Below are 72089 nucleotides of genomic sequence, written 5' to 3'. Positions count from 1 at the left end.
TATTTAATTTTGATTTAACTAAAGAAAAGAGTTATGATTTAAGAATTTTAATGAATTTAAGAAAAAATGAGTTTGGTTGGATTAATTTTAATCAAAAGAGATATATTTTGAGTACTTTTAAAGATTTTAGAGCAATTAAAATAATGGATTTGAGATAAATACTTTTGGAGTTTTCAATTAGGATTTTCAATTTCTAACTGATATGGCTTGAGCCTTGTTGAAAAAGTTTGAAATGATTTTGAAGTTGGTTTATGATTTAATTTATTTAATTTTGAGACGACGATTGGAGACCGTGAGGATACTTTAAATTGAGATTTTGATTCTCGAGAAAGTTTTGTAAGTTGGTTTAAAAAGATGAGATTGGTTGTCGCTCCCTTAAAGTCTAGAGGCCTTATTGAGGGGATTTAACTAATAAATGATTTTTTTTGTCTTTGAATAAGGTTTGAATTTAAAATGATTTGAAGTAATTTGGGAAATCCCGATTTAGTGAGAATTGAGTTTTGAAAGAAGAATTGATTATTGAAGTCGATTTGAGACTTTTGGATTTTGGTGAAACTGAGATACTGAGATTTATGAAAGAGAAATGGATTTAACTTGCTTTTAAAAGAGATTTTGGTATTTAAGTTTACGGGGTAGACGCAAGGATTGTGGTTTTATCCTGCTTGCTCCTGGATAGTATTTAAGCTTCTTGGATAAATGCAAGAATTGTGATTTTGTCCCGCTTACTCCATGTCAGTACTTGAGCTCCCAGAACAGATGCAAGGGTGTGGTTCGCCCCACTTACTCCCGGTTAAGATGATTAGAACTCCCTGCCTAGACGCAGTGGTTTGCCGCACTTGCTTCGGGTTGAGATTTGAGACTTTGTTGACCCTTCGTTGCAATATGTGGTCGGACACTTAGACCTTTCCTGATAATTCTTCCAAGGAAAGTGAATTCTCCTTGGGGTTGCGTGCACCAAGGGATTGTCTAGGGTTCGCTACCGGACATGTCGGGTTTGACTGTATAACCGATAGATGAGCTCATTGGCCATAGAGCAGGCATGCATCATTTGCATCTGTGTGACACTATTTGGATCTGCATATTGTATTTGGTTTACCTCTATGAATAGTTCTGTTTAACTGCTAATTGTCATACTCGTTGTAATTGCTCTTGATTGTATTTGAACTTTATTACTTGTGATTGTGACTGGCTCGTTCGAAGCATGGTAGTTTGAGTGGTGATTTGATTATGTTTTAGGTTGGAGGCCATGATTTGAGTATGTGTTGGATAGGAGGTTGTGATTTGGTTATGTCTGGACCGGAGGCTGTGATTAGATGAATCGGTGGTAAGTTTGGTCCTTTGGTCTGTAGTGAAACCCTTTGAATATTATGTTCGATTGACTTTTATAAATTTAAAATATGAATTTGGAGCTTTTGGATAATTAACTATCGGTTTTCAAAAAGATTCATAAGACGAGCGATAATCATTGCGTATGAAAATAATTTTCTTTTGAATATCTTCTTATGACAATTCTTAAATCCTCTACTGAAAACCTGCGAGAACGATGTTCTCATCCGCTATAGACTTCTCTTTTTAGGATGGACAAGGAAGCTTCTAAAGTTTTTGTTGAGTTCTTAGCTGTGCTGTTTTTATTTGGATATATTAGTTATAGTTTTTTTCCCTCGCCTTTGTTATTATTATGTTTCTGTAAAGAGGGATAGGAATTGTAATTATATGTATGTTTATAATATTTTGTAAGCTACTTGAATGAGAAGTCTCGTATGTTTATATATATTTATATATGTATATGAAGATTGTGATTGAATTTGTTTATATATGCATATTTGTAAAAGGTAAAAATGAACTTTCGATTTTTTAAAGAAAATAGCGATATGATTTCGAGTTAAAGGCTCATATTTTAATATTATATATATAGAAGTCGTCATAATATCCTCGCTATCAGAGTGGCGCAACTGGAAGCATGACATTTTGATAGTAACAGTATTACATAAAATCTTTCAGGGACTATTTTGTCAATAACAAAAGTCAGGTACCATTTTGTCATTGCCAAAATCTATCAGGTACCGATTTGGTATTTCAATAAAGCTCCACATCCAAGTGATTTAACCAACCAAGTCTAACCAAGTCTTTTAGATTTATGCGTTTTCTTCTTCTTTTACATCCTTCATCATCATCATCATCATCATCATCATCATCATCGTTATTGTCATTGTCGTCTTCTTCTAATACGTATCGTTGTTATTGTTATGGTTATCAATAAATTTTTTGCCATATTGATGACATTGTCCGATCCAAAATTGATTTGGATGTGTTTTTGTTCAAAATTGACTTGGTCTGTGCTTGTCTTGAAACGATTTTATTTGTGTATCGTCATCATTAAGTAATTTCGTTTTATTCGAAATTTAATTTTTGGTTCCTTCTGAATGTAACTTCGGTTCATTTCTAAGTGAATTTTGATCATTTAATTTTGTTTGTGTGCCTGTTTTCAAACGCAATCATTAAGTAATTTCGGTTCATTCTGGATTTAATTAAGGTGCACTTGGTCTATGCTTGTTTTGAAATGAGTTTATTTGTATATCGTCATCATTAAGTAATTTCAGTTCATTCGAAATTTAATTTTCGGTTCATTTCTGAGTGAATTAAGGTACATTTGGTCTCGTTGTTCTGCACAATTCAAAACTCTTTATCCTCACATTTTCTTTTGATAGGAATAAAACCAATAAAAAGAGAAGAAAAATCAAACAAAAAAGAAGAAACAAGAATAAAAAAACTCCTCAAAATTCTTCATCATATTCTTCTTCTTCTTGTCTTGTTCATCTTCTCCTTCTTGTTTTTCTTTCTTATAATTCTTCTTGTTTTACCCTCTTAACAATAATAAAAAGATGAAAAAGTCAAACAAAAAAGAAAAAATGCATAATGCTATAAAATCACTTGATGGATTTGGATGTGTTTTTGTTCATGATTCAATTTTATTTGTGTGCTTGTTTGTGAATGCAATCATTAATTAATTTCGGTTCATTCTGGATTTAAATTAGGTAAACTTGGTCTATGCTTGTTTTGAAACAAGTTTGTTTGTGTATCGTCATCATTAAGTAATTTCGGTTCATTCGGAATTTAATTTTTGGATAATTATGATGTAATTTCAATTCATTTTTGAGTGAATTTCTGGTCATTCAATTTTGTTTGTGTGCTTGTTTTCGAACGCAATCATTAAGTAATTTCGATTCATTCTGGATTTAAATAAGGTGCACTTGGTCTGTACTTGTTTTGAAACGAGTTTGTTTGTGTATCGTCATCATTAAGTAATTTCGGTTCATTCGAAATTTAATTTTTGGTTCATTCTAGATGTAATTTTAGTTCATTTCTGAATGAATTAATGTGTATTTGGTCTCGTTATTCTGCACAATTTAAAACTCTTTCTCCTCATTTTTTACTGCTTCTTCATCTTCTTATTTCATTTTGTGATAATTCTTCTTGTTTTACTATCTTAAGAGGAATAAAACCAAGAAAAAAGAAAAGAAAAATCAAACAAAGAAAAAACTCATAATGTTGCAAAATCACCAAGGAGAGGAGGAGGAAAAGAAAAAAATGCAGTAATAATAGGAGTAACAAAAGAATGACGATGAGGAGAAAACACGCGAAGAAGAAGGAACGCGAAGAAAAAGAAGAATGTAGAAGAGAAAAAACAAGAAAAAGAAGACAACGACAATAACATAAAGTCCCACACGTATAATTACGTTGTTTTAATGAACGTAAATTTTATTGGTGTTAAATCTACTTAATTAAATTTACATGTAAATAATGCTTGGATACGTAAGGTATAAGATATTGAGTAATTCTCCACATACAAGTGATTTTCCATACAAGTCATACAAGTCATTTATAAACACGCCGTTTCACGTTTTTTTTGTGTGCCTCTTTTTCTTCTTCTTCTTTCTCCGTGCTTCCTTTTCCTCTTCCTCTTCCTCTTCCTCTTCCTCTTCTTTCTCTGTGTCTCTTTTTCTTCTCTTCCTCCCTCTTTTTTTATTGAAATTTCTTCTCCTCTTTTCGTTTTCTCTTTCTTCTTCATCAAAATCACCAGAAAAAGGAAGAAACATTATTCAAGGTACGTTTCTTGCCTTCTCTTTCTCCTTCTTCTTCTTCTTACTACACGTTCTTCTTCCTCTTCCTGTTCTTCTTCTTCATTTACGTGCTTTTCTCTTTGTTTTCTTTCTTCATTATTCTCGGTTTTCATTGTTTTTTGACATCAAGCTCTGAAATTGTTTTTGAAGAAGAAGAAGCAGCAGCAGAAGATGAGGAGGAAAAAGAGAAAGAATTCTGAATTATGCATAAGGTGTACTTCAACGAATTTTGGGTGTATTTCTTAAATTTTTTGGGTGTATTTTTGTAATCCTTTGGGTGTATTTCTATAATTCTTTGGGTGTATTGATTTCAAGAAGAAATATACTGTCTCTCCCTATATTGGGTGTATTTCTTAAATCCTTTGGGTGTATTTTTGTAATCGTTTGGGTGTATTTCTGTAATCGTTTGGTTTATTTTTGTAACTGTTTGGGTGTATTTCTGTAATCCTTTGGATGTATTTCTATAATCATTTGGGTGTATATTTGTAATCGTTCGGGTGTATTTCTGAAGTTCAATCATCTTCAAAATAATTTCAAAACTTGATTTCAGAAACCATGAAAATCGAAAAAAACAGAAGGAGATCGAAGGCAAAGAGAGAACGCTTTTCCATACAAATCATACAAGTCATTTATATTCACGCTTCTTCTTCTTCTGTAACGCACGTGTTAGGCCCAACTTCTTATTCTTCTTCTTCTGTAATGCGCGTGTTAGGCCCAACTTATAAGACTTGTAAACAAAAATGACTTGTATATGTAGCACTCCTTTAAGATATTTAGCTCTGATATTTTTTAAGATTTCTTTGCCTCTGTATTAAAAATGTGTAGGCATATTTAAAATGGGAAATGATCTATTATTACATATTTCAATAAATATTATATATTATATGTATTTAATTTAAAGAAAAAAAAAATCCATATATCTTAACCAACTAACCAAGTTGCTTGTCCAGTTGAACTTCCTGTCAATCCTTGAAAGTTGAAAGCACCGTACCAAATTGCGAAAAGAAAGAATCCAAAATTCCTCCATCCCCAATCTTTCTCCGTCAAAGATCCCCTTCCATTCCCCAATCCGATAACCCACAACCCATAACCCATAACCCAATCATTCGCCTCTTCCGGGTCAATCCCGCAAATCCATAACAAACATAACATCCTTTTTATTCTGATTCACCCAACAAAAGAAGATAAAAGAAAAGGTGGCTACTCCAATGAAGATTTTATGATTGTCATCATATGAAGATATTTCATTTTGACCATTAGATGATAGATTGTAGGGTTTGATTTTATTTAAAGTAAAAGTGTTATCTTTATTTAAAGTGTTGCTAAACAAATAAGTTACACTTTTTAAACAAAGATCATCATAAAAAGATGTTTTTGGCATCTTCATAGGAGTAGTTGCCAAAAGAAAAAGCGTCACTTGTTTTCGTCTTTGGTCGTTATTTTCATCATTATGGGAACTGAGACTTCATCAATGGACATTACGGAGCCGCTGGTTGTGGAGAAGAATTCGCCGTCGGTATCGGAGCACGTTCCGGAGTGGAAAGAGCAGATCACGATCAGAGGGCTGGTGGTGAGTGCGGTTCTTGGTTGCCTGTTCTGCATCATCACACACAAGCTCAATCTCACCGTTGGTGTTATCCCTTCCCTCAACGTCTCTGCGGGATTGTTAGGGTTCTTCTTCGTCAAGTCATGGACCAGTTTCTTGAGTCAATTAGGGATCTTCACTAAACCATTCACAAGGCAAGAGAACACTGTCATTCAGACCTGTGTTGTTGCTTGCTATGGCCTTGCTTTCAGCGGTAACTAACCCCTCTCTCTTGTCTTCCACTCTCTCAATATTTTCGGTCCAAGATTTCCACATAAAATTTCACGTCTACTATTCAAATTCCTCATCACTATACCGATTCTAGTGGCTTTATTGGTGATATTGTTTGAACATCTAGATCTAGAAGTTGTTAAAGAGACATTCAAGAAGATTCAAAATGAAAAAAAAAAAAAAGAAAAGAAGAAAAGAGTAAAGTGGGTCCAATTCCATGTCAAAATTATGAACTAATAAAGTGGGTGTCAACGCCGAATATGATAATTTTACCTATTTTTTAATCACGGTCTTAGACTATTACTACGAATTTGATTAATGGAGGAATTATGACGGCCTATCTGAATATACTGTGGCTCAGTTCAATACCACTATGAAAGGGACAAACACTTGACCAATTAGAGCTTTTCAGCCATTTACGTTTTTTCCCCTCTTGTTTGGAGTCAAAGGGTGCTTGGTTTGCTTTGGTTTTTAGGTTATGGATTTTTCTTTTTCCTTAGGTATATTCTTGTGGATGTGATTGTTGTTGATGTTGGATTTTCACTTTTTTATTTATCTTCTCGTGTACGGTTCCGTCACAAGTCAATGTCCTTGAATCTTCAGAGGATCTTCGATGCTAGTTTTAATTTCAATTTCATTTAAAATTAAAAGTGAAATTTGTACTTCCAATACTTAGTCTTAATTCAATTAGAATTTTATATTATTTTTAATTATTTCATCAACATAATTATACGAGTTGCGAAATTTTATTGATTCTCCATCAAGGTGATACAGTATCTCTAAGGTGATACCGGTTTCATTTCATCAATCAATTCCAATGCAAATTTCAATTCTAAATCAATTCACTTATTCAATGTATCAAAGGGATAATCTATTGGAGATGCTCTTACATTCCTTGGGAAAAGATTTTTTTTTTTTTTTCAGTTTAAGATTCTATTTTTTATGATAAGTTTTTTTTTTTTTTGAGGGGGAACAAAGAAAACCTCATTGAGCTTATTTAAGACAAAAATACACTACTATGAATGCTGTAATTTTGGCTAGAACTAGCATACTAAGGAGTAAGGGTTCATTATGGAATTGAATTTGAATCAAAAGAACTAAATCCCAATTATACTAGGAACTTTGTGAAAAGCTAGCTACCACAAAACTCATAAAATGTTATGGCAAAATGACAATGGAGGATAAAATGAATATGACCTATACAGGTTCACTGTTATCTTTGCTCCCTGGAATCCAGATGATGAGCTGTGATTTTTATAAATGAATCAAATTAATTGACAGGATAAATAAATGAGTGCTATAAAATAAAAATTTCATGCAAAAGAGTAAAAATGAACTAGGTTCACTGGGAAGTGCAGTTCTCTGGTTATTGTTCTTTTTGGGCTATGCCTTTGTTCTATTTGGTTCTAGTTGTCCTCTGTTAGTCTGTTTGAAACCTTTCGAGCTTAACATACAGGAGTCACTTCTATTTTTTTTCACCATAAAATTCCATGTGCTAATGGTCATAATGTCAACAGGGGGATTTGGTTCATCCTTGATAGCTATGGATGAAAGAACATATGAGCTTATAGGCCCTGACTATCCTGGTAACAGAGCCAAAGACATTATAAACCCAGGCTTGGGTTGGATGATAGGTTTCATGTTTGTTGTCAGCTTTCTTGGACTTTTTAGTTTGGTACCACTTCGTAAGGTAATCTATATTTATCACTATTATTACATTGGACTTTCCTGAATTACATTTATTTTGTTGTTGTTGTTTTTCTTTTCTTTTTTTATTTATCAAAAGGAAGCTTCTTTTAAAGAGGATGCTACAGGAAAATATTAGCATTGATTGAGTTAATATATTGAAGACTTTTTCCCCATTTAGTTTGGTACCATGTTTTATGGGTTAACTTGTATCTTGTTAAATTTAAACTATTCTCTCACTGGTTGTACTTTCTTAATTTAGTATCACATAACATATATGTTTTTCTTGATGAACTGAAACTAATAAGTTGAATTGGAGAACTAATGATTATGTTTTTGAGCTTTTCACTTTTTAAATGGCTTTTTATTTGAAAAACATTAAACAATAACAAAAGAACGCAACCACACAAAATTGGCATCATGATTATCTTATCATAATATATACAATGTATGATGAAAATATAATAAAAGAATATAACCTGATATGGTACAAACTTTGGTTATGAATTTTATGCATACTTAAAGGTCAAACTTCCTGTTTCTTTGTTTATTTAATTTTTTGCTAATGCAACATGGGTCTGTGAACTGCAATTTCAGGTTATGGTCTTGGATTATAAGCTTACATACCCCAGTGGAACTGCAACAGCAATGCTAATTAACAGTTTCCATACAAAGACGGGGGCTGAACTTGCAGGGTATGCATTATAAGTTATGCTAATTTGACCGTTCAGAAGTTTTTCATTTTTTATGCCTTGCAGGAGCTCCTTAAAACTATTTAAACTCTTCTTCTGCAGGTTATTTTTGTCAATATTTTCTTCCTTTCTATGTTTATCGGTTTATTGTTTATGATAATCCTTACAGGAATCAAGTTCGGAAACTGGGGAAATATTTGGGCCTAAGTTTCTTCTGGAGTTGCTTTAAGTGGTTCTTCAGTGGTGTTGGAGATTCGTGTGGATTTGACAACTTCCCTAGCTTTGGTTTGACATTATTTAAAAACACGTAAACTCTTGTGATTTTGGCTTCCTTTCTCACGTTTCTAAATGCACTTTATCTTCCCCTCTTGCATATAGGCAGTTAGATCTGCATTTTTATTATTATTTTGATTCTATCATATTTTTTTGACACTATAAAATAGGCTACCAAAATAATTTTTCTCATGATGATTCTCTTGCTGTTTATGATGCACGGACTCTGACACAAGATATGACATCAGTACATGACATAGTGTATATATATATATATATATATATATATATATATATATATATATATATATATAACTTTTTTTTGGTTAGTTTATAATAATATCTTGATATTTGATTGATATTAAACTACAAACTAGTTTGTTTAATATTTTTAATGTCTTTTTTTAATTATATAAACACTTTAGATTTTTTTGTATTAATAATTAATAATACATACTATTTCTAAACGAAATTTAAGAATATATGACAAGAATAATGTTGGATGCACTGACACTTTATCGTATTTAGGCATGTCTAAGAGCATCTGAAATTTTTTTTTTTACTATTTTCTATTAAGACACAGTTAGATTCGTAAGACACGCATGTCAGACGAGTGTTAGATGAGTGTGTAACGACAGGTCAGTGAGGGGATCTGTTAGGATATAAAATAATTCATGTGTTTCTATCTAACGGTTTAAGGACTTTTGAATAAGATGCTCCATAACACTTAATAAACCTGCATTTTCTTTTAACTATTCTGAAACATCTGCTTTAACTTTCCTTTGTGGTGATTCCTAGTTCTTAATTGCCCCTCTTGATCACTTATCAAGATATTCATAATTATTACCAGGTCCAAATTTTGTAGTAGTTAGTAGGTGAAATATTTATATACATAATTGGTAAATGATATGAGTATACTCTGGAATGAATGTGGAAGGTTCTAAGAATAAACCAAATGTTCAAATACTTATACAAGAATAACACTTTATCCCACTAGATGGAGTCGGCGAATTGTTCAAATACTTATGTTGAATCCTTTTCATGCAGATTCTACTTTGATTTCAGTACAACCTACGTTGGATGTGGTCTTATCTGTCCTCACATAGTCAACTGTTCAGTTCTATTTGGAGCTATTATATCGTGGGGTATTCTTTGGCCTTTTGTCTCCCAGCATGCTGGGGACTGGTATCCAGCTGACCTCGGTAGTAATGATTTTAAAGGTCTATATGGATACAAGGTAAGGCAAAGCAAATATCCTTGCAGAATACTGTGTAAGAGTAGGTCTGGAATTTTGGATTGGTTTTGAATAAAAGTACTTTATGTTGAATAATATTTCTTTTAACAAATAATTCATTAAAAACCATTTATTCTCGATTTTTTTTTCCTTAAAGAAAAGGTATTTTGTCAGCTTAAACAAAATTATTTCATTAAATATTCTCATGCAGGATTTTCTAAATACTTCTAAATTTTGCATTAAATATTCTTTTAATCTTTTGTGCAGGTTTTCATATCTATTGCTCTTATTTTAGGGGACGGTATTTACAATCTTGTAAAAATTATACTGATAACTGTTAGGGAGATGTACAAGGCAAGCTCCAAAGAGACCAGCCTTCCAACTGTCACAGAGGTTCTTGGTGAGTACAACAAAGTATTTTCTAAAAAATTGTTTTAACAAGTAAAGAGGTTCTTGCACGCGTTCATTCCATTATGCCTATAAAATATTTGCATCACAGTCCCTTAGTTCTTGAACTATATGGCTGATTGACTGTTTGGCTCTGCATAAATAAAAATTAGGTTAGATTGTGGAAAATAAACAAATCGAATGCAGTTAATTTCAACTTAAAATCACGTCTGATTGTCAGCTTGCAGAGTTAGTCATTTGAAGGTGCAAGGGAATACATTATGTCATTTGTCCTTTAGTATTAATAGTTAGAGTGAAACCCCAAATTGGTTCCTAATTTCTTTTATTAGATGAGTTAGTCCCCAACAAAAGGGTTTGACAAATTGGTCTTTGATCTTTTAAAATTTTAGAAAAATTAGTGTGTAACAAAATAAATGGACAAACTAATCTGTTAGAGACTTGGGTATTATGGAGTGCTTAAAGTTCTACATTAGATAGTATGAGATGTTTGATGTTATATTTAAAAATAGTGGTTTTTTCTCCTTAATAGCTAGCTTCTAAGATGTGGTTTCCACTTTCCTTAGATACTTAACAATGGTATTAGAGCCTTGGTTGTCGGCGTCATGGAAAAGTCTACCTATAGGTTGGATTAGGTGAATACCAATAGCCGGTAGCAAATGGGCTACCGCTGGGTAAGTGTTGATAGAGTAAAGCTGCCGTGGACGTTGGTTCTCTAGGGGCGGTGTATTGTTAGGGACTTGGGGATTATAGGGGTGCCTGAGTCCCATAGGATAGTATAAGATACTTGATGTTGTATTAAAGAGAGTGGTTCTTTCCCATTAATAGCTTGCTTTTAAGTGTTGGTTTCTCACTTTCCTTGAGTACATAACATATCACTTATCTTTTTAAGATTTTAGACAATTTATTCTCTCAACTATACTATGTTTGCGTGAAACTAAGGACTAAGTTGTCGCTTTTTACAACAATGGACTAATTTGTTTAATACTCTAAAAAGTAAGGACTAATTTTTTTTTGTTTTGGTGACTAATTTGTCCGATATAAAAATTGTTAGGAGCTAATTTGGGATGTCATAGTTTTTATTTTCCTCTTTGGATGCATGAGATTAGGAATCTTAATGATCTCTTGTTATATAGATTGGTCTGGCGTCTAATTACTAGTATAACGTATCGGCATGTGTTGCTTACTTGATATAATTCCGCCATGATTTGAGTTCAAATGGTTACTGTGGACTCAACTGTTTTCATATGCATTTTGTCAGATGATGAGAGTTCCCGGTTGCAATTAGAAGAAAAGAAGAGAGAGGAAGTATTTTTGAAGGACAGGATTCCTACCTGGTTTGCGCTGTCTGGTTACGTGGGATTGGCTGCAATATCCATTGGAACAATACCAATGATCTTCCCTCCTCTAAAATGGTACTTGGTTCTATGCTCTTACATCCTTGCCCCAGCCCTTGCATTTTGCAACTCTTACGGCTGCGGGCTCACTGACTGGAGTCTGGCATCCACCTATGGGAAGATCGGTCTTTTCATTGTTGCGGCTGCAGTCGGCCAAAATGGCGGGGTAATAGCAGGAGTAGCATCGAGTGCTGTGATGATGTCTATCGTTGCCACTGCCGCAGATCTCATGCAAGATTTCAAGACAGGCTACCTCACCCTTTCGTCGGCAAAATCCATGTTTGTGAGTCAGTTGATAGGAACAGGCATGGGATGTATAATTGCTCCCCTCACATTCTGGATGTTCTGGACAGCCTTTGATATCGGGTCACCTGACGGCCCTTACAAAGCACCATATGCAGTTATCTTCAGGGAAATGGCCATACTAGGTGTCGAGGGATTCTCGGAGCTTCCAAAGCATTGCTTGGCCATGTGTGGCGGTTTCTTTGCCGCGGCTATAGTTATCAATCTTCTAAGGGATTTGGTTCCCAAGAAGTACTCGCAGTATATCCCCATCCCAATGGCCATGGCAGTTCCTTTCTACATTGGTGCTTACTTTGCGGTCGATATGTTCATCGGAACTGTGATATTGTTTGTGTGGGAGAAGTTGAATAGAAGGGATGCCGAGGACTATGCCGGAGCAGTTGCGTCTGGTTTGATATGCGGCGATGGGATATGGACTATTCCTTCTGCAGTTCTCTCTATTATGCGAATCGACCCACCCATATGCATGTATTTCGGGCCTTCTGCGAGCAGCTAAATTAAGCAGCTTTCTGTAAGAGAATGAATGCTTTTCCGCAACACACCGTTCGAGGAAACACGCCGAGAATCCTGTCTGAGGTGGTCCAGCATTTGATTTGGATGCGGTTAAACACATGCTAATAGGCTCTTGGATCTTTGAAATGTTGTTTTATCGTCCTTGGGTATTTGTAAATATTGGAATGTACGATCACTCGGAGTGTCTATTTCATCTCCTCTCTAGTATCTCATCATTGCATGAGTGTCTATGTATGTAGTAAGTTGTGTGATTGTTATCTTGGGAAACAAGAACAGGAAAAAAGGAATTCAAGATGTTAAATTAAAACTAGTTTCATTATTGGAAGACAAGAAAATTAGTTTAAAATTATTTTATCTTGTATTTGTTAATTATTATTTATATTATTTTATATTCATTAATTATTGTTAGAATAATTAAGTAATACTAGTGTTTTTATTCATAATATTATTATGAGAATATAAATCTTTTAAAATTATGTTGATTTTGATATTATAAATTATGATACAAAAAATTTATAACATTAGACTATTTTTACAAAGAGGTCATAAGGAACAAAAGTCTTTATTGACTAAGATGATTAGGGTCTGTAAATAAAAACAAAATTAAATAATAAATTTTTTGGTTATTATTTTGATATGAAAGAATTTAATCTTTTACTAATAACTATTTTTAATATTCGTTATCTAAAATTTGAAAAAATTTAACATGTATATTTTTATATTTTTATATTTTATATTTAATATGTATATTTTTATATTTATTTTTTGTAAAATAGAAAGGTAAAGAAAAATAGAGAATGAGAGAAAAGAAAGAGAAACATAAAGAAAAAGAATGATAAAGAAAGTTTATTAATTTTAAAAATTAAGAAAAAATTTATTTTAACAATTTTTTCTGTCAGAGAATTCTCTGATAATAATTTTTTTGCTTTCAAATCTTACTTTGTAAACCCACCTCACTTACAAAGTAAGATTTGAAAGTAAAAAAATTATTAATAAAAACCTTACTTTGGAAAAGAAAGGATTTGGCTATGTGAAAAACCTTGTTTTTTTGAACTGGAATCATCTATTTAAAATAAAAAAACCTGTTTACCTTGATTTTATTCGTGAATTCTATGCTAACACGGGTTATCACAATGAAAACATTCACTCTTATGTTAAAAGGAGTGAATTAAATTTGAATAGGAAAACTATCGGTGAAACTCTAGGGTTTGATATTGGTGTTAATGCATATATTTCAGAAAAATGGGATAAAAATTTAGGTCTTTGGTACCAAGATCCCTAACTTCTGCCTGTGAAAATATTTCTCTCATTGATGATCTCACTCCAATCCATAAAACTCTTGGTTCTGTTCATGCACAACTTCAATGGATTATAAATCATATATTTCTTCCTCAAAGCAACTCCTATTAGAGAGTTTCATTTTGTGACACATTAGTGTTGTATGTTATTATTATGAAAATTAAAATTTTCTTTGCTTATTTGATGATGAGGCATATATATGACTGTATAAACAGTGATAAGAATCTGTCACTTTTCTATGATATGTTTTTAACCTGTTTCTTTGAATTTATTGGTGTTAACCTGTCCAATAAGTCACTTGAAAATAGAAACTCTTACCTAAAAAGGAATGATGTAGTGAAACAACAAAAGAAAGGACTAATCAGATCTGAAAGAGTGGTTATTGATGTAGAAGAAGAAGAGTTTGATGACATTCTTCCTCAACCCACCACTGGAACATCTATTTTCACTGGACACAAATCTCTTCTATATGGTGTTATAAAGGATGTTACACAGAAATTCATTAACTTGTCCAATCGTCTCATCTCTTTGAGCCAACAAGAAAGAAAGCTAGTTGTTCGCAATAAAAAATGCATTGTGCAAATCAAAGGATAGAGTTGCAGTGCTCTTGAAGTATGTGGACAGCATTCATAAAGATGACATAATGGCTATTGATCAAGAAGAGCCACTGGATACTAAGGATAAAGGCTCTGATGCCTAGAAATGTCTCATGTTAAAAATGATAAAATTCTGTTGAACTTAGTTTTATGAGACAATTTGGTTTTAGCTACTGTTTTTCTTGTTTTTTGGATAACTGTAACTCTTAACTAAACGTATGCTACTTATCTGTTTATGTTGTCTTTGGCATCTAATATGTCTTTTGCAGGTTTGAACTAGTTACCCTTTTTCTCTTCTCTCTTGATGACAAAAGGAAGAGTAGTATAGTCATGAATAGGATAGATTGATGGACAAATGATATATTTTGCTGATTAATTTACTCATCTTTAATGATATTCTCTTATATGTACTGCTAAAATGTTGCATATCAGTATATATATGTGTTGTTTGTGGCGAAGCTTATATTAATGGGTTATCTCTTGTGAAAGAAAGGGAGAGCAGATCAACATTTGAAATTGTATCATCAAAGAAAAGTCTCTAATCTGAATCTAATATTTCATTCCTTTTATTTTTATTTTGAATGAAGTTTGTCTTCAAAGGGTAGATTGTTGAGTTTAATAAACAATAAAATAAATGATAATGACAAATATTATATTTGAATGGGTTGAAAGTTCAATTTATGTTTGATCTATATAGCAGGTCCAAAATTATTTGTGCAGCCTAAACAATAGAACCAAGTCTCTGAATCTGAGCCACTTGGACCAAGCTAAATGTCTCATACTCTCATTGTCTTCATGAAAAGAAAAGAATCTTGTTGCTGATAGGATTTTGAGACGGGTATAAGTTTCACTTTTTCAATCTAACATGAAAAAAAGGAGAGAAACAAAATTTTGGAGGCTCTGTTAAATCAAAATTTAGCCAAAATCAATTTGTTCAAGTCAAGCATAATCAGAAGTAAAAAGTAAAGAATTTTCATTAACAAGCAAGTTAATTACTTGTTGAATCCACATTCCTCCTACTCATACATTTCGGATAACAAAAGAAAAATGGAGTCTACTTTCTTCCGCTGTGAGTTAATGGCTAATATTGATACTTGGAGCCAAAGAAAAATATTAATAGTTTTGATTTATCAAATTCATTGAGAATCTATTACCAATAAAGTCGCTGCTGTCCATCTATCTTCTGCGCTACTTAACTTTGTTTCTCAAGCCCTGATTTTCTGATCTGAATTTATAGAAAGAAGTAGAAGTTTTAAGTTGGCTCAAGATTCATTGTGTTGACTCAGTTCAGCAAACCTTAGCCTTGACAACTGTACTCTATACAAAAAGAAAAAATTAACTTCAATTTTGGACAAGGAGAGATAACCAAAATTTGTGTTTCATTTAGTACTTCTCTATTGTTCTTACTCAATATTTTGGACAGTGATTCTACATCAAAAAAATATTTTGCCAAGATGGAGAGCTACATATGAGAGAGCTAAATTCGGTTCATCCTATAGCTTCAGAGCTGGTTAATATCATCTCTTTTATGATTTATCATTGAATATTCTATTTGTATGTTATATCTTTCTTTGTTTCACTTCAATGAAAAAGGCATATATGTGAGACATTAAGAAAAAGTCATAGAGAAAAAAATAGAGATAACTTGGAGAGAAAAGCTAAGATTTATGTCATATATCTTTTGATTGTATTTCTATTTTGTGTCTTGTATCTGAGTTGTATCCCTTGATAAGTTGGGCAAGCACTTAGTGTGTTGTGAATCTAGGAAGTGAACCTAACCAAATCAAGTTTAGCTAGAAGCTTGGTTTGTCTCTGATAAGATTTGGTTGAGTCCTTAAAATTGGTGTATGTAATACTTAAAAAGATAGTAAAAATTCTACCACTGTTGTGGCGGAGACTGGATGTAAGTTACATTGCACAAGGTAGTTGAACTAGGATACATAGCTATGTCATTTTCTTCTTTCCTGCTCTAATTCTGTTTTCACTCATTATGAGACAAAATAAAATTGTCTCTTAAATAATCAATCTCGCAGTTTGAATAGAAATAAAGTTTCATTTTCTAGTTTGAGGATTAATTAATCAAGTTTTTAAAATATCATAGATTCGACCCCATTTCTCTATGCCATCAAGAACCTTCAGATTCTATGAAAAGATATCAATTCAAAACTCAAATTTTAGATTTTTGAAGAGTAAACTACTAAAATACTGCCCAAAAATTTACGTCGCTCACAAAACGAATTCCGAAAGATGCTAATGACAAATAAGTTTTCGAAAAATTTAAAAGTATGACAAAAAGAATTAGATATTAAATATTCTAAAAAAATGATTTTAGAGTTCAAATTTTAATGCAAATGTTTTCAATCATTATCAGAAAAATAAAATATTTTTATTCTTAAAATTTGGTAATTTTTTGTGAAGTGAATTTAAAAAAAAAATGATTGTGAATGAGTATTTTTTTTAAAAATAAAAAAAATTAAAGATTAAATTTTGTTCCGAATTTTTTTATGCACTTTCTAAATATTTATTCTAAGTGTTGTCACAAAAAAATAGAGCTAATAGATAAGAGGTTTTTTAGATATGAAATTTTTGTTACTTACAAAAAAAATAATATTTATGAGTTATTTTTAATATATTTTTAAATAATTTAAAAATTATTTTATCGATAATATCTTTTAAAAATCTTTTTGCCAAGAATGGAATCTTTCCTCAAGTACTCTGAATTAGTAATTAACCTGATTTTTTTGAATTGAGACTGCTACACAAGACGTTTTATTTACCCCTATCAACACTATTTTCCTCCTCTAGAATCAGGTTACATAGTTTTAGGAATTATTTCACAATATTCTCAAAGGAAGACCAACCCTTCCATAGTAAAAGGGCGAAGGCAACAACTGCATTGACGGTAAGGGGTGTGAAGTAGTCACCCTGCCTATGCTCTCGTAATATATTTGGGGAGAAGATTTAGAGGCTAATTTTTTTTATATTGATTAAATATATATGTAATATATTGTTATTAGAAGATTATGTAATTTTTTTTATATGATGTTTTTTTTTTTGTATTTGTTCAAATTAGAAGGTCTAATTTGTTTAAAAAAAACATAAACTATAGATTGGAGGATTCGATTTGTTTAAAGAAAAAAATAAACTACAAATCAGAGGGTCTAATTTGTATTTTTTATTTTTAAAAATAAAAATCGAACAGTCCGATTTCAATATTAAAATTTTTTTTATTTTCAAAAACACAAATTGGACTGTCCAATTTATGATTGTTTGTTTGAAAAATAAAACAAATCAGAGGTAGGAATTGATCTTAGCTATAATAAGGTAAAACACCTTTCTTGTTACACCATTTTAAGATACACTTTTCTCTCTCTCATATGAAAAAGAATTCGCGAGATCTAGATATGCATATTTTCTTTTTATCCCCAAATTTGGTTCATTTTTGTGAATGTGTATTTCGTAATTGTAGTTGTTTTTCAGTGTTCAACATAGCAGTTTCTTTGCAAAAAGCGTGTCTTTTAATGCTATAAAGAAAAAGTGAAAAATTAAGTTGCATAAAGAAGTGGTGTGAATACTCTTAAAAAATGAAATAAAGGTATTAAATGGCTCTTTTCAAACTATTTTAAGGCTCCAACTTAGAAGAATTCTATATAAAAATTAGAGAAAATTTAACTTTTTTTTTAGAGATACTAAAATGATATTTTTCTCTTCTTTATTTGTAAAATGTACATTCTCCTCTCTCATCATTTTAAAAAAATATTTTTTAATCTATTTTAAATTTTTTGTATTAACTAATATTAACTTTATCTATTTTTTAAGAAAAATAAATTATTTTTTACAAAAATATCCTTTAATAAAAATTTTTATTTTTTTCATTAAATTTTGCTTACCAAAATATTCTTTAATAATTTTTTTTTAATTAAATTGTATTTTTATTAAAATATTTTTTAAAAAAAATTAATAATTAAATTATTTTTTCTAAGATATTCTTTAATAATTTTTTATATTAAATTGTAATTTTACTAAAATTTTTGTTAACAATTATTTTTATATTTTACTATTAATTTTCTAATATTAATATATATTATTTTAATATTAAATAAAAAAATCTTGGTAACATTATTTTTCGATGTTAATATATATTAATTGTTATCCATATTAACCGTGCTAACAAAAGATAGCATAGCATAGGAGATAGCATGGGAGATGTGTGATGAGAGTGGTGACATTCTTGTTTCATATTCATGATGGAGAGACCATTGTCTTTGGTTTACGAAATTAAAGTTATCTTTCTTTTCCAAGTAAAAATGTATAAGTAAGAATGCTAAAAAAATTATAAAATAAAAAAAAGTAAAACAAAAACTTTATTTGCAACTTCTGATTTAAATGATATTTTTTTATAGAGAATAGATTATTCGCATGAAAAGTTAGTTAAATTATATAATTGACACGCAGAAGAGGTAAGTTAATTATCAACTATTACGACTTATTCCGTTAGAATGTCATCACGAATTTTTTTAAGAGTCTAGAAAATTAGTTATTCCGCTACTTCATATCAATAATTAAGTTAATTAGTTTGTGCACAAACTAGACTTGTAATACAAGTTAAGTAAGATTCCCTATTCTAAACAATAATTCATTTTCTAAAACTCCAAACTCAGAACAATTGGTTTTATTACCATCTATTCTCTTTCTCTTAACTATTTTGTGACAATAAATTAATAATATGTGGCGTGTGCAACCATAAAAGTTAGTAAGTTACTACGCGGTGTGTTATTGATAAAAGTCATAAAACCAAAAAACCGATTCGGATAAAAAGACGGACCAAGAGTCAACAATAATTACTAACTTGGGAAAATCCGTGTTCCTTTAAATAGAAGAATATATTTTCGATGGTGCATAACATTGAGTTCAAATCTTTATTTCTACTTGGTCAACAAAACTTGATAAAATTGAAGAATATTTGAAGAAGAAAAGTATATATGGGAGACGTTCTTCCCCTTGCATGTTATCCAGTTTCTGTGAGTGAAGCTAATAGAATATGGCAAACGGGTAATATCATAGACTCTGAGCTTCCTACTCTGGCCTTTCAAGTTGCCTACACTGTCTTCGTAGCCTGCCTTTTCTTCCTTCTATTCAAACCCTTCCATCAATCTCGCCTTATTACATACGTCTTTGTAAGTATCTATCTATATCTCCATGCTTCTTTCTTCTTCATTTCTATTTTCTTTTTCCCCACGTAATAAGTTAATTCCAGATAAAAAATTGACAATTTAGTTTTCACATTCTAAAATCAAGGTTCTCAAAGCCAAACCGATTATCAAACCAATAGAATTAAATGTTCAAATATTTAAAAATTTAACTAGATTTAACTTAGATTGAATCGAATATAATAAAATAATATATTTATGTATAAAATATATAATTTTAAAAAATTATTTTTTTGTGTTATTATTTTAAACTGATTAACTACTAAAAATTTGTAGCGATCAGATTGAATAATTGAATTTTTATTCTTTTTCTGTAATTTTTACCTTAAATTAGACTGATTTGATAGCCAATTTTTTGTTAACGAGATTGAACCGATCAATTTGGTCGGATTCTCATAACTATGTATACGAATTTGTTTTTAATAAATTAAAAAAATAAATTAGTATTTTACAAAAAAAAAAGTTGAGAAGGTATTTATCTTTAATTAATATGCTTATTTATTTTATTATTAGAGACATGATTAAAATTTTCTCTCTAAGTGCAATGTAAATTTGATTAAAGATTGTTCTGAAAATTTATTCTAAAAATTTCATTAAGCATCTTTTGATTTAAGACTCTAATAATTTGTTGGGTTTCTAATTTATAGGCAGGTTTCCTACTAACTCCACCTCTCCTGAGAAGATTTGAATTCCTGTTTGCTTTAGTTTATCCTATAACTGGGATAATGAATGTTGAAGTTATCTCAAACTTTGGCTTGATTTACTATGCGTTCCTCAATGGCTTAGAGATGAACTTGGATACAATTCTCAAAGCCAAAAAAGAAGCTACAAGCATTGCAACTGCTGGAATAATCTTTCCTATGATAGCAGGATCAGGATTATATGCTTTACACCGAAGATTTTATATCAATAATATTTTCAAGCTTGAAGAAGTTTCAACTCATGTTTATTTAATTTGGAGTTTAGTTCTCTCAGTTACAGGTTTTCCAAACCTGGTAGAAATTCTTTCAGAGCTCAAGCTTCATTACACTGGCCTAGGCAAAGTTGCCTTAACCGCCGCAATGATTATTGACACCTACAATTGGATTCTTTTCACATTGTTGATTCCGTTCTCAACTTATAGTTCAAATGCAATTTATTCAGTGCTGAGCACAATCATGTTCGTTATCGTGTGCATCGTTTTGGTTCGTCCTATAATAACAAAGTTTGTTGAAAGAAAGACAGAGGAGAATGAAATGGATGAGTACCAACTACTTTTTGTGGTGATGGGGCTCTTGTTGTGTTCATATGTTACGGATATTATTGGCACACATGGCATTGTTGGTGCTTTTGTGTACGGACTAATTTTACCTCGTGGCAGATTTGCTGACTCGGTTATGGCGGTTTCTGATGATTTTGGTACCGGCTTTCTAGCATCAATTTACTTTTCTGGGACTGGAATGAGATTTATGATTTCATCTGTTTTTTCTCATGCAAATTGGAAATTGACATTCCTCGTTGTGATCTTATTATGTGTCACAAAGATATTGGGAACTTTATTTGTCACCTCCTTATTTGGTAGGCCCGCCAAAGATGGTTTTGCCATAGGATTGCTTCTCAACACCAAAGGTGCCTTAGCTCTCATATTGCTAAGCATTGCTTGGGATAAGATGGTAATTTTCTATTCTTTAACCATACTATTTATTTCAATTAATTTCTTGAAAAAATTATGACACTAATAATTTAACTTTTGAAAGAAAAAAAATACACATGTAGATATTTAATGATGAAAACTCATTTTAGTCAAACAATAGAATTATAGAAAGCTAATGAATTGATATTTACAGTACATACACTCAATTTATTTAAGGTTAATTTTGTCTAGTCATACAATGTTTTAACCATTATTAAGGTTTATTTATTCTTTGCAAATATGGGTATGTTTATTAAATAAAAAATATTATATACACATTAAAAATTAACTATTAAATTAATTAACTATTTATTATGTATTTATATATAAATATATATTATTTAATTTATTTTTAATATATATTTTATATTATAATTAATTTTTTATATATACATAATAGCATAGTTGTTATTAAATAATTTATACAAAAATATTATTTATACACTAAAATCAGCCTAATATATTTTGTGTATAAATATATATATAGTTTAATTTATTTTTAATATGTATTTTATACTAATGACTAATTTTAGTAGTTGATTTTAGTATACACTTAGCATAATCCTAATTTGTAATAATTATTTAGACAGAAAATGTGCGTATATTCAATTAAATAATTGATTGTTGAAAATGATGGTTGTAGATTTTTTTTGCACCAACCTATGCTGTTCTTATTTCTGCTGTTCTTCTAATGACTATGGTAGTCTCTCCCATCATCAACCTGATCTTCAAACCAAGAAAGCGGTTCCAACAAACGAAGCTAAGAACCATAGAAAGGCTAAGAATTGATGCAGAACTCCGAATGTTAGCATGCGTCCACACTAACCAGCACGCCACAAGCATGATCAACATCATTGAACTCTTCAGTGCTACAAGACTCTCCCCTGTATACGTTTTCGGCTTGTACCTTGTCGAAATCACAAACCGTGCCACTGCACTTGTTGTTGCTCATATGGACAAGCCGACTTCACAGCTCGGAGGCCAAACTGCCTTCACCCAATCACAGGTGGAGTTAGAAAACATTACTTTTACCTTCGAGGGTTTTGGAAACAGAGCTGGTCATGATGCTTTCAGGGTCGAGACCACCAGCGTGGTCTCGGCCTACGAAAGCATTCATGAAGATATTTTCAACTCCGCCAGAGAAAGAGGCGCAAGTTTGATTCTCCTTCCATTCCACAAACACTTGAGTAACGGTAATTTGCTTGAAACAACGAACTCCGTGTATAAGGATATAAACAAGAGCGTAATGCAAAATGCGCCTTGTTCTGTGGGAATCTTCGTTGATCGGAATCTTGGATCGTTTTCCAAAACCAAGCTTCGTATTCTTATGGTGTTTGTTGGAGGCCCAAACGATCGCGAAGCTTTAGCGATTGCATGGAAGATGGCTAGGCATCGTAATGTTGAACTATCGATGATTCGAATTCGGTTGTTTGATGAACCTGTGGAAATAGAATCAACTCATTTTGAAGAAGCACGTGGGATATTATCGTATGTAATGGATGAAGAGAAGCAAAGGGAGTTGGATGAAGGGTATATAAGTAAATTCAGATACACTGCTGTGAACAATGAGGATTCTATATCTTACTCGGAGGTTGATGTCCATACAAGTGAAGATGTTCCTAGAGTCTTGAAGGAACTTGATCAGAACGGTTGTGATTTGTACATTGTTGGACGAGGGTATTATAGGAACTCTAAAATATTCTCAAACTTATTGGAATGGTGTGAATGTGTGGAATTAGGAGTTATTGGGGATATTTTAGCATCAAATATTTTTGGTTCAAGCTCTTCTGTTTTAGTTGTTCAGCAATATGGTTTTGGAGGAATGGAATTTGGGAAGAAGAACTCTGCAAAACTCATTGTCAAGACAGAATAAGAGTGCATTAGAATTTAGGATTGAATTCTATTGGAAAAAAAATGAACATCAAAGCTATCTACTAGTGCAGGTTTGAATATTTGCTTTTTTTTGTTTTTTGTTTTTTTTTTTTGTTTTTAAATACAATGTCATTGATCTTAGTTTTTTTAAGATAGTATTTAGAAGAAAGACTAAGACGGAGTGACAAAGACTGAAATAAGTTTTAATGCTGTATTTGGTGTAAAGTGAGAAATAGAGACTAAATAAGAATGAAATTATAATTTAATTTGCACAAAGAATAAAGTTGAAATTAATTAATTGAAATGAGTGTATTTTAGGTATAAAATGTTATTAAAATTTCAGTCTCATTTTCAAAAATTTCAATTTTCTATGTTCTTACTTTTTAAAAATACTGAAATATTAAAATTTTAAAAATAAAGACTGAAATTTTAATACCAATCTTTAGGTCAATATATAAATATAATATTAAGTTTCAGTCTCTTAATTTCTGTCTCAATACCTTAAAATAAACACTATCTAATTGATGTGGATATTGGTCATATTACTAGTTGATATGCTTACTCTTTTCTTTCTTTCTTCTTCTTTTTTTTTTTTTTTTTTTTTTTTTTTTTTTTTACAGAAAACTCAGAAAACTCATGAGTTGTGGTGCTCTCCATCTTATATAGTTGGGGTCAAGGAGTACTTGAGAAATGATCAAGGAAGAGCAAATTTTACTTGCCTCCTTGTTGGTATCGGATGGTTGGATATCCGTATATAAGAAAAGGACCATTTTATTTATTTTATATTTGTTATTTTGCATGTTCAAGGGTTCCTATTCTTTAGATCATTATATGAGGAAATATATGTACAACTATATGGTTGTTATAGCTCGCCACTTTGGATGTTATAAACAATGAAATTTAAAATGTTAGATAGTTAGATTACATGTATAGTAATTATAAAGGCCAAAATTGGGCGCTTTTTATTACAAATGTGTGCTAAAAGATAATAAAACATAAAATAATTAATTTAATTAGACTTTATTTTTCTTTGTTTAATACTAAATATTTTAGCAAACAATTAAGACTTAACTATGTCTTCACTGTTTCTTATTTGATATAATTTTTTTTATCTGCAAAACTACAATGTAAAAGTGTAAAAAAAAAATTATTTATCTAAATAATTTATTGTAAATTAATATTGTATAAGACTTAAAAAGAGTGTATTTGAACAGCAAGCATCTGAATTATTCTCTTTTTTTATTATCATCTCTTCTTCTTTTTCATTAAACACCACACAATTAGTTTAACAATAATAAAAACACATAATTTAATTTTAAATGATATCAAAATTTTTTGTGAATGACACAAAAAAATCTTAAAAAATTTTAATTTTTTCTTAGTTAAATATGACACAATTAGTTTAACGATAACAAAAACACATAATTTAGTTGTAAATGACACCGAAATTTTTGGTAAATAACACAAAAAAATCTTTAAAAATTACAAATTTAAAATCGACTCACTCAACTAACAAATTACATTTAAATGTATTTTAATCAAAAGACACATCAAATTATTACACTTAAAAAATTTTAATGTTAAAATTAAAAAAATTTGTGTCTTGGTAAAATATTTTGGTGTTACTTTTTTTATAAATTATAGATAATTCAAAACAACTCCTCCTCTGCTTCTCCTTCTTTTCTTGTTTTACCCCTTTTTTTCATATTCTTATAATTTTTGTTTCATTCTCTTAACTGAACTTATGTTACGTTTAAGAAATTTTAGTGTTAAAATTAAGAAAAAGAGAAGAAAAAAATCAAACAAAAAAAATAAAAAAATGCTGTAATAACCACCATGCATGATAAAGAGGAGGAGGAGGAGAAATAAATAACGCTACAATAGCAATAGTAGTAAAAGAACGACAATGAGGGAGAAAACGCACAAAGAAAAAAGAATGCGAAGAAGAAGTGCGTATTTTACGGACATATTGTGTGGGTAATTTTTATTAAGTTTGAGCCGATTTAATTGGACTTGATTGACAAAAACTCTTGGATATGTGGTATTTAAAAATGTAAGCATAGTTTCAATGTCCATCTAAAAAGCAACAATATCCTGATTCCTGTGTCTCTGAAGCAAGGTACAAAACACACTAAGACCTTAGAAAAGCATTTAAACTTTTTATGAAAATATTTTCTCCAAAATGTGAGTATGTTCAACAAGTTATAACGTTTGAAATTTTATTTTTCTTAACTACTGCAAATACAAAAAGGAATAAGAAAGAAGAAAGGCTTTCAATATTCATTTGACAAGATTATTAATACTATAATACAAGTTAAGAAAAACTATAAAAAATAACAAGCTAGAACCGTGTCGAATTGTTACTCATTTGCTTTCAATTTTTTCTTTATTATTTTCAATCTGTCTTCATTGTAAATCTTCTTGTCTCAGAAGAGTTGTCTGAAATGTATGTACTCTAGAAATTAGTTATTTCATCATACACCAAATTCATAAATACAATCTAAGTTAGTTTTTTTTATACATCTAAGAATCTGGACTTCAAAATTTATATAGTGTATTCTTACACATCTATTATTATTTGTAATTTGATCTATTAGAAGACAATATTAGCCTAAAAAGGCTTGAGGTCATAATATCTAAAATTCTTAAATCATATTGATTCATATGAGTTACTGGAAGAGCTAATAAAAACGTATCACTATTTGATTTGGGTAAGCTTTAGTCTATAAAAAGTGTCATTTGTGATCTGAATGATCTTAATTAACCAGGCTTAAGAAAATAATATCGTATAACAATTATTCAAATAGTAAAACTCTTAACATGGTTGAACATTAAATGTAAGCAATATATTAGTGGGCCAAGGTTTAGACTCTGAAAGTGAAAATCACTCCCCATTTTAAGACAAAAACTTATTACTTATATTTCCCATTTACATTTTTAGTCCAAACTTAACTCATGTAGAAGCAATTAACTCACACTTGCAAAGTCCCAATAGTATTATTAGTGGGCCAAGGTTTAAAAATTCTTCTTCATTGTTTTGTTCCAATATATAAAATTAACAATAATATTACCTTGATCATTTTTAGAGTTGTTTATATTTTATAAGGGACAACTTATATCAAATAAGGCCCAAAAAAAAGGGAATAACCTTAAAAGGACACATTTTTTTTTTCATTTTGTAGAGAATTACAATGCATAGACAATTCTCAAACTCAAAGTATCACCATATATTGCTTCTCTATGAAATTTCCCAACTTCCATCAACATAAGAATGGCAAAGCATATATTTTTCTCCCCCTCATTTTTCAAGCCCAATAAAGTTAATTGTCAAACATTTCAATATTTTATCGATAAGAGTTTTTAAATGACACATGAAGACTTGTATAGCAGCACTTGCTGTAACACTCATACTCAGTTGAACAAAGATTTATTATACATCCCAATCAATAATGCTTCATGTCAAGAAAACTTGAGCATAATCAATCCCCGTTAACCAAGCATTCACATGAGTTTAATTACTATTTGCGTTAAACGCACATATTTCATTCCAAAACAAGCAAACGTTAAAGTCATGACAAAGATAGATGCTACATATATATAGCTGGAAAGCATGAGCATCACTAAAGTGATTAAGACAAAACTTTGATTCAACCTTATCCCATATCAGTGCTGGGACAAAACCAAAATCAGAGATCCATGGACAAAATATATATACACATACAAAAAATATATTTTTCACTAATTAATACTTTTTTATTATTATTATTATTATTATTATTATTATTATTATTATTATTATTATTTAACGTATAATAAACACTAAAAATAAATTTTGTTCCAAAGTATATTATCTTATTTATTTCTTCTAATTATTTCAAAAAATATAAAGTTTAGAGACGACGACTCTTGAAATTATATTTCTATATTTATGTATCGTCTCAACAACTAGCTATTAAAAAACAACTTACAAAAGCCAATAAATTATAATTCAAACGATATAGTCTTTTTATATTCACTTAAGAAAATGCGAAGTTGAGTCTCCCTATATTTAATAAAAAAAAACGACTTACAAAATAGAATCCAATATTATGAAAACTGAATTGATTATCGACCTAGTGGAATAAAGATTTAATAGTTTAAAGATTTAATAGTTTAAAGATTCATCCAAAATTAAACAAAATATAATAAAAGAATAAAATATATATTTTAAAAATAAAATGATTTTTTATTTTATTATTTAGATCAGTTAACCGTTAAATATTAATATATTGTTTTAATCTTTTTAAAGCGGATAACATCATCATTATTATTATTATTATTATTTTATTGTTATTATTATTATTATTCTCAATGCGGAAAAAGATCTATCGTGTCTTTATTTTCTTTTCCCATTTGGCGTTCGAAATTGATATTGAGAGTATTGTGGTATAAAAATTCAAAGGGGGGGCCTCCCTTGTCTGCATGGTGGGAATCACATGTGACTCACAATGCAATCACCAACACCCACATAATAATCGCACCTAAAATTATTACCATTCATCACACAAACACAGGAATTTAATTGAATTGATCTTTCTCTACATCAACGCACACAACAACAAAAGCTAAAGTTCAAGATAAACATAGACTTCGCTTCTATTCTGCCTTTTCAAACACGCACCAAATTTTCCTTTCTCACGAAAAAACATAAAGTATAATTAACAAAATATATCTCCATATATTTTCTTTCCTTAATTTTCAAATAAACCCAAAGCTATTATATAATTTCCATTTCAAATAACTACTAATTTTGATCAATAACATACTAAAAAATTTAATATATTTTATTAATATAAATTTCATTAAGCTGGTTGGAATTTGGATATTTAAACAAAATATTTCAAGTTCGAGGCATATCAATGAAATAAAATTTCTTCAAGGCTGAAATAAGAGTTTGGTTCTTATAAAAACTAATTTTTGCTTTTGTTTCTAAAATATTTTTAATAAAATTTAAAAAGTCTCCATGTTAGTTTTTATTATAAGTTTATTTTGTTGGAATTTTCTTATAATTCTTTAACCCAAAGATTATTCATATTAAATTATTAAGAAATAAAATACTTGAATACGGAAACATACTTGAATTCATAAACATGAATTCTGATTGGAAGAGTTTGGAACTTGTGAGTCTTTCGATCTTTCTCAATCAAAGCATTCGGTATCTCTAACAGCTAAATTGCAACTTCTCTGATGATGAAAGAGTTGCTAAGGCGGCTTTGGTATATTGGGGACCGAAACCTGAAGACATTATTTATATTTTAGCATGGCACCCATTAAACCCTAAAATCCAAGTGATCTCATGCATATTTATTTCCAGCTGGTCCAACTTTAAAATTTTATTGAGATCAAATACAAAATAAACATTGCAAAATAAATATTTCACATAACATGAAATAAATCATTAACTTAATTCTGCAAAAAAATAATTCAATATATGTCATAGGACATATAGCATAAAATAAACTCCCACTAAACCAAGGTATCACAAATATTGACATACATTCGAGCAGTGCACTCATGAAAGATTTTAAGAATCAATCTCTTGGTAATTGGTTTGTTAGCATATACTCTGTTCCTATATGTCCCATGGAAATCTATTTTTTCTTAAACTTTTTTTCTTGACAACTAAGAACTTGATGTCTATATGCTTCGATTTTCTCAAACTCTTATTGTTGTTGGAGTATGGTACTGTTGACTTATTGTCACAAAATATCTTTAATGGCCTTTCAATGTCATCTGCTATACGAAACTCAGTAACAAAGTATCGCAATCATATGCCATGAAATCGGAATTAGAGTACCCAATGATCTCCAAATTTTTTTATCTCCGATAAGTAAGCATGTAATCCTTTATTCTTATTATTCTCTTGTACTGTAACTGGATCTACAGTAATATTCTTGTGAGAATAAAAGAAAGGCTAAGAACAAACTTAGGGAGTAAAATAAGGTTTGCAAGGAGTTTTAATAGAAAAGAACTTGTAGCTAGGGAGTTTTCATAGGAGGATTTTATTCTCATTCATTAAAATTATAGCATAGATGATACTATATATATTTCTGTAACAATGTAGTTAAACATCATCAAACATCATCAAAAATAAGAAAGAAAGTTAATTCACATTCTATTTTCTCGTATTGGCTTTGTTATAGTTAGTGCATTATTGTGGGTAGTGTTCAATTTCATATTACTTTGTATCTATTAGAAGTCTAAATTCCACTGCAGACTCAACAATTGGTATCAAGAGCCAATGTTATATTATTTATTATTTGAGTGGTAAAATCCAATTTTGAATATAATGGCTTCTACTAGTAGTAATGTCAAAGTAGGCAAATATGAAATCGAGAAGTTCAATGGGAAAAATAATTTTTCCTATTGGAGGATGCAGATGAAAAATCTGCTTATATCACAAAAGTTACACAAGGCACTAGTGGGAAAAGAGAAAAAGCCGGAAGGAATGAAAGATGAGAATTGGGAAGAATTAGATCTTGAGGCATGGGCTGCAATAATCTTATGCCTTGAGAGGGATGTTGCTTTCTTGGTGAACGAAGAAGCAACTGCAGCAGGCGTCTGGTTAAAGTTAGAGAGTAACTTCATGACAAAGACTCTAACTAACAGGATCTACTTAAAATTCAAAGTTGTAAACATGCAAGATGGAGGAAGGCACCTCAATCCGAGAATATATCAATAAGTTTGATAGGATCATATCAAACTTAAAGGATATAGATGTGAAGGTTGATGATGAAGATCAGGCACTCATATTGTTACTTTCATTACTGAAGTCTTATGAAAATCTAGTGCAGACATTGATGCTGGTAGGTGACACTCTGACCATGGATGAGACGAGGGCATCACTTTTAGCGGATGATCTATGTAAGGTTGCTACAAGTGTAATGTCATCTTCAAATGGAAGAGAGTATAATGATCAAGCACAAGGATTGTTCGCGGCTAGAGGAAAGACTAATGAAAGAGGAAAAGGTAATAAGCGTGAAAAGTCTAGACCAAAATCTAGACCTCACGCAGAGAGAACAAGATTTAAATGTGGTGAGGCTGGACATTTCAAAGCAAATTGTCCAAATAAGAAGATAACTTTCAAGAAACAGAACAACGACAACCCAAAAGAAAAGCAAGAAGCAAGCTACGTCTCGAATGATGAGGAGGATTGCTACTCTGTAACAGAACAATCTTATGAAATCTCCAGTAAGTGAATTCTTGATTCAGGAGCCTCTCACCATATGTGTCCAAATAGGAAGTGGTTTACTACCTATAAAAGCATAAATGGTGGCACAATTTTAATGGGCAATGATCATGCTTGTAAAACTGTGGGGTTGGATACTATAAGAATCAAGATGCATGATGGAGGAGTAAGAACCTTAAAGGATGTGAGGTATATTCTAGACTTGCAGAAAAATTTTATCTCATAGGTTTGTTAGAGAAAAATGGCTGCAAAATAGTTGCGAAAAATGGGGTACTAAAAGTTGTTCGTGGTTCTTTGGTAGTGATGAAGGGAGTTCGTCACGATAATCTTTATTCTCTTTTGGGGACAACAGTCACAGGTGAGTTAGCAGTTGGAATCGGTGGAAGTAGAGATCAAACAAATTGCACAAGAATATGGCACATACGGCTTGGACATATGTCAGAGAAAGGTCTATCATTGCTTTGTGGACAAGGTTTGCTGAAGAATATGAAGAAACCACAAATAGAATTTTGTGAGCATTGTGTGTATGGAAAGGCACATAGGGTGAAGTTTTACAAGCAAGCATAAAAGTAGAGGGTTGTTAGAATACGTGCATATTGATGTTTGGGGGCTGGCTAAAGTTACTTCCAAGGGTGGTTCCAGGTATTTTGTTACTTTTGTTGATGATTATTCCAGGTATGTTTGAATTTACTTCCTCAAACATAAGAATGAGGTATTCGATACTTTTAAGCGGTGGAGAGCAATGGTTGAAAGCCAAACAGGTAGGAAGCTGAAAACTCTACGATCTGATAATGGCACAGAGTACACAGATGGAGATTTCAAGGAGTTCTGTGACCGAGAAGGCATTGCAATACACTGAACAGTTAGAGAAACACCACAATAGAATGGAGTCGCCGAACGATTGAATCGTACGCTACTTGAGAAGGCAAGGTGTATGCGCTCTAATTCCGGGTTAGGGAGAGAATGGTGGGCAGAATCGGTTGCTATAGCTTGCTACATAGTGAATCGATCCCCACATTCTTCTCTAGATGGAGACACACCTTATAAGGTGTGGTCAGGAGAACATGCAGATTACGAGAAACTCAGAGTCTTTGGATGCACAGCCTATTATCATGTCAAAGATAATAAGCTTAATGATAGAGCTAAGAAGGCAATCTTTTTGGGGTATCCAAGAGGGGTTCAAGGCTATCGCCTTTGGAGTGTAAATGATTCTAAGTTTCTAATTAGCAGGGATGTTACCTTTGATGAACGATCTATGGTAGCTTTGTCTAAAGATATGGTGCCAGATGATGGTGATATTAGAAAAATTTCAAATACTCAAGTGGTGGAGATAGAGTCTAAATACCAACAAATAGACTCTAGTAATGTTCAGGTGGAGCATCCTAATGGTACTCGAGATGACGCAGAGGATGAACTTGATCATGAGGAAATTTAGTGAGAAAATGCACATGCATTACAACAGCAGCAACAGGATTCTTTGGCATCTACTAGGCCAAAGAGGAATTATAAATTTGTTCAAAAGTTCGGGTCAGATAAGTCTTTGAGACATTATGGGCAGGTAAACTTGGTAGATTATGCACTCTCAGTGGAGGATGATGAGCCGGTCACCTTCAAACATGCTATCAAAGACAAAGATAGAGAGAGTTGGTTGGTCGCTATGGAGGAAGAGATGCAATCTCTTTATAAGAACAAGACATGGGATGTGGTCCCATTGCTCATGGGAAAGACTGCAATTGGTTGTAAGTGGGTGCATAAAAGAAAAGAAGATCCTACTAAGTCAGATGGTACAAGATTTAAAGCTAGGTTAGTAGCAAAGGGATTTGCACAGAAAGAAGGTGTTGATTACAATGAGATATTTTCTCCTGTGGTGAAACACACTTCCATACGGGTGCTTTTAAGTCTTGTCGCTCATGGTGATCTTGAGTTGGAACAACTAGACGTGAAGACTGCATTCTTGCACGGTGACTTAGAGGAAGAAATCTATGTATCAACCTGAGGGTTTCAAGGTTGAGGGTAAAGAAAGTCATGTATGTCGCTTGAGGAAATCGCTATATGGATTGAAACAATCTCCTCGGCAATGGTATAAGCGATTTGACTCCTTTATGTTAAAACAAGGCTTTTCCAGAAGTAATTATGATTGTTGTGTATACATTCGTAAGCTTCTTGGAGGTGATTATATCTATCTTCTATTGTATGTGGATGACATGCTTATTGCCTCTAAGAGCAAGGTAGAGATAGATATGTTAAAGGTTTAACTTGGTAAAGAATTTGAAACAAAAGACTTGGGTGCTGCACGAAAAATATTAGGCATGGAAATTAAAAGAGAGAGATCAAGCCAAAAATTATTCTTGAGCCAAAGAGGATACATTGAGCGCGTCATTGAAAGGTTTGAAATAAAAAATGCTAAATCGGTGGTAACACCGTTGGCTCCACATTTTAGGCTCTCTGGTAAACAATCTCCCACAACAGCAGAGGATAAGGCTTACATGGAAAGTGTACCTTATGCTAGTGCAGTCGGTAGCCTAATGTATGCTATGGTGTGTACACACCCAGATATTTCACAGGCAGTCAGTGTTGTTAGCAGGTTCATGGAAAACCCGAGTAAGGCACACAGAGAAGCAGTCAATTGGATATTAAGATACTTGAAGGGTACCATTGACACAGGTTTATGCTTTAGTGAAAAATCATGTCAAATCAACGGTTTTATTGATTCTGATTATGCTGGTGATTTAGATAGAAAACGTTCTATGACTGGTTATGTATATAAAATATAAGGTGCTCCAGCTAGTTAGCGATTGATGTTACAAGATACAGTGGCACTACTACTACAGAAGTTGAGTACATGGCAGTAGCAGAAGGGGTGAAAGAAGCATTGTGGCTAAGAGGTCTTCTAGATGATTTGGAGTTGAAGCAAGATTGCATGAATCTGAGTTGTGATAGTCAAAGTGCAATTCATTTGGCTAAAAATCAGGTTCATCATGCTCGTACCAAGCATATTGATGTAAGATATCACTTCATGCGCGATGTTATAGAGAAAGGTAACATTTCTCTTATAAAAGTACACACAGATGAAAACCCTGCTGATATGTTGACTAAAGTAGTGTCAGGAAACAAGTTCCAACACTATTTGGAATTGCTCAATATTGTTTCATGTTAGGCATTACATGGATAAATAGAGGAACTACGATTGGTTTGATCCTGAACAAGGGTACGTAGGCAGTCATTGTAAAAATGATGCAACCGGATATGAATACCACACTTTGATCGTCCAAAATTTGAGTGGATTTCAAATTGTGAACGAGGTGGAGAATTGTGAGAATAAAAGAAAGGTTAAGAGTAAACTTAGGGAGTAAAATAAGGTTTGCAAGGAGTTTTAATAGAAAAGAACTTGTAGCTAGAGAGTTTTCATAGGAGGATTTTATTCTCATTCATTAAAATTATAGCATAGATGATACTATATATATTTCCGTAACAATGTAGTTAAACATCATCAAACATCATCAAAAATAAGAAAAGAAGTTAATTCACATTCTATTTTCTCGTATTGGCTTTGTTATAGTTAGTGCATTATTGTGGGTAGTGTTCAATTTCATATTACTTTGTATCTATTAGAAGTCCAAATTCCACTGCAGACTCAACAATTCTCATTGTGCTCTTGTACTATAACTGTGTCTTAAACAATAATAGGCACAAAGACCTGATCATTGTCAGTTATAGAATCCTCATAAAAAGCAACATTCCTAATATTTCCTTCCCTCCCCCTCCCAAATTCAACATCTTCAAGAAATCTCGTATTTTCCGTTTTAAAAATAGACCTTGATGCAGGATTGTAAAACTTATACCCCCGTGAATGCTCAACGTAACCAACAAAGTAGTAACTAATTGTTTTTCAGTCCAATTTTCTTTTATGCGGCCTATAGGGTCATGCCTTAGCTGGACATTTCCAAATATGCAAATGCTTTATATTGAGCCTCTTTCCAGTCCAAATTTCATAAGGGGCTCTGTTAACTGCTTTGTTTGGCACCTTATTAAGGATGTATACTGTGGTATTTAAGGATTCTCTCCAGCGTGATTCAAGAAAGGAAGAATGACTAATCATACTTCTCACCATATCCTTAAGAGTTCGGTTCTTTCGCTCTGCAACATCATTCATGCTAGGTTTGCCTGGCATGGTGTATTGTAGAACAATACCGCACTCCTCTAGGAAAAGAGCGAAAGGCTCGGGACGTTGCTCACCTGAACTGTCATATCTTCCATAGTATTCACCACTACGATCAGATTTGACAGCTTTAATTTTCTTCCCAAGTTGAAGTTCATCTTCAGTTTTGAAAGACTTGAAAACATCCAAGACTTGGGACTTTTCATAAATTAAATATAGATACCCGTAACGAGAGTAATCATCTATGAACATAATAAAATACCGTTGTCCATTCCAAGAGATAGTAGAGAATGGGCCACATATATCGGTATGTATCAGTTCTAAGACATCTTTAGCTTTTTCGACACCTAATTTCTTTTTGTTTGTCCCTTTTTCCTTTATGCACTTAAAGCAGACTTCAAAGTTCGCCAATTTTAGGGGTCCAAGAATTCCATCCAACACGAGCCTCTGAATTCTCTATTTAGAGATGTGACATAAGTATTTGTGCTATAATGATGTCGAATTCTCATTTAGTTTTCATTTTGTACCTGTTTGCAGTATTTCATTATTATAGGAATTAAAATCAAGCCTATATAGATTATTCACCAAATGATCAGAGCAAATATTATTTGAATTATAAAAAGAGACTGGCTTTATTGTTTTCGAATGAACAAAAATAACCTAATTTGTCCAAACGAGAAACAGAAACTAAATTTAGTTTAAATGACCGTACATGAAATGTCTCTAATAAATCCAAGTAAAATTCCCTCGTGGAATATAATCTAAAGATTTCTATAACTTCGACTGCAACTATATTGCCATCTAGCACATAGATGTATCTTTTAGTATCACTTGGCGGTCGGCTCCACAGGCAACCCTGCATAGTAACACTTACATGAGTAGTAGCAGCAGAATTTACCCACCAAGTATCAACAGTTGCATAACTTAAACTAGTATCAGAACAAACGAAAGTAAGAATTATACCCTTCTTTACACGTCAAGTGGCATATTTGGTACAATCCTCCTTCATGTGTCCTACATTCTTACAAAAGAAACAGGTTAAAACTTGATCCTGTTTCTTAGCCTTTTTCTACTGAGAAGGCACATCCGCAGTAGTATCACGCTTTTTTTTTATACTGAGAATATGAAGCCATGTGAGCACTTTCAATCTTATCTTACTGTAGCCTCTCTTCTTCTTGCACACAGTGAGATATAAATAAATTCATTTAAGGACCAAGTGTCCTTCAAAGTATTTTAACTCACTTTGAATTGTCCAAAGTGTACAAGAAGAGAGATCAAAATGAAATGTACGCGTAAATCTTCAGACAACTCTAGCTTCAGTGCTTTCAATTTTGAAGTAAGATGAGACATTTCCATAATGTACTCCCTTATGTTTCCTTTACCTTTATACCTCATGGAGACAAGTTTGCTCAAAAGGCTAATTGCCTCCGCCTTTTCACTATTGGCAAAGAATTTTTCAACGTCTTTCAGGAACTGTTTGGGATTTTTATCCTCAATAATTGAGCCACAAAACGCCTTAGGAATTGGGCGTTTCATGATCATAATGCTCATTCGATTAGATCTCTACCACTTCTCTATTTTAACCTCATTGATATTTTCTGGAATGGAAGTGAATTTCTCTTCTCGAAGAGCTATATCCAGATCCATATAATCGAGGACGATCTCCATGGGATTCTTCCAAACTTTAAAATTTGAACTATTCAGCATAGGAATACTGCTAATTTGTGCAGAAATATTGGTAGTTGAAGTCATAGTTTCTAGATTAGAACAAAAGAACATACAATAAACATTAGTTAAATAATGGGAAAAAATCCATTGAGATATCTAGAACAATATTAATTTTCAATCTTTGGATAGAAAAATTAACTGTAAGTGATACTCTCATTGCAGTAATCAAATATTGTCAAAATTTCTGTCACACAGTAAGCTTTTCTTTGGACAGACTGAATGTGCACATGAAAACTTAAACTTTGCAACATATTTATTACCACATATATTTTCAATTAATTGGCCAAACAATCACCTTTCTTTGAGCCGATTATTGACCGCATAATTAATAGAAAATAAATAAAAGTGTGCAATACTTATTATTTGGCCAAACAATAAGCTTTCTTTTGGCCGATTATTGTCCGCATAAATAATAAGCATTACTTTATTCTTAATTAGTTACCCAAATATGTATTTACCATCAATATATGTATATAATTTGACAAAATATAGACTTTTATTTGGGCTGACCAATATTCGCATGAATTATATATTACTATATTCTTAATGTTTTAAATAAATCAATTTTTACAAAAGAGGCTACTTTGACAGCATAATGTTAAATCAATTTATACCAAAATCAAATCTTTATAAAATAAGTGGGTATAATAATCTAAATTGCTACTAGTTTTATTATATAACAATTAAAAAATATTTAAATTGCAAAAAGAATTAAATCTTAATGGTATCTTTTCCGACCTTAAAAAAAAATATCATTATAACTATGCAATAAATTCATGTGCCAAAATTTTTTTGATCTGTTAAGATTAGAATCAATCATTATAATTCAATCCACGTAAAACATAAAAAAACATAATGAATTTGTTAAAAGAATGAATCCATAAAGAATGGTATAAAAAAAAAATAAACAAACGAAGAACTTTTTTTTCTTAAAAAAACGGGATTTATATTCACAAATTAAATCGTGTGCATAAAAAATGTTTTTATGGTAAGTATGTTAAATCTATAGATATGTGCCATGATCAATAAATTAATTAAATTCTTCTAATTTTATTAATTAACTGCTCTAATATTTGGGATCAAGACACATATAAAAAAAATAGTATACACATATATGTTAGGATTCGAACCCTCAATACTTGTTTAAACAAACGAGTGAGTTGACCACTCAATCAATCCAAGTTAGTTTGAATGTACTTTTTATATTTAAGCATGACATCCATTAAATTCTGAAACCCAAATAAAATAGTATCTCAAGTCCAAAAGATAATATATCTAAAATTCGGAAGAAAATTATCTAATCTTTTGGATTTATTCTTTTTTAATTCCAAATTAAAAGTAATTATGACTTATTCAATTTAGCATAACTCATAATTTATAGCAATAAATAAGATCGCCATTATATAAGTCATTTAATTTAAAATAGTATAATTTGTGATTATAATTAATACATATGTTAACTACAAATAAATTAAAAAATTAAATAATTTCTTAATATATTTTGTTAAATATTAACGTTACATGTTAAGTGTCTATGTGATAAGTCTTGTTATATCAACATTTAATGAAACAAACAAATAATATGAATTAAAATAATGATCTTTTAAATTTTACTAGATTAAAATATAATAAAATTATAAACACTAAAATAAAAAAATGAATCTTTTATAATCACTAAAAATTTATTTAAGTCACCAGAAAATGAGTCACAAAAAAATTTAACAATCTCTGTGAAAAAAGTAGTTATTAATCTATTATTATATATTTATATAGTATATTTATGTATAAATATATATGTTATTTAATTTATTTTTAATGTATATATTATATTTTAGTATATATTTTATATTAAGAGTTAATTTTTTATATAACTAATATCGTTTATATTTAAACCCTTTATTCAAAGACCTTAGGTGTTAGGTCCTAATTATCTTCACAACACCTCGGTTGGCTCAGATCGAACCAATCAATTTTTTTCCCCACAAAAAACACAAACAAACAAACAAACATTGTATACAGATAAAACTGACTTTTTTAATATAACACTTTCAAAATTGATGGTTTTTTATATGGAAAATAATAGATAATTTGGTTCCAGGATAGTGATAAGCAAGAAAAGTAGTGTAAATGGAAAGAAAATGGAGATGAATAAGTAACTTAAATAGTCCTTATTGTGATCATGTAGTCTATAACTGTCTTGAAAGTTCCATCACTATATAAGTGAACATTTGACTAAATTGGTTGTTTTCGTTTTTAGGTTGCGTTCATTTATAGTCTTTGCACATTGATACAAAAATATAAAAATATAAAATTGTATTTGATAATTAAAATATAGATAAACATATTAAATTAACATATTTTATATTTATTTTGATAGAAAAAATATAAAAATATAATTTATTTTTTATTATTTTTATTAATTTTTTATAATTATATATTTTTTAAAATTTTTAATAAAAAAATAAATAAAATAGATTTTTATAATTTATTTTAATTTATTATTAAATAAAATATAAAAATATTAAATTTTTGTATTTTTATTTTTTATTTTTTATTCTAAATATCTTATCTTATTACGCCATGTTCTTGAAACTAAAGGCGGCATAAAAGTTTTAATATCTTTTGTGAATCTAGAAATAATAATTATTCACTCTTGAGGGATAAGATTTGATTTAGTTATTCTGGTTGTAGCAAATATGTTACTTAACCAACTCGTTTTCTGCTCAATATTGATTTATCAATAGCGAAAAGTGGGGAAACAATTATATTCACACCTTGTTTTAATTATTTGAAATTTGATTATTAAAGAAACTTTGGACCAATTATTGGGCAAACCAATTGTCTATAATTAACGGCCAATTGCTTGATAGACGCTATAAAACTTGGACGTTAAGATTACATAAACATAATTGCTCAAATAACAACAATGACAACTAGCAAAATCTTATTCTACTAATAAATGAGGTTGGCTATATAAAATGAACAACAAAATGTTATTGTTCGTTATTATGTATGATATTTGTAATAGAATCTAAGGTTAAGAGAGTCGGACCGATAGTGACTTGATTTAATAATTTAATTGGAGTTGAACGGTGGTTAAATCAGTTTAATTAAATATAGAATAAAATATTAAAATTATAAAAAAATTAATACATAATTTTAAAAATTTAAGTTTAATAATTTTTAAATTAATAAAATTTTAAAATTTAACAATTTTACAAAATGAATAATTCATAATTTATCATTAAAAAGTCATAAACAACTTTAAATATCAAAATTTATAATTAAAAAAAATCAAAACGCATATAAATAATAAACACAAAATGTCTGAGATTTTTGTATAGCATTATATTGTGGTTGCTGATCATTTTGTAGTTGTTCCATCTAAATTCAGAATGACAGCAAACTAAAATCCAGACGAATATATCAATTCATACAATTCACATGGCATTTAACATAATTAAATTTAGCATATCATCCAGTTAATTCACCAAAACTCAATATAGCCGAATTCAACAGACCAAAATTGAATTTATTAGCAAAATTTAAAATACCAAAATTCCAAATTCAGAATTTAGAATTCAGAATTCTAAAATTGAACTTAAACAAAACAAAAACCCAAATTTGTCCATAATTGTAAAATTGAACTTAAACAGAACAACAATAAGAACCCAAATCTACCAAGAATTCTAAATCCGAAGTTCTAAACTCAAATCTACCCAAAATTTTTTACTGAATAAAAATTTAATTGAAAAAACCAAAAACCCATTAACTCAAATATGCTCAATTCATACCGTTTTGGGAAAAACAAAAAGATTGAAGAACTCACCGCGGAGAAGCACAAAAGGCCAAAGCCAGACGACGACCAACGCTTCGGTGACAGTAACGGTTCGGTGACGACGACAAGCCGACGACCACGACGACGCGAAGCTGACAACCAAACGACGCCAACGCTTCGGTGATGGTGACGCTTCAATCCGCAAGAAATGCCTCGATCTGCAATGGTGACGCTTCGACCCGTGACGGTGACGCTTCGGCGTTTGTTGGAGATGACAGTGTTTGTAGGAAGAAGGTTGCAAAGAGAATTAGGGTTGGGAGGTGACCAGGAGACTCTCTTCAAAGAGGAAAGTGGGCTCAGCATTCAGCAACGTTATTTTATTTCAGCCTTTTTTCCTTCTTTTTTTTCACCAGCGTCAAAACGACGTCGTTCCGTGGCTTGGGAGGAAAACCGGTACTTGCTGAAATCCGGCCAGTTTGTCACCAGTTTGATCGAGTTTTTTGCCAATTTTTTGTAGGACGATTTTATAGGTAGACCAGACTGACTAACTAATCAATTTTTGATTAATCCAATTAAACCAGTCAATCCAGTCCGGCAATTTTTAGAACCTTGATAGAATTATTTATACATATATTTTGTTTGACCACTTAATATAGGACCTTTTTTAAATCTTTTTCAGTCTCTAACTATTAGTCCACTTTTCACTTAATTGACTATTCTAATTAAATATTTTGTCTATTTTTTTATATATGTCCAAATTATTTAAAGTGAAATTCCATTCTCTTTTCGACAATAAATGCTACTTTGATTTTTTCTCTTTCATTTTCGATCATTCGTTATCTTATCCATATGTATATGGTTGATCGTCCATATAATATAATCATCCTCATTTCATCACTATGTGAGGGTAATGAAAGAAAAATGACAGATGTGAGGAGTGAATAGCAAAAGTGAGAACAACAGTAGCAAATTCCTTTCTCCTTTTTCACCAGCTGTCACCATTTTCACATTCGTCTTCGTTGAGCATCACCGATACTCCTGCATGGTCCATGCCGACAGCACCCTCTCAGATACCTTCACCTTTGATGATGGCAAGAAGAATTGAATTACGAGCTGAAGTACACTTAGAATAGGGTGGAAGAGTTTTTGAGAAGCTAATTTTTTCTGAGAAGAAGGGAGGAGGATGATGGAGGAGCTTTTGAAAAGCTATTTCTACATTCAGCAAGAAATGGAAGAAACAACATAGGGTTAGAATTATGGTAAAAATGAGGGGTTGGAGGTGGGAATTAGGGTGGAATGGAATTTTTTATTTTGTACTTCTTTTTAGTAAGGGTAAATTCATCCAAAATTTAATATTTTTTAATAGAATAATCATTTAAAAATGTATCGCAACATTTGAGACGATTTTGAAAACAAAAACTACTAGAGACAATTTTAATCTTAGACAACAACTTTGAAAAACAAATCTCAAAAATTAATAAAGACTAGTCAATATCTAATCAGGATATATGCAAGTATGCAATCAATCAATTATGAATCCGAAATTTGAACATAAATTACAAAACTCCATTGTTTTAAGAATCGGAATGAACTAACAAGTTCAACCAAGATACTATAAAGTAATCATCGAGTCGGTCCAATCCAGGCTAACAATTGGTTGCAAAAAGTTAGTAAAATTGGTAAATCACTTAGTTTGTTATTGAAAAACCAATTTAAAAATGTCATTTTATTATATATTATCTTATACAAAAATATATTATTTTATTATATCTAGTTTAGTCTTAATTGAACATTGATGAAATTTTTAAGGACATATACAATACTTATAAAAATAATAGATTAATGTCAATTACAGGTATTCATGACCGGACAACACCGAGTTTGTCTCCACCTAGACCCGATCCTAAATATTGATTGGGCATACCTTTAAGACTCTTATCCGTCTCAAGACTCAATGAAATTTCAACTTCTTCAGGCCAAGTTAAACTGGGTATATCGGACTAAGATCGGGCCTCTACAATTGTCATTAACACCACTCCCACCACCTTCCTCCTCTATCTTCCCTTCACCTCTTCAACCTTGATTTCATAGTACAAATCGAATAAAGGCAATAGAAAAGGGGATTGGAGAACAGACACAGCAACGAAAATAACTTAATATCAACGACAGTGACGAGACATATAATGGAAAGAAAAGAGATGCGGTAATAGAGAACATAGGTAGTGACCAGAGAGTAAAGAACCCCAACAATGACAATAAGAACAAAGCAATGATTGGATCTATAACAACAAAAAAATTTGATGAGAGACTAGGAAGCAGAAAACACCACTGACAATAACAACTTAACAACGTCAACAGCGAAGAGGCAGATCAATGGGGAGAGAAAAGAGAGGTGACAACAAAGGACTAGATCAGTGACTATATCAACAACAACAAAAAAACAGCGATTGGGAGAGGTAAAGAATAGTAGAAGAGAATAGATCAACCATCAGTGTTTAAGTGGCAAAGAGAATCCTTATTGGGATGGAAAAAGAAAGGAAGGAAGGTTTGGGTGTGTGAAAGAGAGAGACTTGTGAGATTTAATTACTGAAGGCGTCACAAAGCTTCGTCACTAAGGTTTGCAATGGCATGGAGAAGAAAAAAAGTCTAGAAAAGCAATGCAATATAGAGAGGCTGGTGACAATGGGTGTTTAGGTCACGGTGAAATTGAGAAAGGGCTGAGAATGTGTGCCCTAATTATAATTGAGAGAGAGGCAGTTTAGAGGAGTAAATCTCCGTAGCAGTATCTCAGATTCATGCGATTGCCCAATGTGGTCCTCAAGATTCCAATTGCACCATTGTAGTCCTCCAAATTCAGCTTGGGACACCATAATGGTCCTTGAACATTTTTTCGGTAATGAGCTAGCTGCTGTAGCACTGACGTGGCATCACTTTGCCATGTTGGATGGTGTAACAATTAGCTTAGCTGACAACATTTCAATTTGGACCCAATTTGGTCCTCCCTCTATATTTCAGCCTAACTTTTCAAATCTTCAGAAAGTGACTTTTTTCTTCTTCATATGAATTATGGGTGGTAGTAGCACTATAGCTAGAAGCTCTATTTGCTCACCATCTAATGGGTACTGGACAAGAACGCAAAATAGGAGCAAAAACTCGCAGGTGTCAAAATGGTGTGATTATGGCTATTGTCCAGTTCTCAAGTGGTCTAGAACAGATTCAAATCCAAACAAATATTTTTTGGTTGTCAATCTTTTTCTTGTCACTGTTCTTTCCTAAGACTTGAGTGAGTTTGTTATATGTTTGGTTTATTACAGACAATTGAAAAGAATTTGTGTGGACTTTTTGTGTGGACAAAAACTAAACATGATAAACCAGTTGAAAAACCAGAATTTATTAAAGACAATTCTTAAGTGAAGATAAACATTGATTGGAGGCTTGGGAGATTGAAGGAAGATGTTAAAAAGTCAAAAATTAGTTGTCCAGTTATTAGTGGTAGTTGTTTCTGTATGATAGTATTGATGGTATTTCTGTATTGTAAGTTTTGATTGAAAAGAGTTGGTGGCTAATGTATATATTGAATGAATGATGAGTGAAAATATAAAAATTCTGATTATGGAATAAAAATATCTTGAATAGTATTTATTGATGTAATGAATACCTATTTAATCATGAATTTAATGTAGTTTGTTCATTCTCCAAAAAGAAAAGTATGCTAAAAAAGGCAGCATAATTAATTCAAAGCATAAAGCATGTTAGTATTAATATAAATGTCATGGTTCAATTCAAATCACTCAATCAAGCTTAGAGTATTGATTTAGCAGTGGTGTGCTAAAGAAAGTAACTACAATCAAAGAGTTTCACAACAAAACATAACCCAAGGCATAAAGTTTTATAACAAAACAAAAATTCCTATACACATTACATTAAAGTCTTCAAATTCTTCATTTCTTTTTTTTGGAACCTTAAATCCTAGAGTTGGGACGAACTCCATGTAATTGGCAAGTCTTGATGCTGTCTCTGAATTAGCACCCTGCATGGGATTGACTAGGCCAGAGGTTGATGGTGGAAAAGATCTTCTTCTTAGAGACAACTTTGGAGGACTTATGATCATTAGACATCAATTGCCATTCACATGAATAAAATAAATTTATTTACGCAAATATTTATAAAACTGCTAAGAATCTTCTGGTTCAGAGGCAGTAATAGGCTGACATAAATCTATCTCCACAGGTTGTGCATCAAAACTAGTTGGAGTATTTATAGAAGGTTGCACAACCTAATTATTGTCTCCAAATCACCATTATGTTGAGCCTACTCAACTGGCTGCTTAGATGCAGGAGCACCTCCTTCATTTTTCTTGTTCTTAGCAGTAGCAGTAACAGCAGCGGCAGTAATTGCAAGAGCATCAACCATCTTTTTTTCTTGTAGCCTCTCCTTGTGTGTCTTTTTTCATCACAAAAACTACATGTAAATGTTCTTAGTTTCCTCTTCAGATGAATATTACTATTGTCAATTTTGGGATTAGATTTAGGCTTTTTAGATCTTCCTTTACACTTTTTATTCGCATCCATCTTTCTCTTTATCTTGAGTTTTTCTAGTTTCTTTTTAATTTTTGGTGCATGAGGCTTGTTATATTCCTCTGGTTGCTCCCATAATGGTTGGCCAGGTATGAAATTAATGTGATGATTATATGTTCCCTTATATGACTCCATGGCTAGCAGGCCTATTTTTATTCTATCTAGAATAGGTGTAGTCATTATTAAAGGTTTTAATTTGCTAATAAGTGTCATTGATAAGAATATATGAACGAAATTGAAAGAATAAGAAAAGATACAAATGAATTAAAAGGAAAAACAAAGATACAGACAAAATTGGAAGGAATAAGAAAAGACACATAGCAAAAATCCAAAAAATAGATAACGGTTTTTCTACTACACCTCTAAAAAATCTGTTCTTAGCAACCTACGTCATCAGAAGAATTTTTTCTACTAGATATTCAAAGAACCTGTCCTTGACAACCTAGATCAGAGGGATGAAAATTAAAACAACTAACACTAAAGAATTACTATAGATTGGATCCTTCAAATTTCTTCATGCAACAAGTAAAGCAAATCACTCACCTCACTTGATCACACATAAAAAAAATGTGCATCAAAAGTTATGTAAATTGTCTCACAAAAAGTGTTTAAATATACCCTTAACAAATTAGTTTACAAGATAAGATAAGATAACTTAATTTAAATCTCTTAAAGATAAAATAACTTAATTTAAATTTAAAATTTTTAAAAATATACTAAGTAAATCAGAACTAAATCAAATCTTCTAATAAACCCTAACAACAAAATAAACTAAACATATATCTAAAAATTTGAAAATAAATATTAAATTTGTGTCTTCCACTAGACTTGAAAAACACTGTTGGACTTCTTTCTGTCCTGACTTAGCCCAATGAGCCTTATGAGTTGCCATCATTTTCGCACTATTATTTTTTTGAGACGCATTCTTTTTCTCTTTGATGTCCAAAATCGGCATGGTTTAATTCTTCTAGTATTCAGATCTTTGAACATGACAAGATTACCATCCTGCCCTTTAGCTCTAAAATACCAAAAATACCCTCTTGAGTATGTATCATTATCTACTTCTTAAAAAAAATTCATCATCAAATCTGCATATTTGTCAAAAAGAGAAAAACTAGATACACTAAGCAAAATCAGACTAAATGACTTACCAAAAAAATTATTCTTACCGAAATTGTCCTTGATAATCCCTAATACTTGGAATGGACCATCTTTTCTAGTAACAAGTGTTATTTTTCTCTGAATGAGAAGCTCTTCTTTCCTCCAATGAATCTAAACCCAATTTTTGGGTTTGAATACTATGGTTTGATGACTCTTCTTTACCCACTAAATTGTGGCTATGTCCCTCATGTGTGCAAGTTCAATCTTTTCAATGTTATTTTCACTATCTAAAATAACATCATTACTTAAAGGCAAAAATAATAATTCTAAAATAGTCAAAGACTTAAAAATATTTAGAGATTCACAGGAATAACAACCAACAAAGTTATAAATATCAGTTATAAGAAATAACACTCTTAACATGTAATATTTTATCATTCCCACAACTAGCATAAGTTAGTACATAAACCAAATCTTTGAAAAACAACTCAACAATGTATGTAAAATCTATTATATTTGGACTTGCAATTAAAAATATCGTCACATTAAATCTACCCACAGAAAAAATAATGATATATTTACGTTTTCTAACTTTAGACAAACCTAGCAAAAAATTCATAGAAATATCAATCCATGTATGAGTAGGAATAAGTAAAGAAATACATAACATATTCAAGAAAGCTTGAGATTCAACTTTCTTTCATGCAATAAAATTAAAATAAATTCCATCAACACTCCTATGTCTATAAAGCTAAAAAAATTATATAGATAATATATTTCGAGATTTTCTTTTATTCTACTATAGCATTTGAAACTAATAATCTCACCAGCAATAGATATATAATAAAAATCAGATTTAGTTGCATAAAATTTTTTTATATAATCAAATACTAATAACTTAGGAGTAAGAGTTGTGATTAAATCATATTTTATAGACAACTCATTAGCAATCATATTCTCATTACCTTGTGTTACCACATATGAAAAATAATGCAGCAACTTAGTCCACTTTGCATGTCTTTCGTTCAAGATTCCTTAAACTATTGAATGCAAAACATACAATATCTTACTGTATGTTGAATACTTAAGACATTCCATGTAACTGCTCACCAAAATTTGGAATTAGTTGTCTTTCTTTTTTTCCATTTATATTAAGGTCTTCATAATTTATCAATAAATATACAAAACCTTGAAAAGTTTTCATAAAAATAATAGACAATTCATGGTTTGATATATGAGAAAGTAAAGGCTCTTTGAAATTCAATGACATTAATGCACTCTTACCTAAACTAGAACTTTTTAGACCAGTGTGTTCATTGCTCTCAACTTCTTTTTCTTTCATTGATTTCTCTCTCTTACTATTCTCTTTTTTTCTTTCAAAACTATCGCTTCCACTCAAATATTGATTTTTTTTACTCAAAACTTTCACTCTCTTTCTCAGTTTCTTGTTCTCTCAAATTCTTTTTCTTTTTCTCTTGTTTTTCAAATTGCTCTCATCCTAATGACCCATTTAAAAATTCTACACATTTAGTTCCTCTAAGTACACATCTCCATCTATAACATACTTAACAATTTTTTTCATTACTGGCTTTGAAGAAGAATTAAAGATAGACTTAGAAGAGCTCTTCTTCTTATATCGATCTATAAGATTCTTCTTGTAATTTAGAACTTTGAATTTTGTCTTATTTTCAAACTTTGCTCCTTTAGAACCCCATATAGAATTGGAGTTCAAAGAAAATTAAGCTACCATATATTGATGCTGCTTCTCCACTTCAATGGCCAAAGAAACTAAATCCTCCATTGTTACATAATAGTGAAATTCGACCTTATCTGTAATTTCTTTGTTTAATCCAATAAAAAATTGTGCCATAAGATTCTCAGGACTCTTTTTAATTAGCCTTGTCCATAAATGTAAAAACTCCTTCTGATACTCCTTCATTTATTGTGAACCTTGTTTCAACTTACAATTTTTTTCAAAACATTCATTGTGGTATGATGATGACACAAATCGGTTTCTCATGATTTTCTTTATCTTCTCCCAGTTGTAAATTAGTCTTTTTTCGCACCTTCTAAATCTTTCTAACTCATTCCACCAAATACAAGCATCATAAAAAATTTTGGCTTCTACCAGTCAAACCTTCTTTTTCTTTGAAAGGATGCAATATGCAAAAATTGACTCTATATTCCTCTCCCACTCAAAATAAGCTTCAGCATTATTCCTTCCTTTAAATACAGGAATTTGAAATATAAAACCTTTTCTCGCATATGAGATTCCTTCATCGTCACTATCACAATTCTCATTCCTCGTTGTTTCTGATTTGAAAATCTGAAAAAAGGATAAAAATGATTTCAGATCAATCTTCTTTCATGTATCACTTGAATTAGGTTACCCGTATTTGCACTCAATTTGTGGCTTTTATCCCTTTTTAACTCACTACACATGAATTTTTTCACTCTTAGATTGCTTTAACAAGTTACACATCAAAAATCAAAGAATAGAAAGACCAAACTAAAATAAACTTAATGATAAAAACTTTTAATTTGACAGGAAACAAAAATCAAATTATATGACAAAGAACACAAAACAAAGATAAACACTTTTTTAGAGTTACAGAGACACTAGGAGAATTTCTAATCTCAATTGATATTTCAGAGTAATTTGAATTAAATTTAAAATTTTGAAATAACCTTGTTAATTGTATGACATTTTTCTCCTCTTTTTCTGTTCTTTTTTTTCACTTCAATAACACAACCTCTTCTATTTTTTTCATATTTTTTTATAAAAATTTAGTAAAATAAAATTACAGACATAAAAGATAAACAAAAAAATTATACAAATATTTTTTTGGAATTTTTTATTTTTTTAATTTGACTCTAAAGTAAAATTGTAGAAACAAAAATTAAAACAAAGAGACTAAACAAGAACCTTAAATCGTGAATCGTGTAGATAAATAAGAATTTACCTATGACCTATAACTAATACCAGATGATAAAAAAAATACAGATAAAATTGAAGGAATAAGAAAAGAGACAGAAAAGATGGATGAAGAATGAAGGAGTTAAGAAAAGACACACACAAAAAGACACAATAGAAACACAAAAAATAGATAAAGGTTTTTCTACTAGACCTCTAAGAAATCTGTTCTTAGTTACCTAGGTCACTGAAAGATTTTTTCTACTAGACTTTCAAAAAATATGTCCTTGACAACCTGGATCAGAAGGATAAAAATTGAAAGAACTAACACTAAAGAATTACCTTAGGTTGGATCCTTCAATTTTTTTCTTGAAACAAGTTACGCAAATCACTCACCTCACTTGATCACACATAAAAAAAAGTATATTAACACCCAAAAAATTTATTCATAAAAAATTGTGTAAATTATCTCACAAAAAGTATTTAAATAGACTCCTAAGATATTAGCTTAAAAGATAAGAAAAGATAACTAAATTTAAATCTTCTAAAGACAAGATAACTTAATTTAAATTGAAGTTCCTAAAAATACTACTAAGCAAATCAAAACTAAATCAAATCTTCTAACAAACTGTAACAACAAAACAAACTAAACATAGACCTAAAAATTTTGAAAATAAATATTAAATTTATGTCCTATACTAGACTTGAAAATACTATTGAGTCTCTTGTTGCCCTGACTTATCCCAATAAGCCTTATGAGTTGCTGCCACTTTAGCACTACTGTTTTTTTTAGACGCACTCTTGGTCTTTTTGATGTCCAAGACCGGCATTATATAATTCTTCTAATATTCAGATCTTTGATCGTGACAAGATTACTATCTTGCCATTTAGCTCGAAAATGCCAAAAATATCCTCTTGAGTCAGTCTTCATGGTCCCTTAACGCATAAACCACCTATGGATACTTCTTAACCTTATAAACTAACCTTCATGTTATCCTATCATTTTTCTCCAGATTTATATGCCTACCCTCTTAAATTGTATATTCTCAAATGGTTTCTCTAAAATTCTACGTGGTTCCAAATTTTATACTAATCTCATGATGCAACTCTTCAAACCTTGCACTCTCCCTAAACATAGGACATGTATCATCAAAATCATAGTCTTCTTGTAGCCCATATTCTGATTTGGAAGATTCTTTATCTCTTTCGAGTGCCAAGAGTTAATGCCATCTAAATCAACACCAGGATCTAAGCCATATTCTGCACCTTTAGAAAAATTACCAAGAAATCCAAAATCAACTTCATCAGTATTAATATCCTGCACCAATGCATCATCTTTAACTGGTATCTTATCCTTTTTTTTAGATAGTGGATGGACATTTCTAATTTTTATATCTTTTTGGATTTTTTTTCTTATTCCTACCCCCAATCTTGACCTCATGTCATGAAGTATCAGAGTCACAAAAATTACCTTCATCAGGGCCTGACCTAAAATAACTATTTTTTACATTTTCATTAAGAGTCAGAAGACACTTTAAAGAGAATTTCATTATTAAAGACTTTACCCTTGAATTCTCTAGTAGCAGATCTTATACAGGGTCTCGTAGATATACTGGTTTCTTGGATTGTTTCGACTTATTGGGCTTATCTGACTTGGCGTACATGCTAAACTTGGTAGACTTGGTGAGTTGGTTGTTTTTGGTGGACTTAGTTGTCTTGGGAGAGTTGGTGTTGTTTATGGGCTGCTTGAGTTGGATTGGAGTCTTTGAAACTGGTGGTAGCTGTATGACTTTGGATGTGGTTGCAACTTTAATTTTTGAGGATGATGTTTCTATTTTTTTTTGTTGGAGAATTTTTCTTTTTGTTCGGACTAGAATTACTATGCCTATTGGGTCTAGAATTGGCCATTGGTGGAATGGACTTTTCATTAGTGGTGGGAGTAACCATGAGTGCATAAGTTTTGTTTGGGGGGATTTTTAGAAACCTATGTAGTAGCATTGCACCCCTCTCCATCATCATCATCATCTAAATATACAACTGCCTTATTATCCTTTAAAATCTCTAGCATTGATATTCTATGCTTCAAGTGCACACCAATTGCTCCATCAATTTTTCTAGCACAATTCACCATCTCTCTTATCTTCTTATCACTGTTTAAGTTTTTCAACTCATTTTTCAAGCCTTTTCTAAGAACATGCTACCAGCATTGCTTTATGTCACTATATTCAAGCTCTTTATGGTAGTTTCTTATGTAAAAGGCATCTAGAGTATCTACATCTAGATCACCTAAACAAGCCTTATTATCTAGAGAATATACTATTATCCCTTCTACATTTTTTTTAAATCACCCCATGATAAAACATGATGTCCAAATCTCTTTCATATGCAAAAATTTCAAAATCAACACTTAATACAAACAGATTTTTCTAGCCTACTAATGCATAATAAAAACAAATTCAACACCATAAGAACATATATTTTTCTAACACTATGACCATTGTTTACCCTACTCTTGTTCTATTCAGTTAAAACAGAGCATTCCCACAAAATCCATCTTACTTTAAACAAAACCAAAACCTAGAAATTACAATGAATTCCTCAACGAGAAAACCCTAATCACACTCGCAACTCAAATATGACGAAGAACCATGATTGCATTGAAAAAAAATAACAAAAATAGTTACCTTAACAAACAATGAAAATGTTAGAACCTCGTGCTTGTCGTGGAGATTAACAACTAAATGAGCCTTGAGTCGGATGAGTTCTTATTTCAAATCTTTTAACCCTACTAATAGAATCTTACGGCAATACTAATGATGAAGAGAAGGCGAAGAAGTGGAAGGGTGGGGTGGAGAAGATGAACAAACTGTTTATGTTGGAGAGAAATTATTTTACATGCTACATATCATCCAAATAGTGTTATTTTATACACATCTGGGCACCAAACCAAAACAGCAACATTTTAGGACCATGAGCGTGACAAAGTGATGTCACATCAGCATGAGGCAATTGACTTATCACTAGAAAGATGTCCAAAGACTACTATGGTGTCCAGAACTGAATCTAGAGGACTACATTGATGAAAGTGAAATTTTGAAGACCACATTAAATAATTGCATGAATTTCAGAGACTACTATAGAACTTATTCCAATTTAGTGTACTATGAGTGACTGAATGTGTAGCATATATATTTTGTTAACATATTATCTGACTAAGTTGAATCAAGTGATTCAAATTCTAGTCCAAATTTAATTAAGTGATTTTTTTAGGTCAGATGTTTTTTTGTCATATCTAACTTGGACTACTACTAAACAACTCAAAATTTCCTAACATTTCAAGTATAAAATGAGACTTTAAAATTCGATCGAATCATATACACTTCTAATATCAACTATTCAATTAACGATATTGATTAAAACCATGATAAAACCACACACTATGAATTTGTATTTCTATACGAAGAAAATAATAAATACTTCTAATTCAAATATAATCACTTAATAATTCTAATTATAAGAAATATGAATATAAATAAAAAGTTAAAAATAAATTTCATTTAAATCCTAACCCCGTAATCCTTTTTAAAGTTTTATTATACATTTATTTTGACTTCGACTTGTAATATTTATTGTATATATTGGATATAGTAATATTGAATAGTGATTCACCGGTAAAAATATATATAGGAAGCTCATTACATATTTATATGTTTTTTTTCCTTCCGTTTTAATAATATCTAATAATGTGTCTAAAAAAATATATATCGTAAAATAAGTATAACTTAAAAGACACATACATATATATGTTTATATCTTAAGAAGTCGGGTATGATAAGAAAGTTCAGTCTTACTTATTTAAATATCTCTTATTATTTCTACCTCCTTTAGAAGGTAGATCTCAATAAACTTTTAAGATAAAAAAAAATAATTATCCACCTACAAAGGTAAAATTACTTTAAAAGATAGTTACCCATTTTATTATAAATACACTAACACTCTCAAATATATTCAAGTCTCAATCTACTAAAAACTTGTTCAAAATTTTTACTAACTTAAGTATTGAAATCTCTTACAGGTACCGTCCCCACCTCCTTAGGAAGAACTCGGACGGCGGCACCTCGGCACCAGCACAAGTCGAATGTTATTTCAGAAAGAGTTTGGACCTCACATTGAAGCCCAAATCAGGTAACTTTCAAAGCTATATATATCAAAATTAATTTTTAAATATATATATATATATTAAAATTAATTTTTAAATTTGTTTTAGATTTTTTTAATCGACCTGTTTAAGTTGTACATTTTTGGGTTAAGTACTAAAATCGTCCCTAAGGTAAGGGGCGAAAATCAAAATCGTCCCCGACTTTTTTTTCTTATTAAAATCATCCTCAATATTCAAAAACGCTTTAAAATCATCCTTTTTACCAATTTTATTTTTTTATTACCAAACTACCCCTCATTAAAAGAATTATAAAATAAAATAAATATAATTATAAAATAAAATAAATAAAAAATAAAGGAAAGAGAGAAACGACTTCAGGAAACAAAAAGAAAGAAAGAAAGAAACGGTGGGGGCTTGAGGGAGAGAGTGACGGAGAGCTGAGAAGGGAAGAGAGGGAGGCCATGTCCAGCGCCGCCGCTGCCATGCCCAGCTGCCTTGCTTGTCATTGTCGCCATCAAAGGGAAGAGGGAGAGAGAGTGCCGTCGCGAATCAGAGTTGAGCCAAGAAGAGAGACAGCGCGAGAGAGGGAGTGAGCCACCGAGGGGAGCGTCACCACCGCCATGGCCGCTGTTGAAGGGGTTGGGGGTGGGGGGAGGGGGAGGAAAGGGAAGTCGCACCGCCGCACTGCTATACCGCCGTCCCGTCGCACTGCCGCACCGCCTTCCTGCCGCCTGTGATCCGCCACTCCTCCTCCTCCTCCTCCTCCTCCTCCTCCTCCTTCTTGTGATCCGCCACTGTTCCGCCTCCTTGCCCTCACCGCCCTCTTCTTCTTCTTTGGACTGGATTTTTGTTGTACAATTTTTGAATTTTTAGTGAAATTTGTTATGGAATATCTTTAATTTAATTTTCTATTATTTGGCTTAAATTTAGAATATTGTTGTTGCTGAATTTGTTGATTATTCTGAGTTATGATTTTTTGAGGTGGGGATGGTGGTGGGTTCTGATGTTGATGATGATAGTGGGGGTGGTGGTGGTGGGGTGAGGAAGGTGAAGAGGAGAATGATGAAGCTTCTATTATATATGAATGGTGATGATGTCTGTTCTTGATGTTGCGTTGTTTGGTAGCAACTTGAATTCTGATTTGATCACTAAGACTACGTTACTTGATCTTTCTGAAGTGAAGAAGCTCAAGGCTATTTTTGGTGGCAGTGGATAATAGCTTCGTTAGTGAGATCATGTTGGTTAACTCAAAATTAATCCGTTGCTTCTATTTTGTGATGTGAGATACTGCAATTTTAAGTTCTTGTTCCCAATTTCTTCGCGTTGTTCTCTTTCTCTCTTCTTCTTCTTTTTTTTTTTGTGAAGAACATATGAGTTCTTCTTTTTTAAATTTTTTAATTTATGTTGTTGGTAATTTTGGATCTGAAATTATAGTTGATGATTGCTGAATTGTTTAATTTGAAATTTTTGTTGATTTATTTTTTATTGTTGCCGTTGGTGTTGCTGGATTATTGGTGGTTATGGTGTAGCGATGGTGATGATGATGATAATGCAGCGGGTAGTGGTGAAGGTGAAGAGACTTTTAATTTTTGTTTAAGGACAAAATTGTCCGAAAAATTTTATTTATGGACAAAAGGACAATTTTATAACGTTTTGTAACGTTGGAGATGATTTTAATAACAAAAAAAATCGAGAATAATTTAATTTTTATCCCAAACCTTAAGAACGATTTTAGTACTTAAACTTACATTTTACTATTTTTTTTTGTTTGTTAATTGTTATATATATATTGAATGAATACTACGTATGGATCATAATATTCTTATCACGATGAATCTGATCTGTTATATAAATCCTAGAATGAAGACATGGAATATCGCTTTCATTTTTTTTCAAATAAAAAATAGAGCAACTTTTTGTTAAGACAAATTTGCGGCACTTACCTGTCACTGTATCAAGCCGATAATTTAATGTGTACCACGCAAACTTGTGATTTAATTTTCTACAACAAATCGACAAAATGTGCCTCCCACGTAGCTTCCTTGGATGGCGTACCTTGTGACTCTATCTACTAATTCGCAATTTCCTATTTCCCATTTTCACTAATTTTTGTTGTTGTTATATGTATTATTTTTCCAATTAACACTCATATTAGTCTTCTCAATTTCATCTGAGTCTCAATTTTATCTTTAAATTTTTAATTTATTTAATTAAATTTTGTATTTGACTTCTAACATAATTTATATTAGTTTTTTATTTTGTTTTTATTATAAAATTAGTAAACTACATTTAGAAGAAAATATAGACTAAAAAACAAAAATTGAAAGATTGAGACTTAATTTAAGTTTTTGTATTATATTTAGTGTAAAATGTATAGGACTGACATCATAAGAAAAACGATGAATATCGTCGAATTTTATATTGAAAGTTAGCGACAGGTTTACCGACAGATTTAGCAATGAATTCGTGGGGTAAAAAAGTTACCGTCGGATTTAATTTTTCAATGATAAATTCGCCAGTAATATATTAGAGAGGAAAAAAAAAATAAAAATTGGCGCGATTTTTACCATTGGATTTAGGGGCAAAATAATCTGATGGTAACATAATTAAATGAAACGCACCGTTTTAATCACAGGCTATGCGCTACCGGCAGATTTTTCTAATGGTAAATCTGCCGGTACAATTAACCCCAAAATTCAAATTTGGGAACCTTAATTTAGAGACCCTCATTTTGTAAGAACCCTCTCTCCCTCATCTCCCTCCCACACCTCTCACTCTCAGTCTCTCACCCTAAGTTAAGCTCGCCCTCTCACCCAATGCCGCCTTCGTCGCCTCCCCATTAGCCTCCCTTCCACCTCGTCGCTGCTCGCACTCGTGTCTACCACCATCGACCTCTTCTACGCTGTCGTTCGTGTTCGTTTGCATTGCCCTCGTCTCTCTCTTCTCTTGTCAACGTCGTCCGACGCTATTCTGCCATCTCCCTCTTATAGCCTTGATTTTTCCCTCTGTAATGCCGCCTCCAGCTATGCTACCTCCATCTGCGATTTGTTCCTCCATCGAGCTTAGTCTTAGTTGCCTTCAGCCCTTATTTCTCCCTTAATCCTTGCTCGCCTCTGTTAAGTACATAACTCTCTTTTTTCTTTTTTTTTTAGTTTTGAGAACACATTTTGTTGATGATTGCCCAACTGTTGTGTTGTGGAACTGTGGAAGGTTGGTCTTGCTTCTTTTTTTTTGTTTAGGTTTATTTAATTGTTCAGTTTTGTTGTGTTCTTGGCTTCTTTATTGTTCTTGCTTCTTTATTATTCCGAGTGCTATGCCTATATAGTGAGTCTATGATATGTGTTTGAAGTGAATCAGTGAAATTTGATCAATTCCTGTAATTTATTTTGGTGAAGTTTTGGAAAATTTTGGTTTTGATGATTTGGCTGTGATATTCAATTTTGCAATTGAGTGAGCGTGCTAATTATCAAGTTTCATACCTGTGTGCAGCATCAAAATTTAAGGCTTCCTGAGAAATTTAGTGGCATTGGTTGAGTTTCTTTATATTATTGTTAATTGAATTTGCTGTGTTAATTATCATATTAATAATTTGAAATTTAAAAACTTTATGGTATTAAGTTAATACTTTCTTTGTACTATTTGATGTATTGAACTCTGATTTGTTGCTTTGTTTTGTGTTGTGCTGACAAAAATTGTGCTAAATTTTGATAACGGTTGTTCATCTTTAAAAAATTTTGTTACTTGTTGTTAAAGATGTGCTAAAACCTTGTTAGATTGGTCAATTTTGATTCAATATTTGCTAACAGCTCATGAATTGGCCTCTTAAATCTCTTAAAATTTGCTTACTGTAACACCTTCACTATCAGAATGTCACGCCTCCGACTGCGCTACTCTGATAGCAAGAAGTATTACGACAACTTCATATATTTAATAATATAATAGGAGCCTTTGACTCGAAATCGTATCAGAGTTCTTTTTGAAAACCGGAAAAAGAATACTTTTTAAATAAAACAAACAACAAGCATATACATATACAAAATTTCTTACTCAAGTAACTTATACATATTATATACATACAAATCATACAACTCATATCCCTCTTACATAATATAATTTTGATGGCGAGGGGTAAATAAATAAAAACTAAACAGTATTATCAACTAAGAGAAACACAATACAACCCTTCGTGAGTTTTTTCATCAGTCTCCTGAAAAGATAAAGCTGTAGCAGAGGTGAGAACCTAACCACACGGTCTCATCACGGAGTTTCAGAATTGTCATAAGAAGATATTTAATAAGAAATTTTTTTTTCAAGCTCAGTGATTATCATTGCCTTAAGAATCCTTTTAAAAACCAATAGCTAATCGTTCAAAACCTTTTCAATGAAACAATGTTTAATCTTTCAGAAATAAAAAAAAAACCTTTCTTTTCTTATAAGAAATTCTCAATCATAAACCAACCACGCAATCAGTCAACACAATCATCAACTCAGCACCAAAGTTCATTCTCAAATGTATCACACCAGGACAAACACAAGCAAGATAGATAAGAAAAGCACAGGTTTAGGTAGCAGTTACAGCAAATAGTTTAGGTAGCAGTTAAGAATAGCTTAACAATTAGGCAAACCTAAACAAATTCAAACCCAAGCAAAGCATACAAATGCATATGATGTATGCCTGCCCTATGGCTAATGAGCTCATCTGTCGATTATTCAGCCAACCCGACAAGTTCAAAAACCTTAGACTGTCCCCCGACGCGCATCCCCATGAGTTTATGCATAGCTTTTTCTCAAATAATCAATATTTCTCAATGGGGATATCATTCCTGGGAATTTATAGTGCCCGATCACCCTTACGTCATAGGGTCAACAGAGTATCGAGTCTCAACCTGGAACAAGTGGTGGCAAGCCACTGCGCTTATCCAGGAGAACTCGTGTCTCAGATAATTCAATTTCATAAGCCATATAAATAATTCATTCAACATTCATCAATGTCTAAGTCATTCTCAACATCATCATAATTCATCAATCCATATCTCATTTCCAAATTCATTCAAAATCATATTTCAAAGAAAATCCTCATCATCCTTCTTTCCATTCCGTTCACTAACAATTCTCAATCCAAAACATAACTCTTCCTTTGATAAATAAAGTAATCTTAAACCATATAATGCTTAAAATTAAACCTTTTAAAATAACTACTTCAAATGAAACTTCTAATTTTATAAAACTTCAGCAGCATCTCCTTTAAAACTCAGATTCTGCCACCCTTTTTAGGTCCTATCCAAACATTTCTCAAACCTTTTCTCAGGCATTTCCAAATCTCAATCATTTACCAAAATTCAACTAGTTTCAATATCAAATTATTTTCAAATCAAACAAATTCCAATAATAAAACTCTCTTTTTTTAAATCAAACCAACTCAAATATTAAATCAGTTATAAAATTAGACTAACTCAAAATCAAACTGCCTCTAGAATCAATTCATTTTCATATCTCAAATCATTTCCAAAAATTGATTCATTTACATTACCAAATAAATTTCAAAACCAAGAAAATCCACTTTTCATAATAATCAAGTAATTAACATTTCAAACGAATTTCTTATCAGCAACCATACACCACTCACGCAATCAAGCAACCAATAATTCAGTCTAACAAACCATCACATCCACAGGACAAATATAATCACAAAAGCATATCTTTTTACATTAATATCTATTTATAACAACTCTGTAATATAAATAGATTTTAAGAAAAACTCCTTCCTCAATAAGTCGAGACTATAAACCAAACATGTCACTGGAACTATTTTCCTCTTGGCCCATCATTGGTAACAGTCGCAACCACAGCTCCACGGTATCTGCACCCACAGCAGTAACTTAAATTCACCAACGTACAGCAACCGGATCTCGATCCTAAACATTAACGTCGCAGAATCTTAACAACATATAATGGAACAACGACTGACAGAGTTCGAAATTAAAATAAGGAATAGCTTACCGTACTAAAGAGGAGCGACTAAACCGAGCAGCCACAACGACAACAATACTTGCTAAAACAAACGGCTCAGAGCAAAGGTGGCAGCAGTGGAATCGGGTACAACAGAGTAATTCGCGATAAACAATCCCTGACCTAAACAACCTCAGCAACAACTCGTATAGTAAACAGGATTTTGACCAACAGTAAGGGAAAACCAGAACAGTGCTAAAGCTTACCAACAAAGGATTTAGAGAACGGTGGTTTCCAGCAGCAGAGGCGCCGGTGGGGCAGCCGCAGCTCCGATGACAACTTCTGGAGAGTAGAACGGCAACTGAGCTCCGACGGGGCACTTACACCGAAAGCAGAGGCAACCACCAGCCACGGCGCCAACTAGGAACGGCCCTGCGTGGCGGTGCACAGTCTGACGATGGCTCGGCAGTAGCAAGGAGTGGTGACAGCATAAACGGCGATGAAGGTGGCTAGTTTTAGCGACGGTGACATGTTACAGTGAGAGCGATGATGGCGACGGCGGTTTTCCTTAGCGGCGGCAAGCTAGGCACGGCGAGATGGCGACGCGGCGGGACACTAGCGACGGGCTCCAGGCCGGCGGTGGCAGCTCACGAGGACGACGACAACGAGACGGCGGTGGCGGAATCCAGTGGCGCTGGCGCAACCTTCCTCTTCTCTTCTTCTCCCTCGGTTCTCTCTTTCTCTCCGTATCCCTTTTCCCTCTTTTTTTTCCTTTGCTGCTGCTGTGTCTTAGGTTAAATTAGGAAGAAAGGAAAGCTGCTGCTATGTATTGAGTTAGATTAAGAAGGAAGAAAAGGGCAAATGGCGGCTAATTTAGGGAAATTAGGGTTAGGGGTTGTGTTTTGGGGATTTAGGGTTTAGGTAGAATATTAATTAAAAACTAAACTTAATCCAATAATAATATCTATAAAAATATTATTTAATTATCAATTTAAAATTTATTTTCAAATAAATACTCTAATTTAATAATTAGAGATAATAAAAATTAATTTCCTTTATAATCATAAAATAAAGTTAAAAATTTAATTATTCAACTTAAAGCATATAAAATTCTTATTATTTTTCAATTACTAAAGCTTTAAATCATAAATAAAAAATTGCTTAACTTATATATAAAATCTCTTAAAATATATTTTAAATTAAATACAATAAATCATAAATAAATTTATTATTTAATTTTGTAAAAATTTGGGATCTTACACTTACAGCTCATGAATTGGCCTCTTTAACCTTGTCAAATCTCTTGAACACAATTATGCAATTTTTGTTACTTTGTTGAATTCTTGTTGTGATATTAAACTGACTCTTTGAATATTTGTTGTTTTAAATATTTTCTAAACAAAAATGGCATCGAATCAAGGTCATGCAAGTGAAAATCTGACTCTTGGTAATGAATATAGTAATGTGAAAGCTTGTGAAATTTGTAATGATTTTTTATAAATGAAGAATAGGATGATTATTAAATAACTTGTTCAGAATTTAGTTAATTAGTTGTTTATTGCAATAGTTTAGTTGCTTTATTTACTACAATTTATTTTAATGTCGAATAAACTTGTCAGTTGTGAATTTGTGTTTCGATTTGTGATTGAGTTGTGAATTTAACTTTTGAGTTGTGACTTTTGACTTGTGACTTACGAAATTGGAAAACTTTAAATTTTGTTAGTTTAGAAATTATTAAATTTAAATATTTTAAATTATATACCAAATTTACAAACAATTTTTTTTTAAAAAATAAAAAGTTTTAATTTTATCGGCGGATTTACCGGGAGAAAAATCTGACGGTAACAAGCTCCAAATTAAGTTTATATCTATCGCTAAATTTGTCAATAAAGTGTTACCAGCAAGGTTTATATCCGGAGTTTTTCTTATAAATCTTCCGGTAAATCCGATGGTATTCGGCGACTTTCTTGTAGTGTGAGTTACGTCTTAGTATCCTGTTTGGTTCAAGATAAATATGGATATGAAATAAAAAATTATTAAAATATCCTTCATTATTAAAGAAGAGTAAACCCCAAAAAGTAACTTCTAACGTCTCCCACACCTCGTGATTCGTATTACCTATCATTTTTATTTTGTCTATGATAATCTATTAGTGTTCCCATGTAAACCATTAGTGTTAAGTTGGCCAAATTTAATACCATGAAGTATATAATAGTAGACTAGCAATATTAATCAACAGACAGACATGCATGTAAAACTCAAATTCTTGTCATTAAGGAAAGTCCTATTGCATGACAGACACTCAAAATATATAGTGAAGCATAGTCAGTCTATTTCCAAGGCTCTACAGGAAGGACTACTCTGATACCATATTGTAACAATTCAACTTTCAATATGTCATGATTGTACCACAAGTAAGGCGTTACTAACCTAATTCCTTTATTATCTACTTAATATTGAGCCTTTACACGTTAAAATATCAACATTTTTACTTTTCTTTCCTCACTTAATAAAAATAATGGGTTTAATAAAAATATGTTACTTAAATAGGTATAAATACAATAATATTAAAGAAGCATTAATATTCTAATATATATTTTTTTAATATCCAAAATCCTCAAACCAAAAAATGAATTTTAGCTTCTATTCTGACTGCGAGATTGATTATGCAAGAAACAATTTTATTTTGTCTCTTAAAGAACAAAATCGGAAACAGATCAGAGAGGATAAGAAGAAGACACAATCAAGTATCCTGGTTCAGCTACCAAGTGTTATGTAGCCTACATTCACTCTCCACCACAACAAAAGTGAAATATTCAGTATCTTTTTAAATATTACATACACCCATTCCCAATGATTCAACTTAATTCTATCAGGGATAAACTAAACTTTTACCCAAACTTGATTTGGCTAGGTTCACTTCCTAGACTTTTAACCTCTAAGTCCTCACCCAACTTAGCAAGGGAATCTTTTCAAGATCATGATACAACCGCTAAGTGCTCACCCAACTTAACAAGGGATACCTCTCAGATACAAGGTACAAAACAGAAATATAATAAAAAGAGATATGAAATAATTTTTGACTTTTCTCTCCAAGTTACCTCTCTTTATCTTTTCTCTCAATGGCTTTTTCTTAATGCCTCACTTATATGCCTTTTACCATTGAAGTGAAACAAAGAAAGATAAAACATAGAAATAAAATATTCAATGATAGACCATAAAGGAGATTATGTTAAACAGATCTAAAGCTATAAGATGAACCGGATTTAGCACTCTCATAGGTAGCTCTCTATTTTGGCAGAATATTTCTTTGATGTAGAAACACTATCCAAAATGTTGAATAAGAATAGTAGAGAAGCTCTCAATAAAATTCAAATTCTAGTTCACTTTCCTTTCCCAAAACTGAAGTTGATTTTTCTTTTTGTACTGAGTTCTGTTTCTACAGCTAGGACTTGCTTTCCAAAGTCAGCTTCTTGAATCTCGAACCAGCTGAAGTCTCTCATTCTTTTTCTTCCATCAGATCAGAAAATCAAGGAGTAGATATCAAAATTAAGCACAACAGAGGAGAGATGGCAGTAGCAACTTACTTCCTTAATGAATTTTTTAAATCCAAATCCCTAATATAGCGCTTTGTCCTCAAGTTTCAATATTAACCTTTGATTTACAGCAGATTAAAATAATCTTCACTTTTTTCATATTATCCGAAATAATTGTACAGAAAAAAAGATGAAATCAACAAGTAATTAACAGTGCAAGAATGTCTTTTTCATAGACAATGGAATTAGGATTTTAAAAAGTTTTTAGACACTAAATTGAGATTTTAACTTTTAATTGCTACATCATATAGTTGTAGAAAGATATAAAATGGCAATCCTAAGACCACTTGAGTACACCATTAATAATTGTGACGAAAACAAGATTAAAAATTAACTTTAGTTAGGTGAATTTAAAATTCAAGTTGAGTAAATTAAAATGTTGAAGTTTAAATTAAGATTCGAATCAAACTTCAATGAAAGACCAATTTAAATCTAAGCTCATTCCTAACATGTCCTCACCTTTTTTGGTATGTCCTTACTTTATAAAGGGAATAATAATTTTCCATACTAATAAAAGTTGTTTCTTGTAGTAGAGAACATTTAGAAAACAATTTTACATATATCAATGTAATAGAAGAATAAACACTCAATTTAGTCTATGATCATTTTTTTTAAAGATAAGGTAATCTCTGTAAAACAAAAAAGGACATTTCAGCCACTAATAAAATTATTTTGGAACAATATAATCTCTCTGTTAAAAAAAATTGTTAAATAGTAATTAAAATTAGTTTGTGAAAATTTAAAATGTCCCATCAATTATAAATAAAATTTCACAATATTATTTTCGTTATTATTTAACAGTTTTTTAATAGAAAAATTATGTTCTAAAATAATTTTGTTAGAAGCTGAAATATCTTTTTTTTAACAGAAATTGTCTTGTCTTTCTAAAAAATAGACAAAAATCAGATAAGATATTTACTCGTAATAGAACCATTCGCGAACCAAACTATAATATTTTAATTGATAAATTAGGCACTTAAAAATTAAGATTCCGATTTTCATAAAATAATCCTTAATACAATGTAAGACATTATATTTGTGTCTCATCACAAAATTTGGTAAAAAATTTAGAAGGTTTATTATTTTTGAAGATTCACGAGTGTCTTTTTTTCTGAAACGCCACATCTGCAGTTAACTCTATTCTAATTTTAGTTTTTCGATAGATGGTGAAAACAATGTTCAACTGTGTATAACTTTATTCAGTTGTCAGTATAAGGTTCAAAATTTCAAATGTTATACTAGCACCACACTAGCTCCGTCAGTCACTAGTTCGAAGCTTGACTATATTATGGATACTCAGTTAACGTCGTGCACATACATATGCAGTTAAGGTTGTGTTTGTTTGTTTAGCGTAATCTTCTTATTAGAGTAATCTTGTATTAGTTTGTTGGTGTTAAATTGAATTTGTGATCAGATTAAAAATTACTAATGGTGATAATTTGATTGGCATGACGATGGTAATGATGGTAGTTGTGAATTGTAAAAAAGATAATAGTATCAGTTTATATTAGAATTGTAATTTAAATGTAATATCATATATTTAAAATAGAATAATTTTTCACATACAAGTGTTTTTTATATAAGTCTTTACAAGTCATTTATATTAGAGAAAAACCCAAATCAGCCCATGACAATTACTTCGAAAGACAACGAGGCCCTTGACAAAAAAAACCCCAACCCGGCCCCTGACCAAAAAAAAAAATCCAACCCGGCCCCTAACAATTACCTCGAAAGGACAACGAGACCCCTGTGCAAAAAAAAATCAATGTTATTTTTTTTGGCACAGGGGCTAATCAGTCCAAAAAAAAAAATTATCAGGGGCCGGATTGGGTGTTTTTTTTTCTTGGGGGCCTCGTTGTCCTTTCGAGATAATTGTCAGGGGCCGGATGGGGTATTCACTCAATATATTAACGCGCTTCGAACCGTTACTGTACATTTTCACTGCACCTTCTTCTTCTTCTTGCTGCACGTTCTTCTTTCTCTTCCTCTTCTTCTTCTTCTTCTTCTTCTTTTCTTTCGTTTCTTGCCTTCTCTTTCTCCTTCTTCGTTTACGTGCTTTTCTCTCTTTTTTCTTTTTTCGTTATTTTTTATTTCCATTATTTTTTGACAACAAGCTCTGAAATCGTTTTTGAAGAAGGAGAAGCAGCAGAAGATGAGGAGGAGAGAGAGAAAAAGTTCTGAATTATGCATAAGGTGTATTTCAACGAATTTTGGGTGTATTTCTTAAATCCTTTGGGTGTAGTTTTGTAATCCTTTGGGTATATTTCTGTAATTATTTGGGTGTATTTCTATAATCGTTTGGGTGAATTTTTGTAACTATTTGAGTGTATTTCTGTAATCCTTTGGGTGCATTTCTGTAATCGTTTTGGTGTATTTCTGAAGTTCTATTATCTTCAAAATTGGCAAGAAACTCGTTTTCATAGAGGAAGAAGAAGAAGAATAGTAGTCGTTCATAATGCATGGTGAGTAACGCGCTTTAAAAACAGTAAGTGATTAAATAACGTGCGTTTATTTACTCTTGAATGTGGGAGTATAATGCGTGTATTTGTTGGACTTGTGCCAACTTGTAAGCCAAAAAAACTTGTATATGTAGCAGACCTCTTTAAAATATTAAATAAATTTAAAATTTTATATCCTATTATGTCTATGTCATTTTATATCTTTATATCTTTATCTTATTATTATCATTTAACAAAACGGAGTCTTAGTTACACTTCCTCATTTGCAATCAAAGTTGTATATAGATCAGAGTCTAGTATCTTGTTAGTAGTTCTAGAATTCAGTTCTCTCTTTCTCTTGTAATAGCAACAACCTCATTCTCCTTTCTCAAGGTTCAGTGTAACTGAATTTTAATTCTCTAATAGTAATACCCATCGAATTTCAAGCTCTTTCTATGGCAGATTGCTACATCTTTAACATGCATATACAAAGCTTATTTATGGCGCACTTACCTATTATATCGATGCATGGTGAACAACATATAACATTTAGAGAAAATTACACTTCTTTTTGTCGCGAGATATTAAAATGACACTCTCCTCTCTTTTATTTATAAAATATACATTTTCCTCCTTTATAATTCTTAAAAATCCTCTTTTTTAATCCATTTTAAATTTTTTTTGTTAACTAATGTTAACTTTATCTATTTTAAAAAAAATATTTTTTAAAAAATACTCTTTAACAAAAATTATTTTTATTGATTAAATTCTATTTTTATCAAAATAATTTTTATTGATTAAAAAATAAATTTTACTTACCAAAATATCATTTAATAAATTATTTTTTATTGATTAAATTCTATTTTTATCAAAATAATTTTTAAAAATTTTAATAATTAAATTATTTTTTTCTAAAATATCCTTCAATAATTTTTTAATTATTAAATTATAATTTTACCAAAATTTTTGTTAATAATTTTTTTATATTTTACTATTAGTTTTTTATATCAATGTATATTATTTTAACATTGAATAAAAAAATCTTACCATTATTAATATGTATAACAATTAATATATATTGATATTGAAAAATTAATAGTAAAATATAAAAAATTTTTAATAAAAAATTTAGTAAAATTATAATTTAATAATTAAAAAAATTATTGAATGATATCTTAAAAAAATAATTTAATTATTAAAATTTTTTAAAAATATTGTGATAAAAATATAATTTAATCAATAAAAAAATAATTTATTAAAGAATATATTGGTAAGCAAAATTTAATGACAAAAAATAAAATTTTTGTTAAAGGATATTTTTATAAAAAATAATTTTTTTTTGAAAAATAGATAAAGTTAATATTAATTAACACAAAAAATTTAAAATGAATTAAAGAAGAGGTTTTTTAAAAGTTATAAAGGATGAGAATATATATTTTATAAATAAAAAAAAAAGAATGTCATTTTAGTATCTATTATGAGAGGAGAGTGGAATTTTCTCTTAAACATTTAAGTTGTTGAGTCTTGCGCGGTGACATTGTCATTGTGAGTCATGATAAACATTTAATGGTTAATGACTTAATGCTTTATGCCTAAAATGATTTCTAAAAGATTAGATATATTTTCATTTGGTTTTAAAATATCAAATATTTTATCCTAAGTATCATTATTTAAGCAGAATGTTAGAGGGTTACTAGAATTTATAAGTTTTTTTATTAATGAGCCATTAATATTTAAATATATAGAATAAAATATACTATTAAATTATTAAACTAAAAAAATTAACTAAAAAATTGAGTTGATAACTAAGTCATAATTAAAAATAATAAATTATGATAATTCTTAATATTTCTAATTATTTACCGTAATTTATATAGATAAGTTGAATGAAAAAAATATACACAATGTCTTAAACTGAATTTAGTTATATGCATGTCTTATTTGACTTTCTATGTAAATCAAATTAAATAAAATTAATTTACATTTTTTCAATGTAAATAAAATTAATTTACCATGTAGGTATGATCAAACTCTAGACCTTTCGGATCTAAAGCGCTGCTACCATATTATGATACCACTCATCCCAAAAGTTTACGCTGATGAGAAAATGTAACACTAATGATTATATCTCAAATACTCCCTAAACCTCCATTGTACATATTGTACAAATATTCTATTGGCTCCCTATACTTCCTCATATATATAATATATATATGAGGTCTGCTACACATACAAGCCTTTTTGGCTTACAAGCTATACAAGTTGGTCCAAGTCCAAGAAAAAACATGCGCACCACTCCTTTAAAATCGAGCGCCCAACGCACGCGTTCATTATGCCGCACTCTTCCTCTTCTTCCTCAATCAAAACGCAAACCATCAAGATTCGTACTCTTCCTCTTCTTCCTCATTCAAAACACAAACCGTCAAGATTCAAGCGACATTCAAAGCAAAAGACACATTCCAACTCCTCGCGAAGAGTAGAAGAAATCAAGAAGAAAATATTCAAATCTCCGTAAAAAATCACTAGAAAAAACGAAGAAACATTATCAAGGTACTGTTTTACTGTTTTTCTAGATTTTTTTTCTAGATTGTCTATGTCATGTGCCTCATCCTTAACCAGCAAAACATTAAAAGATTAAAGAAGAAATATACTGTCTCCCCCATATTTTGGGTGTATTTCTTAAATCTTTTGGGTGTATTTTTGTAATCCTTTGAGTGTATTTCTGTAATTATTTTGGTGTATTTCTGTAATCCTTTCTATAACTGTTTGGGTGTATTTCTGTAATCGTTTGGGGTATTTCTATAATCGTTTGGGTGTATTTCTGAAGTTCCATTATCTTCAAAATAATTTCAAAACTTGATTTCAGAAACCATGAAAATCGAAAAAAAAAAACGAAGCAAGAAGGAGATCTAACAAATTTGGTAAGAAATTCAAAAAAAAGAGACGAAATTTTTTGAAAAATGAAAGTTATATATTTTTGCGTTAATTGATTTGAATTGATTTAAAAATCTGTTAAGAGGCACGTAACATAAGCAGCGCGTTTAGTGGGTTTTGTTTTCTTCAAACTTGTAAAGCTTGTAAGCGCAAAACACTTATATGTAGAGATTAACCATCTATATATATATATATATATATATATATATATATATATATATATATATATATATATATATATATATATATATATATATCAACTCAACTTGGTTCAATTTATTACTGTACAATATATACATAATAAATCGAATTAGCTTGATTCGATTTATTATTTTAAAACATAAATGTCAATAAAAAATACTCTATTTATATTCAAATAAAATATAAAAAAATTAAAATAAATAAGAATAAAAATATAATTTTTGTATTTTAGTTCAAATTCTAAAAAATCTATATTTTTACAAATTTATGAATTTAAAACAGAATAATAAACGATTTTTAAAGAATCATTATTAGAATTTTGGAGGTTGAAAAAGTTTTCAAATATATTACAAGGTATAGCTCTCTAAAATGACATTAAAATTTAATTTTTTTTTAAATCAAAAATAATGGATAGTTATATAATATAAAAAGATCAACTATATTTACATAATATGCAATTAATTAAAATCATTAAAATATTATATCATTATTATTTTATAAATAATTAAAATATTATACTAATTAAATTAACATAATAATCTTTCACGATATTATCACATATTGTTTAAATATTTATAAAATAATAATTTAATTAGTATATTATATAAATATAATTAGTCATTTTATATTGTATAATTATATATTATTTTTAATTTTAAAAAAATTTAAATTTTAACTCTTATACTATTTTAAAAGACTATATTTTATAAGTATTCCCAAAACTTCATAACTAATATATATAACCATAACAATTATAGTCACCATAGAATATATCGATTTATAATTATGTGTTCATTTTATCACTTACTAGACATCGTATGCGTTCTTTAATTTTCTAGGATTTAGTCACTGGAATCGAAAAAAAGAAAGATATAAAGAAACTGAGTTACAACTTCTAGTAATATCAATCACATACAGACTATAAAACAAAATAAATAAATTACTAATATTTTAATGAAATAATTCTCAACAAAACTGCAAAACAGAATGGAGGCTTAGGGAAGAACAATTAACATCAATACCATAAGTAAGGTTATAATAAAATGCTGGCAGACAAAAACACCGATATAACGCGATTGAATCTTTCAAAAAAAAAATGTACTGTACTTATTGTTATTATTATTAGGTGTTTGTTTTGTACGATAAAAATTTTATATATATCGATACGATAAAAAATTATGAATAAATAAAAATATGACACATGAACTATAATATTCACGTCAGTATTTATTTGTTTATTTTAAAAATATATTATATTATTATTTATATTAAAATATCTTTGTAATTAATTAAAAAAATAAAAATATTCTTTTATTTTTATTAAAAGAGTTATACGTTCTTCTTTTTTATTTTTGACAAACACTATTCTTTTAATTTATTAAGTATCAAAATTTAACTAACTTTAATTTTTTATTTTTGAAACAAAAAATATTCTATTAAGACATTCTATTGTAATGTGAAATAGCTTAAAAGCTCATTTTCTTTTAGCAACAAAAGGAAATTAACTTTGCCAAAAAAAATATTTTTAACTTTTAAATAATTAAAAAACAAAAACCAAAATCTGAAAAAAAAATCTGTTCTTCATCAGTTCGTCTTCTCTCCCTTTTAAATTAATTATAAAAATATTTTAGTATAAATAATAATATAATATATTTTTAAAAATAAATAAAATAATACTAATGTGAATAATATAATCTGTGTCATATTTTTATTTGTCTATATTTTTATTGTATGGATATATATAAATTTACCCTGAAAGCAAATACATTATTATTATTATTATTATTATTATTATTATTATTATTATTATCGAAAAGGGAAACTTATAGCACCATTTTAATTTTTTTTTTCAAGTGGATATTTTTCCATGACTTGGCCAAAAACAGAAGTTGAATTAACAAGTCCAATACAAATCTACATAAGATACTAGAAGTGGGTGACAAGTGATATCTTTTATCTTGTACATGGGTGATGGGACACGATGAAGAACTGCCAGAAACTGTTGTATTTAAAGATACAAGGACCCACCATTTAATTTAGATATGATTTGTGCCTAAGTAAGCAGCAACATGCCCAATCTTCAATGAGTCCCATGACTTAATGTAATGGTTGCTGATCCCATTATTCTCTTTTTTTTTTTTTTTTAAATACATTGATTGTGTTTCTATTTAGAAGAGAAGAGGGACCTAGTAGAGAATGAGAACTAGAGTCGCTGATAAGTTACCTACTCCACAAAGCACAAAGCCACACTCATTGCTCCACTTGTTGGGTTGTGATGCTTGACCACGTGGCAATTGATTCCCTCGCATGAGAAGATGGCATGCTACTATGCTAGTGTTGCAATTGTGGGATAACGCAGCAAGAGAGGAAATTAAGAGCGCAATTCATGCCAGCCTTTTTGAAATTACAAGACAAATTATATTTAATGGAGTGGGGAAAAAAATTGTTTTTATGTATATGCGTGTTCATTTATTTTATATTTTCTGGATTTTTGTTTTACCAGTAGACTAATAAGAACTTTCTTTTATTTAATTAAATTAAATATTTAAACATGTAATTCTTTAATACCGTAAATTTTTTTAATAACAAGCTTTAACTTTAAATATTGTGAATAATAAAATATTATTTTTGGATATATATAAAAAATTTTAGCTTTGAATTTTATGAAAATTATTTTTCGTATTTTTATATTGTTTTGGATTTCATACTCTATTTATCAAAATAAAAACATTAACTCCAAAAATTAATTACGTGTTACAAAATACACCAAATGTGAGGAAATACATATGATAAAAAGATTTTTATAATTTAAATTTTGACAATTTTTTATGAATTTACTTATTAAAGCATTATATTTTTACTTTTAAAATTTGTAATTTTGCAATAAGAAAAAAAAATTTTCATTCTAATATTTAATACATCTTTTAAAAAATTTGGAGATACAGCTCGTGCAAGTCTTTTTGGAATTCTATAAAGATTAGAATTTGCGATTTAAAGAACAAAAGTTGTACGCATATCTGAATACTGACATTCTACAAGAAGAGCTCATGTGGTACCAAAAAATTAGAAAATAATGGGTAAAATTTGGAGATAGAAATACAAAATTTTTTCACCTCCAAACTATTGTTAGGCGCAAGAGAAACAAGATTCATGGGTTGTTTTTAGATGATGATACTCGAAAAATAGAATTTAAGATTCTTGAAGCAAACACAAATTTTTTCTTTCAAAAACCATTTGCTATAAGGGAGGATGGGACTTTCTTATTCCTTCACTTAGTAATGAAGCCTGCTAGAGACTTGTTGAACCAGTAACTTTAGATGAAGTAAGAAAGGTTGTGATGGACATGAATTCTTTTAGGGCTCCAAAATCAGATGGATTTAAAGTCCTTTTTTTATAAAAAATTTTGAGACACTCTTTGCATGGATGTGTAGAAGATAGTTAAAAATGCCTTTGTGGGTGAACCTATTAAAGCGGCTATATTTAATAACCCTTATTGTTCTTATTTCAAAAGTGGAGGCTCCTTCTTTAAAAAAGTTTCGGCCAATAGGTTTGTATAATATTATTTACAAAATTATAACAAAGGTTTTTGTAAATCGATTCAAACCCTTCTTGAATAAGATAATTGGCCCTCTTTATGGAGATTTTATCCCGAATAAAAGCACTACAGAAAACATCATTATTGTCCAAGAGATTATGCGCTTTATGAGAAAAACTAAGTCTAAGAAGCAAACTATGGCTTTTAAAATCAATTTAAAAAAAGCATATGACAGAGTGTATTGAAGGTTGTTAGAAGCTACTCTCTATATATTTAAATTTTCAAAAATTATTGTCAATCTTATCATGACTTTTGTGGCTTCGTCTTCTTTGTTTATCTTGTGGAATGGTAATAAGTTTCAAAATTTTAATCCTAAAAGGGGTCTGAGGTAGGGAGATCCTATGTCTTCATACTTGTTTGTTCTCTGTATGGAGATGCTAGCTTGGTTAATTTCTTATAAAGTGTCGCATGGCTCTTGGATTCCGATTTTTATATCAAGGAATGGTCCTAAGATCTCGTATTTAATGTTTGTGGATGACCTTTTTATTATTTTGTAAAGCTACCAAAACTTAAGTAGAAGAGGTAATAAAGATTTTGGATACTTTTTCAAAGATTTCTGGCTTAAAAGTAAACTTTAATAAATCCAAGGCACAGTGCTCAAAGCATGTTTTTAGCAGAAGGAAAGATACTCTTTCTAGGGTTT

The 72089-nt window shown here is 30.7% G+C and overlaps 2 protein-coding genes and 1 long non-coding RNA gene across 4 annotated transcripts; 2 read left to right on the top strand and 1 right to left on the bottom strand.

Moving 5' to 3' along the window:
* Nucleotides 1–5001: 5001 nt before the first annotated feature.
* Nucleotides 5002–12789, top strand: LOC112697169 (probable metal-nicotianamine transporter YSL6). 2 transcript variants are annotated; one of them, XM_072197430.1, is made up of 8 exons: nucleotides 5002–5317; nucleotides 5533–5920; nucleotides 7455–7627; nucleotides 8221–8318; nucleotides 8485–8622; nucleotides 9636–9825; nucleotides 10090–10222; nucleotides 11489–12789. In XM_072197430.1, exons 2-8 carry the CDS (start codon nucleotides 5572–5574, stop codon nucleotides 12421–12423), a joined length of 2016 nt encoding a protein of 671 aa, XP_072053531.1. In that variant the 5' UTR covers nucleotides 5002–5317; nucleotides 5533–5571; the 3' UTR covers nucleotides 12424–12789. The 2 variants fall into 2 exon arrangements, with proteins under 2 accessions (XP_072053531.1, XP_025606012.1); XM_025750227.3 differs by lacking the exon at nucleotides 5002–5317 and having other exon boundaries at nucleotides 5504–5920.
* Nucleotides 12790–20270: 7481 nt separating this feature from the next.
* On the top strand, nucleotides 20271–23090 carry LOC112805815 (cation/H(+) antiporter 15-like). The gene is made up of 2 exons (XM_025848145.1): nucleotides 20271–21197; nucleotides 21861–23090. The coding sequence occupies exons 1-2, from the start codon at nucleotides 20271–20273 to the stop codon at nucleotides 23088–23090; spliced, it is 2157 nt and encodes a 718-aa protein (XP_025703930.1).
* A 35203-nt stretch (nucleotides 23091–58293) lies between these two features.
* On the bottom strand, nucleotides 58294–59566 carry LOC112698253 (uncharacterized). Its single transcript, XR_003151464.2, has 3 exons — nucleotides 58949–59566; nucleotides 58734–58865; nucleotides 58294–58648 (listed from the first exon to the last, which is right to left on the bottom strand). It is a non-coding gene; the product is annotated as an uncharacterized lncRNA (long non-coding RNA).
* Between the last annotated feature and the right edge of the window lie 12523 nt (nucleotides 59567–72089).

The sequence above is a fragment of the Arachis hypogaea genome, chromosome 6 (assembly GCF_003086295.3).
Source record: "Arachis hypogaea cultivar Tifrunner chromosome 6, arahy.Tifrunner.gnm2.J5K5, whole genome shotgun sequence".
In the NCBI taxonomy this organism is placed as follows: domain Eukaryota; kingdom Viridiplantae; phylum Streptophyta; class Magnoliopsida; order Fabales; family Fabaceae; genus Arachis; species Arachis hypogaea.
The sequence above is the reverse complement of the archived record's forward strand: the minus strand, read 5'-3'. Positions and strand labels throughout refer to the sequence as shown.

Bases quoted from the DNA above. Each gene is read 5' to 3' on its own strand.
- LOC112697169 (XM_072197430.1), top strand. From the start codon at position 5,572: ATGGGAACTGAGACTTCATCAATGGACATTACGGAGCCGCTGGTTGTG. The intron at 5,921-7,454 runs GTAACTAACCCC...TAATGTCAACAG, and splicing joins CTATGGCCTTGCTTTCAGCG to GGGGATTTGGTTCATCCTTG. The intron at 7,628-8,220 runs GTAATCTATATT...CTGCAATTTCAG, and splicing joins GTTTGGTACCACTTCGTAAG to GTTATGGTCTTGGATTATAA.
- LOC112805815 (XM_025848145.1), top strand. From the start codon at position 20,271: ATGAATGTTGAAGTTATCTCAAACTTTGGCTTGATTTACTATGCGTTC. The intron at 21,198-21,860 runs GTAATTTTCTAT...TGATGGTTGTAG, and splicing joins GCATTGCTTGGGATAAGATG to ATTTTTTTTGCACCAACCTA.